This window comes from Cebus imitator, unplaced genomic scaffold (assembly GCF_001604975.1).
Source record: "Cebus imitator isolate Cc_AM_T3 unplaced genomic scaffold, Cebus_imitator-1.0 Scaffold431, whole genome shotgun sequence".
Classification (NCBI taxonomy): Eukaryota; Metazoa; Chordata; class Mammalia; order Primates; family Cebidae; genus Cebus; species Cebus imitator.
The window spans coordinates 917720-989808 of NW_016107746.1; the positions used below are offsets into that span (position 1 = coordinate 917720).

General features: G+C 39.8%; 2 protein-coding genes and 1 pseudogene across 4 annotated transcripts; 2 read left to right on the plus strand and 1 right to left on the minus strand.

Annotated features, from left to right (window-relative positions):
- Positions 1 to 26993: 26993 nt before the first annotated feature.
- On the plus strand, positions 26994 to 34086 carry IFIT2 (interferon induced protein with tetratricopeptide repeats 2). Its single transcript, XM_017510127.2, has 2 exons — positions 26994 to 27269; positions 31138 to 34086. The coding sequence occupies exons 1-2, from the start codon at positions 27265 to 27267 to the stop codon at positions 32555 to 32557; spliced, it is 1425 nt and encodes a 474-aa protein (XP_017365616.1). The 5' UTR covers positions 26994 to 27264; the 3' UTR covers positions 32558 to 34086.
- Positions 34087 to 44847: 10761 nt separating this feature from the next.
- On the minus strand, positions 44848 to 45405 carry LOC108290342 (annotated as a pseudogene). Its single transcript, XR_001819534.2, has one exon. The product of XR_001819534.2 is annotated as a programmed cell death protein 5-like (transcript).
- A 1101-nt stretch (positions 45406 to 46506) lies between these two features.
- On the plus strand, positions 46507 to 57428 carry IFIT3 (interferon induced protein with tetratricopeptide repeats 3). 2 transcript variants are annotated; one of them, XM_037731917.1, is made up of 3 exons: positions 46590 to 46761; positions 50698 to 50813; positions 55438 to 57428. In XM_037731917.1, exons 2-3 carry the CDS (start codon positions 50809 to 50811, stop codon positions 56966 to 56968), a joined length of 1536 nt encoding a protein of 511 aa, XP_037587845.1. In that variant the 5' UTR covers positions 46590 to 46761; positions 50698 to 50808; the 3' UTR covers positions 56969 to 57428. The 2 variants fall into 2 exon arrangements, with proteins under 2 accessions (XP_017365615.1, XP_037587845.1); XM_017510126.1 differs by lacking the exon at positions 50698 to 50813 and having other exon boundaries at positions 46507 to 46761.
- Positions 57429 to 72089: the final 14661 nt, after the last annotated feature.

Genomic DNA, 72089 nt, shown 5'->3' on the forward strand with positions numbered 1-72089 from the left:
ACTGTTTTACATTTTTCCTGACACTAATTTTTTTTTATAAATCCAATTTATTTGCTGATTATTAATGGCTTCTAGTTACTATGTAGGTTCAATATAGTTACCATTTTGGTATGTACTTTCAACCTTATTTTCCTCTGATATATAATTTCACAAAAATAGGCTCATGCTATATATATTATTTAGTTCTCTACTTTTATTCCCACTTAATAATAGAAATATACATGTGTCATTCAATATTTTTTGAAATCATTTTTAACGGTTGCATGTATTATTTTGTCATTCGGAGTTACAATGATTTACTTTAAATTATTTGAACGATTTACTTTGTTTAAAAGTACTTTAAATGATTTACTTTATTTAAAAATACTTTAAGAAGTTTAGCTTATTTCTATTTTTTAAGCAAGGATAAGCTGTATATCCATGGTAATTTCACTAGGATAATGTCCTAGAAACAAAACTTGTGGGTCTAATGTAGGCATGTCCTTAAGGAATTTTTTTTGCTCTAATTAATATTTTACTCTTCTTTTCAACGTTGTGTAAAAGCTTCAATATAATCGACAAATAAAACTTTGGTGACATAAGCATTAATTCCTCTGTAGTCAACCATATAGTCCTTTAAGATTACATGAAAGTTTGTACATGTGAGACTGGAGTTTCCGAGGCTTAGGCGTTTCTCTTCTGGGGAAATTCAAAGTGATGCATTGGCAAGACAACAATGCAATTGTAGCTTTAAAAATATGTATTTCCTTACCAAAGGTTAATGTCCTGTAACTGACCCTCCATACTTTGCTATATTTAAAATCTGGGGGAGGATGAGTTTTTTTTAAAACTTTATTCTTTACTAAAAAGTGAGATTAATTCTTAGCGATGAATCTGCAGGCACAGATTTGTAGGTGGCAACTTAATGAGATTACAAAGCCACTAAGGTTTTAAATTGTGGGTATTTGGGCTTAGACATTGGAGCTACACAGATTGCTTTGAATTCTGCAAGTTGTGTGACCTTTACTCCAATTTCTTCCTCTTTAAAGGATTGCTCAATTATGTCTGTGCAAAGTACAGATGGATCTTGGTTAATAGCTGTGGATTATTGTCAACTTAATCATGTGGTCACTCCAATTTAGCTACTATTCTAAAGGTATTTTTGTTGTTGGATAAAATTGACACATTTCCTAGCATGTGGTATGCCACAATACATTTGACAAACGTTATATTGTCTATGTGTGTTACTAAAGATTAGCTGAACTAGTTTGCTTCTAGCAGACAGGGCCAGAAATCCACCTTCATTGTCCTATTTTAGGGATACATAATTCTCCAGAACTGCAAAGACTTTTTACTTGCAAAAACTTATCACTTATCCATTTCACAAGACATCATGTGGTCCAACATGATACTGATAGTATTTGCTGATTTAGACCAAGTAAGCAGGAAATAGAAAGCATTCTAGACACCTTGGCAAGACACAAGTGGGTGGGAAATAAACCCCTTAAAAACTCAGAGGCCTGCCACCTTATTGCAATTTCCAGGGATCCATTGCCTGGAGCATGTTGACATATCCTTTCCAATGTGAAGGATACATTTCTGTATCTGCTTTCTTCTACCACTGAAAAAAAGGCACTGATCCTAGTGGACCTCTTTGGAGGTCAACATATACCTCATTTGGGCCTGCTCCTCTAACCCACTTTCTGAATAACCGTAAAGGCTGCCAGTTTTGAGTAGGGCCCAGAACAAGAGAATGCAACGGCTCTAAGCTAAAGGCAAGCTGCTCTGCTACACATATCATACGACCCAAAAGATCTGATGGTGCTCAAAGTGTCTGTGACAGCTAGGGATGCTCTATGGCACCTTTAGCAGGTGAATCACAGAAGATACCCTTAGGATCTTGGAGCACAGCTATATCATCCCCTGCAGAAAACTGTTCTTTTGATGAACAGTGTCTGGCTTACTTTGGGGCTGTAGTAGAGATTGAATGTTTAACCATGGCCCAAGATCTGAGCTATGAATTGATGTCATCTGACACATCAAACCTTAAAGTTGGGTGTGCACACCAGCACTCCATCACACGAAAGTGGTAAATGAAATTAAGCTTATGTAGATCCTGAAGGCACAAGTCACATGAGCAAGATTCCCATGAGCCCTAATCATACTACATTGTGCCTTCTCTCTCATCTGTCTTCTCATGGGGAGTTCCATGTGACCAGTTGGCTGAGGAAGAGACTATTTTGTCCACTTTATAGATGGGCCTGCACAATTCACTGGTGTCACCCAAAAATGACCAATGCTGTACTCCTGTCACATTTAGGGATGATTCTGAAGGACAGTGGCTATGGGACATTCCTGCAGTGGAAAAAGCTTCGAACAGTTCACCTAGATGTTCATTGTTCCTAGAAGGAGAGATGACCAGAGTGATGGGTTTACATTGATTCGTGGCTCCATTAACCTGGAAAGTAAAACTGTCCCCAGCCACTTTGAACTCCTTATGATAATTAACCAACAAGCTAAAAAAAGGTGATTATTGTTCTGATGGGGTGATTTATCCTGGCTACAAAGGGAAAATGTGGTTTCTACCACACAGTGTGGGTAAGGAGGAGTGCAGCAGTTTGCAGGAAGTCTCTTAGTATTTGCAGTGCCTCTTAGTATTTCCATATCCTGAAATCAATATTAAAATGAAAACGGTTCAATACAGGGAGGACTGCTAATGGCACTGATCCTTTAAGAATGAGGTTTTGGGTCACCTCACAAGATAAGGAGTCATGACAAGAATTGGTATTTGCCAAGGGCAAGTGTAATACAGAATAGGTAGTAAAGGAAGGAAGTTATAGGCTGGGTGCAGTGGCTTACACTTGTAATCCCAGCACTTTGAGAGGCCAAAGCAGTCAGACCACTTGAGCCTCAGGGGATCAAGATCAGCCTGGGCAACATGGCGAAACTCCATCTGTATAAAAAAAAAATCAAAAACTAACCAGATATACTGGCACACACCTGTAGTCTCAGCTACTCGGGAGGCTGAGAAGGGAGGATCGCTTGTGCCTGGTAGGCTAAGGCTGCAGTGAGCCAGGATTGTACCACTGCACTCCAGCCTGGGCACAAAGAGTAAGACTCTGTCTTTAAAAACAAAGTTTTAGAAAAAAACTTTTAAGTTCAGGGGTACAACTGCATGATGTTTAGGTTTGTTACAAAGGTAAATATGTGTCATGGGGGTTTGTTGTACAGATTCTTTCATCACTCAGGTATTAACTCTAGTACCCATTAGTTATTTTTTCTGATCCTCTCCCTCCTCCCACCCTCTGCCCTCCAGTAAGCTCCAATGTGCTTTGTTCCCCTGTATTCATCCATGTGTTCTCATCATTTAGCTCCCACTTATAAGTGAGAAAATGCAGTATTTGGTTTTCTGTTCCTGCATAAGTTTGCTAAAGATAATGGCCTCCAGCTCCATCCTTGTCCCTGCAAAGGATATGATCACATTCCTTTTTATGGCTGCATAGTACTCCATGTTGTATATGTACCACACTTTCTTTATGTAGTCTATCATAGATGGGCATTTTAGTTGATTCCATGTCTTTGCTATTGTGAATAGTGCTGCAATGAACATGCACGTGAATGTGTCTTTGTAACAGAACAATTTCTATTCCTCTGGGTACATACCCAGTAATGAGATTGCTAGGTTGAGTGGTATTTCTGTCTCCAGGTCTTTAAGGAAGCACCATACAGTCTTCGACAAAGGCCAAACTAATTTACAATCCCACCAACAATGTAAAAGTGTTCCTTTTTCTCTACAACTTTGCCAGCATCTATTATTTTTTGATTTTTTTATTAATAGCCATCTGACTGGCATGAGATAGTATCTCATTGTGGTTTTGATTTGCTTTTCTCTAATGATCAGTGATGCTGAGCTTTTTTTTTCATTTGATTGTTGTCCACATGTATGTCTTCTTTGAGAAGTGTTTGTTCATGTCCTTTGCCCACTTTTTAATGGAGTTGGTTTTTTCTTATAAATTTGTTTAAGTTCCTTACAGATGCTGGATATTAGACCTTTGTCAGATGTATAGATTGCAAAGTTTCTCCTATTCTGTAGGTTGCCTGGTCACTCTGAAGGCAGATAAAAGAAGGAAGTTATAAACACTAGCTACAACCTTGTGCCCTATCACAGACATGAGGACTAAACAGTTAATATCAGAATTCCTCTTTTGGTGGTGGGGAGGAGAGCATAGGGAATTCTTTTTCTTTTCTTTTCTTTTCTTTTTTGTAAAAGAAATTAACTTGATACATTTTCTAGAATCAGAGTGGAACATTTTGTCCCTCATTATAGGAGGAAGATGAGAGGAGGAGCTGGGTGTCCTCTGAAAAAAGGGAGTCAGAGATAGGGAAAGCTGGACGAGACAGAGGCAGCATTTGTGGCACTATATGTGAATATTTTTGGGGTTTTGGGAAGAAGTGTTAATTTCACATCTGGATCAACACAAGCAGCATAAACACGGTGTCAGGGAAGCAGGAGCTCAGGAGGCCATGAGCACTGGAACTCAATTTACCTAGGGCTTCTGTAAAGCATTAACAAAGACCCTGGGAAAACAGAGCTGATGGTTAAGAACATTTTTGACACCCTGGAAAATGTTGTGCTGAGAAAAATATTGTGAAGCGGGGAGCTTCAAGGAGCCTGCTAGGGAGAGAAGAAAGCCACAACTGACAGGACAGCACTCATAATCTAATCAAAGGATTTAGCCAATGTAAAGACAGATAGCACGTGTGGGTATTCATTGAGATATTCCTGAGCTGTAGGTCATTTGTAGCAAGAAAGCAGATTGGAAATAAAACCAGGTATTGTATTAGGCCTCATTTATTCAACATGCTCTGTGTGCATGAAGAACTGACAAGGCCAGAGAGCAAAGGTTAACATACTACAGCTCATGGGCTGAAACCAGTTTGTCACCTGTCTTTGTAAATAAAGTTTTATTGGAATTTGCATTGTCTATGACTGCTTTTATACTACAATAGCAGAGTTGAGTAGTTGATACATAGACCATACGGCCCACAAAACCAAAGAAAATATTTACTATTTAGCCCTTAACAGAAAAAGTTTGCCATTCCCACTATAGAACAGCATTATAGTCATGAGTCACATTCTGGGATCCATGAGACACACAAGACTATAGGAACCACTGGAGTTTGTGTGCCGGCGACCTTTGGATAAAAGTGCAGAAGCTCACTGGGGGATTTGTTGGTTATTTGAAATGATTCATCATTTCCTGTGATATATAATTTAGTTAAGTAATAATAAGTGTCTAAAGTAGAGCAAAGGGTTGCATTCAATTGTCTCTTTTAGAGAACACAGGAAAGTCACTTTTTAGTGTTTAAATGATAATGAAAAACTTATATATGGATGCCATCATTATCAATCATTTGGAGATGATTAGAGAAAGAAACAGTTCTGAAAGGCAGCCCAGAAGTTAAAGAAAGAGACTGTTGCATTGAATATCTGAGAAACTAGAATACATCATGTCTTTATAGTGATTTGATTAGAATATAAATGATTTCTTTGGAAATTGCTTTTGACCGATGTCTGTCCCTTAGTATCTTGGACCCACTGACCCAATAAACAATCCCATTTATTCCTGTTGAAATCTGGCAGGGTAAGAGGTATTTCCCCTAATCCTTGAACAATGACAAGAGACTAGGGATAAGGATGGGCACCAGGACTCCCAGCAGGAGCTGGGATTTCCATGTCTGATGGGAGGGAGGTGACTTCTGTTGAGATAGACTTTCTTGGTGTTTTCTTCCTCCTAGAACACGCAAAGATGCAGAATGACTTAATTAGTTGATGCTGCTGCATTATTAGAAGAGGCTGCTGGTGCTATGACTTCTGTCATCATTGCAGAAGTCAAGAATGCATTTTATTCTTCAATGTTTTCTTAAAATGAAAAGGCATTCTATCTTAAGAGATACTGTCAAAAGGCTCACATGACAATGTCTGAGCTAGGCAAAGAAGTGGAGTTGAAACTGTAGGAACTTTATAATAATGTGTCAACTCAGCTAGGCTGAACTGTGTTTCCCAGAAGTTCCCTGTGTTTCCAGTCAGGGTGAGTCAGTAGACATTTTTGAATGTGATTTAGAGGGTGGAAAAGAAGCAACTATTTAGACTTTTTATGCTTGAAACACCCAAGCAGCTGTGTTTGTGACTCACAGAACACGATGGCCCATCTCCTGGCTTAACTCCTTGGTGTGCCAGACCTACAACTATTCCACCTTCCCCTGAATCCTCCTTCAGAATCTCTGAATCCTGGGCCAGGCATGTGGTTAGCTCCATGATGAAGGGTTCCTACTTCTCCTGCAGGAGGAGTTAGAGGCAGTGAGAGCTGACATGGGCTCTAGTCTATAGTTGTGGGGCTACAGCACGTGGATGTGGTTCCAGCCTGTCCTTGCTCTGCCCACTGGACATCCATCCATCTTTCCATTTCTTCCAACTGCCTCATGTACTTGAAGCTCCAGCACCAGACATGAAATCTAAAACCTTACAAAAGCTGCTTAGCCAGCTCCCACAATTGCATAAGATCAAATACCCATAAGAAACATGTATATATCCCTTCTAGTGGCTCTGTCACTGAATTTTGACTAATACACAGAGCTATCAAGTTAAACTAGGAGTTAGAAAATTAGTGATCTACTTTCATTTCTGCCAATTCTGGCTCTGTCACTTTGTGAAAATTATTTTACTTTTTTAAGCTTCAGTTTCTTTAAAGTAGATGCCTTTTGCCAAATGATCCTCTTAAATTTCATTCCAGCTCTAGGGCTATCAGGTGACTTGACGATTGTATGTCCAGGTATACCAGATGCCTCATAAATAACTCTCTAACTGCAATGTATGGAGATTATGTTATGATTTCATCTATTTTTACACTATCATTGATGCTCAAGTACATAGCTTGTGTGACAGAAAGCCCAGCTCAGGTCACAGTATGACTTTCTACTCCATAGTATAATTTTGTAGAGGATGTTAAGCTTTAAAGGGTGGAGTTGTAAGAGGTAGGCTCTGAATAGGGCTGTGACTAGACAGGTAAATTAAGCAAGGCACTTATGCACACTAAGGAGACACTCACTCACTCTCAGGTCTTACAAGTGTGGGGTCAGCACTTGCATTACCTGCAGAGTGATTGTCTTCTTAAATTTTATGCCCTAGGCCCTCACTCACTTCACCTTCAACCAAGTCCTGGTCTCTAGAGCCAGACTACTACGTTTAAAGCAAAGATCTTCTACTTGCAAGTGTGACTGTACTTGTAGCCTCTGTCATTTTGTTACAGAAGCCTGAGCTAAGACACTGCTCAACTTTTTTCCAGAAACTCAATTAGCAGCCAGGCTCTTTAACAGCAGATAGACACCAATTCAAAACTACCATACTGCATTACATTCCACATACAGTATTGGTTGATTATAATTCACCAATCAATGGTGTCTGAAGGTCACTGCCCTATCTTGAGATATCTTTATAGATTAGATAGAAACATTTTAAAATAATAGCTGTAAAACTTTACTGTTGTAGAGCCTTAGATGATCAAATGACCTTAACCGAGTTTCTGATTAGTTTAACAGTATTGTTGGAAGAGACTTTTCTATCGTTGGAAGAGACTATTCTTCTGTATACTAAACTGTAAGGCATTTGATGGTAGGATCCATCTAATAATAATAACATATGCCAGTTATTTAATATTTAGTGGCTACAAAGTATCATTCTAAGTGGTTTGCATGTATGAAGTCATTTAATCCTGACAACTCTATTAGATTTTTAATTGAAAATTAGTTTATCAATTAATTAATAACTATTATTATTCCCATTTGATAGAGGAGGAAACTGCAACAAAAATACTAACGAATGGCTAGAGGAGCTAGCGAGTGGCAGGTCTGGGATTGAACAAAGGCAGCCTAGCCCCAGAGCCCTGTTTCAACCCTCTGTCTCATTCACGGCTGAATCCCTAGTACTCATCCCAGAGCTCAACAGTTGGCTTCACTAAATGTCTATTGAATTAATGGCTGTTTTTATTAGATGAATGCCAAAACAAGTCACATAAACTTACTGTATATTAAAACAAGAAATTACCCAGGAAATGGGGGTGAAATTGTCATTTAGGAACAGAGGAGGAAACTGATGGAGGAATAAAGCCTGCAGTAGGAAAGTTTGCTGGGAGTTGGGTGGCTGCAATACAAGAGGAAATAACATTACTGCATTTCTGCATTACTGCATTTTTACTTGCAAGTTTGTAATGTTACACAAGTTATGTAATCCTTTTGAGTCTGTTTTCTTATCCTTAAAAAGGAGATAATCACAATATATATCATAAAGTTATTTCGGAGGTTAAACACAGTATTTTAAGTGGAACACCTAAAAGAATTTCTGGCACATAAGTAGGGATCGATAAGTGTTAGCTGTCTTTATTTTTACTGTCATTATATGCAGAACATTAGAGGCACAGAACAGTGTCTGACACGTGGTTGAAATTCAATATATATTGACTGAGTGAATTAATGAATGAATAATGAATGAATAAAGATGGATCCATAAAGGTAAATGGATGGCTAAATGGACAAAGTATGTTTTCTGAGTCCAGCTTTCCTAAATTTTTCCTCAGTCATTCAGAAAAAGACAAAGAAAACAGAGAGAACAATCCCTGAAAAATTATTGGCAATTATCTCTATATCAGAGGAAACAATTTAGAACAACCTCTGCTGGTCATGATTGGGTTTAGGGATATGACTAGATTGGAAAGAGTAAGGTGCCTTCTTTCATTCGTCTTCCATGAAAACAAAGTACTACTATATTTGAACTTACCCAGTGGCTTTTACTCTGTGTTACTGCTTTTTTTTCCCCAAACATAAACAAATCCCTCCCCACTCTTTCCTTATGTAAATATGCTCCTTTTGTTTTTGTTTCTATTTTTTTTAAGTGTTTCATGCTTACTTGCCTATATTACAAAGGTAACTTGAAAACACAGAGGGATACATATATGAGGGATTTGTGCTTGTACCTACATAAATGTGAGGTACAAGGGATTATGTACTGCCATATTGAGAACCCCTCATATAATCCTGCCTCTCTTCTTCAGTTACCCTCTTTTTGATCAGAGTATGCTCCTCGTGTGAATCAGGCACAGGACCAAGAGTCCTAGTGGAACCAGCAAGAGGGTCACAGTAGGAGAAAGAAGAACAATTCCTACCAAAGCGTGTTATTAAGTTTCTTTTTCTCAGGAGATAATAACAGGAATGCTTTCATTTTCTAGGTTCTAATAATTTCATACTGAAAGACAAAAAAAGTCACAAGACCGGTAATCTCCATGGCTCGATTGACTCCAAGAGCTAAAATCCAAGGTAAGAATCACTGTGCCCAGGTCTGCAAACATCATTCAGGAGATAAGTCTTTCTGCTCTGGTGTGGCAGAGAGGTGAGGAGGGTCCACTAACATGTACTAACAGGGTGCAATTTGCCAGGCACCAACCTTGAGGCTTTTCTTGGTTTAGCACATTTAATCCTTATGATAAACATCTGTGATAGGAAGCAGAGGCAAAGAGAGGTCAAGCAATTTCCCCAGGGCCACACAATTAAAATGCTGTTCTATTTTGCTTTAGATCTGGAAGACCTGGCAATATTATATTAGTTTGAAATATTAACCAAAAATATAAAATTACAAAGACAGGCTCCAAATAGGTCTTTAGGCTTTGGAAAAGTAAGAAATATAATTGAATTGTGAAAAATGTAAAGTCTTCAGTCTAGGTTTAAAAAGTAATTATGGAAAAACACAAAATATATGCTACTTACATATGTGTTATAGTAATTTTATTTATATATATTCATATTTTAAAATATATAATATAAAATTACTTTTATATGCAGTATAATTAAAAGAATATATATGGTCTAAATATGTTATAATAAAAATATGATAAAAATAACATGCAGTCTTCTTTCATATGCACATACACACAGAGACATATACATTACGGAAACATACAGAATGGGAAGAGGTTTTTATCAACAATTACTTGTAGCTAAGGTATAATATACTTGAGAAAAGGGCTTCTGTGATTAGTTGATATCAGAATGATTCGCCCCCAGAAAAACACCGCCGTTCTTGACTGCATTAATAGAAATAGAATAACCCCCAAAGGGAGATAAGAAGCATTCTAAGCTGCACTCATCATGAGTTTCTATGTGATGCATTGTGTCCATTTGGAGCTCCAGTGCTTTAAAGCTGAAATGAACTCTGGCCTTTCCACCACCCTCCTTGCCCTTAATATGGTATATCCTCTTTCCCCTTTCCTCTTAGCTTTTTGAGAGTTTAATTTCCAGCGAGTTAAGCCAAAAAGGACTATTCTCTAGAAAAGGAGAGAGAATGAATTAGCAGATAAATGAAGAGTGTGAGGGAGGCCCTGGGTGGTCCTCAGGTTGGGAGAGGGTTTTGGAGAAGCATCTAGGGATTTGTTTTCTACCTAAGTGGCAGGTGCCAGAAAATAGGGAAAGACAGGAGTGTAGGGGGTTTGCAGTTATGGAAGGATTCTAGATTTCCAAATGTCTTGACAGGAGACATGTTCCTGTCATGACCCTTGGTTGGAGACCAGGGCTCCAGCCAAACCACAAGGGATGATAGAGAAAAATTGATAGAAAAATCCATTCATTTCCTGAGAAAGTAACAGTAAAATGTAAACCCACAACCAAAAAGTGACCTTCCCATGCTCCCAGAGAGGTAAAAGATTTGACAGTGGAAGGAGGGATTTTCTAGCCTAAATCTGGGTTATAAGCACTGTACTTAGGTAAGGAAGTGAAAAATGGTAGCCTATGGTTACTGTGTGTGAATTAAATAGCAACTCAACACCATTTTGGACAAAAAATAGGGCCAGGATATAAGACATGGTGTGAAGCATCTAGTCAATTTCTTTGACCTGGAAATTCTAATTTCTGGAATGCATCCTATTGAAAAACCCACACAATTGTACAAAGACAGACATACAGTGATATTCATTTCAGCATTTTTGTAATAGTGACAATCTGAAAATTACTTAAATGTCCAGCAAAAATGGATTAATTAAACATTAAAATAAGCCTATTAAATGTTACCCTTGAAAAGAATAGCAAGATTATCTGTAAGTACTAACATGGAGAGATATCCAAGATTTATCATTGAATTGAAAACCACAACTACAAAACAGCATGAGTGAGGAGTGATGAAAGGATATTATCATCCAAGTTTAACTTCAGACTTTTATTTTGTTTACATTGATGAATTTATAATACATAGATTTTATTTTTATAATTAGAAAATATATGCAAAAAATTAAGGGCATCAATGCATAGCAAAGAAAAAAACAAAGTGAAAGGAAGAATCTCCCACCATAGTCAGGAAAAAAGTGAAAGTGCTCTCAGGCAAACAGCAAATGAAGCAGGAAGAGGTTCCTTGAGACATGAGAAGGCAGGGGAGGGGTCTCCTGGGTACATTCTCCCTTCGCTTCTCACCGCCTCTCCCGGTGTTAAATACAGCTGGATTTCATTACTGCTTTCAGAAGTTTCCATTCAGGGTAATGGTCTCTCCTGGGAAAGGACCCTCATTTCCTATTTTGTGATCTGCCATCTCTAAACACTGTCCCCATTCTATAAACAGTTATGGTACTATTAGAGTTTTCCCTTTGGTGTTCCATGTAGGGTCCACATTGTTGCTGTTGATGAGGTAAGAGTTAATCAACTTTACTCTTCCCATTCCACAAAGATGGAACTACTGTGACTTTCCCAGAACCTCAGACTTAGACTGGTTTGCATCTGGAACTTGATTCCAGGATATGAATTCATGAAACGTTAGTCATCATGTTTTATACTGAGAAAGGTCCGAGAAGGATCATCCAGACCAATTATTTTATTTCTCTGAGCATAAAACTTGAGACCTGTTTTATGATTTGTCTAATATCACAAACAGTTGGTGACAGAACTAGGAACTCAACACCATTTTGGACAAAAAATAGGGCCAGGATTTAAGACATGGTGTGAAGCATCTAGTCAATTTCTTTGACCTGGAAATTCTAATTTCTGAAATGCATCCTATTGAAAAACCCACACAATTGTACAAAGACAGACATACAGTGATATTCATTTCAGCATTTTTGTAATAGTGACAATCTGAAAATGACTTAAATGTCCAGCAAAAATGGATTAATTAAACATTAAAATAGGCCTATTAAATATTATCCTTGAAAAGAATAGCAACATTATCTATAAGTACTAACATGGAGAGATATCTAAGATTTATCATTGAATTGAAAACCACAGCTACAAAACAGCATGAGTGGGGAGAGATAAAAGGATATTATGATCCAAGTTTAACTTCAGACTTTTGGCTGATGCCAAAACTCATTCTGAACAACAAATGAAAACAGATACTTTTATTGAATCCATTGTGTGCCAGGCACTATTTTAAGTGCTTCACAACAATCCTATGAAGTAGGTGCTGTCACTCTTTACAGATAAAGAACTGATGCAAGTTCACAAAAGTAGTGCATTTTGGAACTGAGATCAGAAACCATATAGTTTAAATCCAGAGAGTTGCTGCGCTTAAGGAACACACTGAACAAGGGAAGTTCTAGAGTTGGACAGAACTGGCCTTCTCTCCTTGGGCATACCACTTAAGTTCTCTGAATCTTATCTTACTCATCTATTAATTGGCCATATTTCACATGGCTATAAAATGGAGTAAATTAGGCAAGTCCTATAAAGCCCTGAGCAAAAATTCCCAATCAATATTAGTGTTAAGTTTCGCCTGAAGCTGCCTCCTTTCATATTTTAAGTTCATCATAAGGTTTCTCTGTATGTAGTAAACTGTAACTTAACTGGATGTGTAAACAGACTGTAACCTACTCCAATCAAAGGTGGCCAACCGTTCAAATCATGGTAAAATAAGCGCCCCTGGTAGGAGGGATTGCCAGAAGGGAGGGGCAAATCTACTTCATTCTGTCCTAGCAGGCACATTTTCATCAGTTAAGAATGCAAACCAGGATGAAACATTTTTAACAAGCATTGTGTGTCTGTTTTTCATTTGAAAGAAAGTCAGAAGCATGGGGCTATTTCATCATGATATTCATCATAGAGGCAGGGTTCCTCTTTGTCAGAGCTCAGCATTGGCAGCTGTGGCAAAGGATGGACTGCATTTAGCTGATTATTTTCTAAGGAGCCATAGTCAAGCACTAAACCAGAATCTACACCTCTGAGGCCCCTATATATATATATATATATATATATATATATATATATGCATACACTATATTAAATAGATTCCTTTGGAAAAAATTTCAGAGTTAAGGGTGTACGTTACACTTGGTTTCATCTTATCCTCCCACTTAACATTATATTGTGAATGTTTTCTCCTATTATTAAAATTTTTCAATGACATGGGTATTGAGAATTTCATAATAATATTGCAAAATATGGATGTAGGATGGAGGATGACTTCTCTGTCTCCTTTCTTTGTTGTTTTCTTCATTTCCTTTCTTCTATCCTTCCTTCCTTTCCACCCCCATTCCTTTTTTCCTTCCTTATCTCCTCTCCTCCCTCTTCTTCCTTCCTTCATTTCTTCCCTCCATTCTCTTTCCTCATTTTTTTCTCTTTCTCCCTTCCTTCCAGATTCCTTTTCTTAAGCTTAATTAAATGTACACATTTATATCATTTAAATAGTCAACAGGATCTACAAGGTAGGAGACATAGCAATCCCCCCTCACCATTCCACCCTATTTCCCACTCTCCAGAGGTAACCACATATAACCCTTCTGGTGCCTATTTTGTGATTTATTGCCGTATCCTTAAATGATATAAGTATATTGGTAGTGCTTGATTTTCAAAATTTTAAGCATTATCTGTTGATTTTCTACCATAACATCCTTCTGCAACAGATGCATATGCACACAAACAAGCACACATACACCTCCTTTCTTACATCTTCCCTTCCCAATATCATATTGCAACTTTGGTTAGATTAATATTAGGCATTTATAATATTACATAAAAACTATTCACAAAGGAGCCATGTCTTGCTTTACAACAGCCTTAGCTTTTTTTATACTTTTACATTTTTTTTTCTGAAGTTAAGGGAAACAAACAAAACAGTTGTTTTATTCTTTTGTTTCCTTCTCTAAGTGCTTATAACTACCTTAGCTCCATACTCTCCTCTAGGTGAATAAATCTTTCGATATTTTTAAGCAGTAGGTAAGCTGCCAGTTTCACATTTCTATGGAACTCACTGTAGAACTGTTTGACCCACTCCTATCTAGACTGTTTATTCTTGTAGGAGCCAAAGGAAAACTTCCCCTTTGCTCTCTGAAGATTCATGAAAATCAACTGACCAAAAGCAGGTTAGTTGGAGAGAAAGCATACAAGTTTATTTGATCATAGTTTTATGTGACATTGGAATGACCTTCAGAATGAAGATCCAAAGATACAAAGAAAACTGTGCAGTTTTATGCTTAGGTTCAACAAAGTATGGCAGCCATATAGAAATACAACGAGACAAAAAGGGTATGACCTAATGGTATTACACTGCATGGGAAAACCCAGCAAGGCCTGTCTGTTTAGACTCTATTTGGCCTCTCTGTGCAGCATTCCTTTCTTCTGGGTCTGAGGAAGGACCCTCTCTGGAATGGGGATCTTATGGCCTACCACCAAACAAAGTAAATCAGATGATTTCGTTTCATCCAGTTTACACAGAAAGGCAGAAGGAAGTTAAGAGTAATATTTTTAGGTTTTATGGCTGGCTTTGGAGAAAAGGGGTTCTGGTTTCTATGACTTGCTTTGGGGAAAAGGGATTCTAGTTTTCAGCCAGCCTTGGAGGAGAATGAGAAGACAGAGACAGGAGGGCCAGAGAGAAATCAGATGCAGCTCCTTCTGAGGTGTGTTCACTTTGGGGTATCATGTTCTGAGCCTCTGAACTCTCTAGGCCTGCTGCCAAAATAGCAAGTCCGTTTTCACCTTCATCTGGGCTTTCCCTCTCCTTTCTTGTAGGAAGTCTCTTGCATTGGAGCCTGTATTTCCTAACTCCTATTTCTTCTTTTGCCTATGTTTACTCCCAGATTCTGATGAAGCATGTTCTCTCAGCTTCCTGAGGAACCATGCATGTACATTTTTTATCTACATGTAGGAAAATATCTTTATTCTATCCTCACAATTAAATGATTATTGCTATGTTTAGAATTCTAAGTTGAAAATCATTTCCCCACATTATTTTGAAGATACCTCTTCATTTTCTTCTAACTTTTAGTGTTGTTGAGACATCTAGTGACATTTGGATTCTTGGAGAATATTTTTTAGTTTTTAATTTTTTGTTTGTTTGTTTCAACAGTTTTGGGGGAACAGGTGGTGTTTGGTTACATAAATAAGTTCTTTAATGGTGATTTCCATGATTTTGGTGCACCCATCACCCGAGCAGTGTACATTGTGCCGAATGTATAGTCTTTTATCCCTCACCACCCCCCACCCTTTCCCCTGAATCCCCAGAGTCCAATCTATTATTCTCGTGCCTTTGCATCCTCATAGCTTAGCTCCCACTTAGGAGTGAGAACATACTATGTTTGGTTTTCTCTTCCTGAGTTACTTCACTTGGAATAATAGTCTCCAATTCCAACCAGGTTGCTACCAATGCCATTATTTCATTCTTTTTTATGATATATCATTATATATATATACACACACACACACACACACACACACACACACACACACACAAACACACAGAGACACCCCACAGTTTCTTTATCCACTCATTGACCGATGGGCATTTGGGTCGGTTCCACATTTTGCAACTGCAAATTGTGCTGCTACAAACATGCATGTGCAAGTATCTTTTTTGTATAATGATTTCTTTTCCTCTGGGTAAATATGTAGTAGTGGGATTGCTGGATCAAATGGTGTGTCTAATTAGTTCTTTAAGGAATCTCCACACTGTTTTCCATAGAGGTTGTACTAGTTTACATTCCAACCAAAGTGTAAAAGTATTCCCTTTTCACTGCATCCCTGGCAACATCTATTATTTTTTATTATGGCCATTTTTGTAGGAGTGACGTGGTATCACATTGTGGTTTGATTTGCATTCCCCTGATAATTAGTGATGTTGAGCATTTTCCCATATACTTTTTGGCCATTGGTCAGTAAGGATCTCACTCCTGCCGAGAGACAAGTGCTCCATCTACGGTACAGCAACTTCCAGCAGTACCAGAGGATATGTGACGATGCTGCCATCCACTATTACCTGGAGAGCTCGAACACAAACGGGACATTGGTTGAGAAGGAGAAATGGTCCTACACCTAAGAAGAATTGGCAATAAATGACTCTCTGAAAATGCCTCTGATGCTGGGGGTTGGCAATTCTCCCGACTCATTCGTGAGCAGAATAGAAAAAGGGCACTCAACCACTAACAGCTCTGAGGGAGGACTGGGATGTCTATTGGATAATCCAGCCTCAGACACTGGCAGATTTGTTCCCTCTGCATCTGACAAGGCTATAAGGAAATCACAGTGAGTACAGGTGGGGCCTACCATCCAGAAGAGCAGAAGGCCCAGAGAAACCTTTCTGCCAGGGCTCTGGGCCTCAGAGAGAGAAGAAGGACAGGAAGAGAGAGGGGTAGGAGGCTTGGTTTGATATTCATGAAGAAGAGGAAAATGGGGAGACATAGAACCTCCAGATCACAAAAGGTAGGCCAAACAGTTGGGCTTTTCATGTTTTTGCTGTATCTTTTCCAGGTCCTAGAATTCTCCTACCCAGATCTGGAAACTCAGAATCACTTTACTTCTGTCATAGATATTTTGAGCAAAAGTCCCTTTGAGGGAAAGCACTTGCTTTGGGACTATGTGATTCTGGTTCATTCTCAGCTTGCATCCAATTTCCCAGGACACACAGTGCCTTGCACATGGCCTAGCAACCAAGAGACACTCAATATTCGCCAAGTGAATGATCTAATGGAACTCCACCAGATGTTGAAATTGAATTAATGTTCATGAGGGTTTGTTTGTAATAATAAAGAACTAAAAACACTCAAAGGACTGAAAACAACTCATTAGAGGACTCATTAATTCAATTTTAACATTCTATACATAGAAAAGCATACAGTTATTAAATAATAAAAGTAATTAGGCAAGTCTAATTAAAAAAATGTAGAACTCTATCTCTAAGGTATATTTAATATATAAATAAATAATGCAGAGTGTGCATAACATGCCAACATTGTTCAAAGGAAGGAACGGGGGAAGAATGGGGAGGGAATGAGGAAAGGGAGGGGTAAGGAGGGAGGAAGAAAGAAATGAAGGAAAGGTAGGAGGGAGAAAGAAAATAGGGAAAGTATATCCCATGTATGCATAATACTTTGGGAAGGGTATTTTTCCCACAAGATCGCCTTTAGAGAGTGATTCTGGTTGTCTGGGGGGCTGGATGGGAGGGAAGGCTTATTTTAACAGTGCATCTCTTTGAACTTTGCATTTGGTACTAATAGTATATATCAATGGTCCCCAACCCTTTTGGCACCAGGAACTGGTTGTGGAAGACAAATTTTTCCATGGACGAGGGGAGTTGGGGGTCGGGGATGGATGGTTTCAGGATAAAACTGTTTCACCTCCGATCATCAAGCATTAGTTAGATTCTCATAAGGAGGGCACAACCTAGACCCTTGCATGGGCAGTTCACAACAGGGTTCGCACTCCTCTGAGAACCTAATGCTGCCACTGATGTGACAGGAGGAGGCAGAGCTCAGGTGGTAATGCTCACTTACTGGCTGCTCACCACCTTTTGTGTGACCCAGTTCCTAAGAGGCCACAGACAGGTACTGGTGTGTGACTAGGGGGTTGGTATATAATATAGTCAAACTAAGTAAGCAGTAAAACACAATTTGAAACAAAGACAGTTAGATTAGAATACCAACATGTTTGTGAACACCTCCTTAGAGTCTATTCCACAAAATTCCTACTGGTACAAGCCCACACTATTCAGTGTTTGGAAATCTCTGTACATCATTGACTAGTTTATATTTCCAGGTCTCTCCCCTGGAAAATCTGTACCACCAGCCAGCCACTAACCCTCCTCACACGCACACAAAATGCCCTCCAATTCTTTTTGCTAGTCCATAATTGTATCTATCTCAAAACTGATTTCTGAAAAATTAATCTCCTCCAGAAAGACTGCTCTGACCACTGTCCTCGTCTATCATACTCTGCTGTGGTTTGTTTGTTTTGCTATCAATGTTAGGAAATTTACTTTTTGTGCAAAAAACTTTTATTGGGATCCCAGTGTTTGTCAAGTAATGTGATAAATGAGAGCGTAGCAAAATGAAAAGGTGAATGCCTAACTAGAGCAGCTCACACTACAATATTGTGCTGTTGTGCTCCAGTTGATAGCAGTTCACGTGACAATACTATGCTACTGTGCTCTGGTTGAGAACACATAATATGAAATTGTCACCAGGAAGGGGGCTTCCTATTCTACAGGTACGGGTACTAACCTTCACTTCTCCTCAGATGGACCATGAAATAGTTATTCCTAGTGAAATATCAGTGAAAGTGATACATGTCATTTCCAGGTAGATGGTTAAGAATCAGGTGTGCCCTCCTTACTCTCAATTTCCAGGATCTAGGGGATGGTAGACCCACAGGATGGAAGAACTCTGTGTCTTTGAATCATTCCATTTAAGAGAACTGCCGGTTGTCCAGGAACACCCCAGCCTTAGACAGTTATGTGAGCAAGAAATAAACTTCTTTTACAGTGTCATTTATGTTTTTTAGCTTCTTTGTTATAGCAGCTAGGTGTATACTAGTTCAGGGGTTCTGTGAAAGAAATATTTCTTCTCTTTTGAGTAGATTTCCAAACCTTGATTTTCCATAATTCTGAAACATTTTGGTTCTGGGGTAAACATTTCCACTCTTTGGGCAGCACAAAGATCCCTTTGTACAGAAGCACTAACTCTTCTTCCTCTAGAGTAGCATCCCAGTTTCTCACTGTGGCCAACAAAGAGAATAAAAAGAAGAGGATCTGAAATAGCAACACAGTGGCAGCCACCAATACCTGATAACACTATAGTCAAAGCTCCACATTAGAGCACAGACCACTTTCAGGTGAGTGGCCCCCAGCCCTAGAAGTGAGTGGTATTCAAAGATGGTAGATGGTAGTGGTGGCAGTAGTATGTAGTAATAACTAACCCTTCTTGGGCATTTCCCATGTGCCAAGCACTGTTCTCAGAGCTTTATACACAGTGGTCCACTTAATCTTCACAAAACTCTATGTAGTAAGTACTAACATAATTCCTTTTTCTTTTTTAGAAACATAGTCACGTTCCATCACCCAGGCTGGAGTACAATGGTGCAATCATGGTTCACTGCAGCCTCAAACTCCTGGGCTAAAGTGATCCTCCTGAGTAGATAGGAAGACAGGCTTGTGCCACCATGCCTTGCTATTTTTAAAAAATTTTTTTAAGAGATGGGATCTTGCTATTTTGCCCAGGCTGGTTTCAAACTCCTGGCCTCAAGCAATTCTCCGGCTTCTGCTTTACAAAGTGCTGAGGTTACAGATATGAGCCACTGTTTCTGTGCACAATTTCCAGAATGAAGAAATTGAGGCACAGAACAGATTCTAATATGCTTTGGCTTTGTGTCCCCACCCAAATCTCATCTCAAATTGTAATTCCCACAATCCCCACATGTCAAGGGTGGGACCTGGTGGAAGGTGATTGGATCGTGGGGATGGTTCCCCCATGCCGTTCTCATGATAGTGAGTGAGTTCCATGAGACCTGACGGTATTACAAACATCTGACATTTCCCCTCCTTGCACTCCCTCCCTCCTGCCACCTTGTGAAGCAGGTGCCTTGCTTCCCCTTTGCTTTCTGCCATTATTGCAAGTTTCCTGAGCCCTCCCCAGCCACGGGGAGCTGTGAGTCAGTTAGACCTTATTCCCTTATAAATTACTCAGTCTTGGGTAGTATCTTTATAGCAGTGTGAGAATGGACTAACACAGTTTCCATTTCTATTACTTAGCAGCTGTCAGATCCCAGCCCCATTTTCTCCACCCATATGTAATTCCTCTTACTGTCTCCAGTTAATCTTTTTTTCTATGTATTTATCCCATATTGTCTAATTTAGTTATTACTGTATTAGTCAATGTTGGCTGCCATAATGAAAAATCATGGACTAGGTGGCTTAAGCAACAGAATTCTATTTTCTCACAGTTCTAGATGCTAGAAGTCCAAGATCTTGGTGCCAGGAGAGCTGGTTTCTGGTGAGGCCTCTCTTCCTGGCCTGAAGATGGCAAGCTTTTCTCTGACTTCACACAGCCTTTCCTGTGTATGTGCTGAGAGAGAGAGAGAGAGAGAGCTTGTGTCTCTTCTTTTTCTTCTTCTTTGCATGAAGACATCAATGTTATCAGATTAGGGGCCCCACCCTTATGATGTCATTTAACCTTAATTACCTCCTCATAGATGCTATCTCCAAACAAAGTTACATTGAAGGTTAGGGCTTCAATTATGAATTTTGGGAAAGGAGTGGAGAATTCAATTTAGTCCATATCAGTTAGGTTTATTACTATCTCTTCCTGATAGAATATAAGCTCCATGAGGACAGAGATCTTGATGTACCGATGTATCTTAGTGCCAAGAATGGTGCCTAGCACATAGTAGATTCTCAGTTAAGTATTGACTTGATGAATGAATGGTGAATGAATGAATGAAACAAATACTCCTAGTGTTCTAACAGGGAGCAAGAGAAGGTTGAAGCCATCCTTTTGTATGGAACTCAGTTCCTCAATAATGGCATTAATCTATCCATGAGGGAAATGCTCCCATGACCCAAACACCTCCCATTAGGTCCCATCTCCCAACACTGCCACATTTGGGATTAAGCATCTAACACATGACCTTTGGGAGACATATTCAAACCACATCAAGAAGAAATGATGTTTAATTAATTTTTGAAAAAAGAATAAGCATGGGGAGCTGTCCAAGTGCTGTGGCTCATGCTGGTAATCTCAGCACTTTGGGAGGCTGAGGCAGGAAGATTAGCTGAGCCCAGAAGTTTGAGACTGGCCTGGGGAACATAGTAAGACCCTATGTCTACAAGAAATAAAAAATTAGTTGGGTGTAGTGGCACTCACCTGTGATCCCAGCTACTCAGGAGACTGAGTTGGGAAGATCACTTGAGCCCAGAAGGGAGGTCAAGGCTACAGTGAGATCTGATTGTGCCACTGCACTCCAGCCTGGGTGACAGAGTAAGACTCTATCTCAAAAGAAAAAAAGAAAGAAAAGGAAAGAAAAGAAAAAAAGAATAGGGAGCTATTATATTAACTACATCAATATTTTTGAAGTTCATTTGGAAGATCATTTTAAACATGTCTATTTGTGAATGTGTAAAGAAAAGAATGTTGTATAGGTGAAAACATACTGTTTCTAAATTATAGTCCATTATGGTGATCAAGAGAACCCACTAAGCTACCTAAGTATTCCTCTAGCAAGTGTGAATACTGTTGAACTAGTGACCAGCTCTTCTAGGTGGACAAAACTTCAGTTAAACATAGACTCAAAACATAAAAGAGGGTCAATTTTTTTTAATCTCAAGGAAAAAGCATAGAGTTTCATTTTATAGAAGTAAGAGTATTTTCGCTTACATTCAATATGTTATTTAGTTTTCAAACTTTAGCACGCATTATAATTATCTAGAAGGCTTATCAATGCCTAGATTTCTGCGTCCCACACTAGAAGTTCCAATTCAATCAGCCTAGAATGGGGCCTAAGAATTTGGACTTCTAACAAGTTTCCAGGTGATGTTGATATTGCTGGTGGTAAGTCGCAATATGAGAATTATTGCATTATACCACCAGTAGTTGATGTAACCTACCTCAGGAACAGGAAGCAAATCTATATTCTACATAAATGAAACCTACTGTTCTAGGAAATATGAACAGGGCTTATATTCTTGGAAAAAGACACATACATATTTGTAGCAACCAGGGTAATCAGAACTCTTTTTAAATAAGTTTTATTTTCTCACAATAGAAATAACACCAGGAAAAAGTTGGTTTTCCCTTTCAGTTTCTATTTTGCAATCACATTGCCTGCATAGTCTCACACTAACCCAGCCACTACATCAGTTGATGCATCCCTGCTGTAGTAACATTATACACAGGCACTGGCCATACAAATTTCTGAAGTGTAAATCAGTATCTCAACTCATTTCAAAGCACAGTGACCATTGGTAAAACCTTTCTCCATGCTTCTTCCCAGCCAGTACCTTTATTCATCAGATTTTAAAATTTATATCCAATAGTTTTCTTCAATACTGAGTCCAAAAAATAAATCAAACCAAACCCACAACATTTCCACTTTCCTATTTCAGCATTTCTTAAAAACCTAACATACATTTCTATAAGTACCTAACAGAACTTGTAGAGGCCAGATACTGTGGCTCATGCCTGTAATCCCAGCACTTTGGGAGGCCAAGTGGAGCAGATCACTTAAGGCCAGGAGTTCAAGACCAGCCTGGCCAACAGGGCAATACCCAATCTCTACTGAAAATACAAAAATTAGTCAGGTGTGGTAGCTGTCATCCCAGCTACTTAGAAGGCTGAGACACAAGAACTGCTTGAATCTGGTAGGCAGAGGTTGCAGTGAGCCAACATCTCACCACTGTACTCCAGCCTAGGCAACAGAGCGAGACTGTCTCGGAAAAAAAAGAAAGAAAGAAAAGTAAAGAAAAGAAAAGAAGAAAGAAAGAAAGAAAAAGGAAGGAAGGAAGGAAGGTAGGAAAGAAAGAAAGAAAGAAAAGAAAAGAAAGAAAAAGAACTTGTAAATAGAAAAGAAACTTGAAACTCTTGAGTAAGACCACAAAAGTAAGGGTTTCAACTGGGACAGGCTTATCTGTGCATCCTAATCAAAGGGTGGAGACTTTTTAGAAAGGATAGTTTCTGCTTCCACCCTGCCCTAGGCAGAAAAAATTATGATAAATAACTTTTCCCAAGACTGAATAACTTACCTTAACAATCTCAGTTTTGCTGAAGAATATGTTCTATCTGTACTTTGTGTAACTTCCTGACCTCAATCTTTGAACTACTATTATTTTCACTTAGGTCTATATACATTATTATCCCCTTTGTGACTAAGGCTATAAACAAGGAAAAATCAAGGAAAATACATTTCTTCTATCATTACAAAACACTATGGCTGTGTATTGAAATTTGGGGATACCAAATACCAGAACAACAAGCAGGGATTTAAAATATGGTGGGGATTCTGGTCCAAGATGGTTGACCAGAGACAACAGACACCCATCCTCTCTAGAAAGAAGAACCAAAATTATGAATAGATAATCATACCTCAAATAGAACATCTAGAGAGAACACTAGAATTCAACAGAGAAGTCACAGGAAACACCCGAGGCACAGAAGAAGAATGAATCAAGTGGCCAGCTTGGCTGAGATTGGCCAGGAAACCAGAGGGACTTGGCATTTCAGGGAAAGGGCAAGTGAGAGAACTTGAGCAGTCTACATCCCTCCTGCAAACTGCTGCATCACAGCCACTGCCAACATCATTGTGCACCCACACAACCTAAGGGGTTGTCCCACCGTTGCTACTGCCATTGCCTATATCACATCAGCTGCCCAGGGACCTGAGACCCCACTCACCCAACTGGCCCACTGCTGTCACTAGCAACATTTAAGCAAGCTATCTGGGAGCCCAGAAATTAGCCTACCTGGTCCCACTAACACCAGTGCCAGTGTATGCCATTCTGGGGCCCAGGATCAGACACCCTCAACCCACTGCTGCCACTACTGGAGGCACACAGACTGGTCCACAAGGCAACCCTGTCCCCAGTAAAATGTCATGATAGCCTCCACTAATAACCCTTCCCCCCAAACCATCAAGGAAATCACAGATATCACTGATCACAGCCAAAGAAACTGTACAGAGACTATGCTACCATAAACATTCAGAATCAAAGCCAAAGTGCCTTATCCAACCAATATTGTTCATATATCTTCAGGAAAAAGTCTTCCCCTACAAAAGCAAATTCAAAAAACTGAAAGAAGTAACTATTGTACCAGATGCTCAGATAGAAGTGAAAGGACACAGGAAGCATGTAAAAGCAAGGAAATGGGATACCTTCAAAGGAATAAAATTCCCCACCAACAGATCCCAATTAAAAAGAAATCCAGGAAAAACAACTCAAAATTATGATATGAAGCACTATGGCTCACACCTGTAATCCCAGCACTTTGGAAGGCCAAGGTGGGTGGATCACCTGAGGTCAGGAGTTCTAGACCATCCTGGCCAACACTGTGAAACCCCGTCTCTACTGAAAATACAAAAATTAGCCAGGCATGGTAGCACATGCCTGTAATCCCAGCTTGGGAGGCTAAGGAAGGAGAATTGCTTGAATCCAGGAGGCAGAGGTTGCAGTGAGCAGAGATCACACGACTGCACTCCAGCCTGGGCAACAGAGTAAGACTCCCTCTCAAAAAAAAAAAAAAATAATAATTATGATACTAAACAAGCTCAGCAAGATGTAAGAGAATTCCAAATCCAATACAATTCAAACAATACACAGAAACCAGAGAAACAATTCAGGATATGAATGAGAAATTTGCCAGAGGAATAGATATCATAAAAATAACCAAACCGAAATCCTGGAACTGAAGAATTTTATAATTCTTGAATGAAATATAAAATATACAAAAAACTTACAATAGACTAGACCAAGCAGAAGAGAGAACATAAGAACTTGAAGACAGGTCTTTTGAAATAGCCCAAGAAGACAAAAATAAAGAAAAAAAGAATTTAAAAGTATGAATGATGTCTTCATGATCTATGGGACACCCAAGGTGATCAAATATATGAATTATCAGTATCCCTAAAGGCAAAGATAAACTGAAAGATTTGAAAACCTATGTAATGAAATAATAGATGAGAACATCCCAAGTCTAGTAAGAGATTTAGACCTATAGATACAGGAAGCTCAGCAATCCCCAATCAGATACAATGCAAAAAGGTCTTCTACATGACACATTATACTCAAACTACCTAAAGTCAGTGACAAAAAGAAAATTTAAAAAACAGCAAGAGAAGAGCATCTCATCATCTATCATCTATAAAGGAGCTCTGGTATATGTGACTAACAGGTATGTGAACAAATACTCAACAACTCAAACCCAAGGAAATCCAAACAAAAATCACAATGAGATATCATCTCACCCCAGTTAGTATGGCTATTATTAAAAAAAATAACAAATGTTGGCAAGGATGTAGGGAAAAGGGAACTCTTATACACTGTTGGTAGGAATATAAATTAGTACAGTCATTATGGAAAACAGTATGGAAAGCTCTCAAAAAACTAAAAATGGAATTTTCATAAAACCCAGCAATCACACTACTGGGTATCTATCCAGAGGAAAATAAATCAGTAAATCAAAGGGATACCTGCACTCACATGTTCATCACAGCACTATTCGTAATAGCAAAGATAAGAAATCAACACATCAGTGAACAAATGGATAAAGAAAATATTACATATACACACAATGGAATGTTATTCAGTCATTAAAGAGGAATGAAATCATGTAATTTGCAGCAATGTAGTTGGAACTGAAGACCATTACGCTAAGTGCAATAAGCCAGGGACTGAATGACAAATACTGCATGTTCTCACTCAAATGTGGGAGCTAAAAAACTTTATCTCATGGACATTGAGAATAGAACAATCGATACCAGAGACTGAAAAGGGGGGTGGCGGGAACATGAGAGTTTGGTTATGGGTACAAGCATATCATTAAATAGAGAAAAAAAAAAGTTCTAATGTTCAATAGCAGACTAGGGTGACAATACTTAGCAACAATATTACGTATATTTTAAAGTAACTAGAAGAGAGGACTTGAAATGATATCCACACATAAAAATGATAAACACTGAAGGTGATGCATACCCCAATTACCGTGACTTGATCATTAAACATTCTTTGCATATAACAAACACTCACATGCAACCCATAAATATGTAAATTATTATACATCAATAAAAAGGGGGAAAATATTATAGGGCTTGGGGAAGCCAAGAACATAAAGAGATGTTAGGAATTGTTTGGCTTAGGTCAGTAATCACAATGGATTGTTGAATATCAGAGGAGATAAAGTTCTGGAAAAAGCAAACATCGAAAGTTTCCCCTGGCCGGTCACGGTGGCTCACGTCTGTAATCCCAGCACTTTGGGAGGCCAAGGCAGGAAGATCACCAGAGGTCAGGAGTTCAAGGCCAGCCTGGCCAACATGCAGGAACCCTGTCTCTACTAAAAATACAAAAATTAGCTGGGTGTGGTGGTAGGTACCTGTAAGCACAGCCGAGGCAAGAGAATCGCTTGAACCCAGGAGGTGGAGGTTGCCGTAAGCCAGCATCTTGCCACTGCACTCCAGCCTGAATAAAAGTTTCTCCTCTGGTTGCTTTGGTTAATGATTTTAGTTAACAGCTATAACAGAAACTAACATTTACTTATTACTGCCAGACATTATTCTAAGGATATCTCACGTATTCTCTTATTTCATCCTCCCAACACCACAATGAACCTGTAGTGGTACAATTCCCAATTCACAAAGCCGAAGCAGAGACATTCAATAATTTTCCCCAGAGTTTCATAGCATAAAAGTGGAGGCTGATTTCAAATCCAGATAGACAGACATTACCACCCATGTTTCTAATCATCTATTTATTTATTCAACAGCTACTTTTGGAATGCTTGCCATACCATGCAACGTGCAGGTAGTTTGGCAGGGACTGGAGACACAGTAATGATTCACACTAAAGTCCCCTGTCCTGTCGAGGCTAGATAACTGCTCCTTACAGTGGCCTGCGAATTACACTGGTATAAGGCAGAGCAAAGATGGGTTAATATGGTAATCACAAGGCAGGGTGCTTTGTAAATGTGTCCTTCTCCCAGTTGTGCTCCCTTGATGTTATAAGAGGAAGTTCCACAAAGAGGAAGTTCTTCTAACTCACTACTGCCCAGCTGGGCTTGGCTCTTACTTAAGATTCGTTTCCTGGTAAACAGTCCTGCCAATTGCACTTTCTAGTTTCACTTTCCCATTTGTAACATCAGCTGAAGGGAAACAAACAGTAACAAAAAAAAAGAAACAGAGGCCGCTTATATTTACAGGGCTCTTTAGCATTCATTGGAGGCAGAAGAGGAAGATTTCTAAAGAGTGCAGCAGCCTGAACGGCAGCCCTGCTGAACAGCTGAGAATTGCACGGCAATCATGAGGTAAAGATTTTCCCTTCCTATCGGATTGTTCAGTCAATCTCGTCCACTGCAAATCCTGAGTAGCTGTGCTACCAAGGAGGGCCAGCTCCATTTTAGTGTTTGTTTACAGCCTTAATATGCCTTTACCTCTGTCTGTTGTAAATCTGTCTTACTAATGCTGGTGTGTCCCCTCCTATACAATTTTCTGCTTCACACTGGCAGGCTTCCCAAATTCCTCTCCAGAACTGCTCGCCTGGGTAACTAAGTTGTGAACAGAGAAAGAAGGCAGCAGAGAGGGAATGTTTCATCAGCCTAGTGTGTCAATTGAAGATGGGTCTGAGGGAATTGCTCCTGTGTACTGTCCCTCTCCTATTTCATATTTGAAAGGATTCAGTTGGGGACTGGTGATAAAATTATTTAACAAAAGGGTCTTTTTCAGCAGATACTGTTAAAGATATACATAGAATAGCAAACCCCACTTCATGCTAAGATGAATTTTACATTTAATGTAGTCTTTCATCTCAGATTTGCACAAAAGCTGGTAAAACTAATTATTTTCACCCCAAAATGCTACTGATTGGCTAGAGTCCTCCTGAGTATGAATTAGAGATGGAGTGCTTGGAGAAAATAGTTCTCACCTCTAACATTCCCTTCTATTACCAAAACATGAGAGTGCCCTGGAGAGGAAGTATTAGCTCATGGAGTAGGAAGGAACTGTTTTCTCCAGTTTGAGGGTGGGGTAGCCGGATGGGTTTGCCTAACCCTCATCCTGGGAGATCTGGGATCCTGCGTTATCAACCCCAGTGCTCACTTCCTGTGAGATACCTTACCCTTCTTCTGTGAGGTTCCTGATCTTTATTTTTAAAATGATATTATTTCCTGCTAGTCTAAATGTCTGCCTGACTTAAAAAAAAATTGAGATATTTACAAATTTCTTTTTCTGTAGTAGCCCAGAATCTATTAGAACCCTTTTCTTATTTCTTAGAATTTTAGTATGGTCTTATCTTAGAATTTTTCCCATTGTGATACAGACCCATCAATCCTTCTCACTTTCCTTAATTTTTTATCTATCATGACTTTCACTGGGCATTGCCTTTGTACTCTAAGACAGTGGTTCTCAAAATTGAGCAGGCATAAAAATTGCCTGGACAACTAATTAAGGACAGAGTCCTAGGGTCAACTCCCCAGAGATTCTCATTAAGAGAGTCTGGGTTGGAGTCTGAGGATGTGTGTTTCTAAAAGACTCCTCAGTGATTCTGAGACTGCTTTAAGAAACTGTGGTGGTAACATTAATTTTGAGCTTGGCTGATAATGTTACTGTGGCTTTTATCCAGATACGAGGCAAAGGAAGAAATTGTTGTTGTTGTGTATATGACTAGAACTTCTATAGGAATCAGAAGAATAAGCTCTCACAAGCCAGAGCCCAGGAAGCAAGTGTCTGGGACCAGCTTCTCTGACTTAACAGTGGAAATCAAAACCCAAGATCAAGCAGTGAAGTGGGATGACTTTTAAATGGCTGCTCAAAGGGATTTTACATAAATATGCATATTAAATGGCTGTATCCTGCAAATGCACAATTGACTATATGTTTTATATAGTGGAGATAATCTCAACTCTATTTATGTTCTTTGTATCTTTTGTAAAAGGAGCTAAGGAGTTCATGTGTTAAGGGAATCTTCCCGTAACCTCACTAAGAATAAAACTAGATCTGTTTGGACATGAGCTTTTCAAGGGGAATGCTGCTGCCATTAGGATGCCAGATACCAAGCCAAGCACCCTCTCCTGGGCTTCTGCCCCTGGGGTTAGTTGCATCAAGAGACTTAGACAACCTGGCTCTTTGCTAAAACCTGTTTGGAGCTTTGAATGGAAGGTGGGTCCTTCCTATAAGGTCCTGCCTATTTTCCCTCCTATTTTTTTGTCATTTCTTTGTTTTTTTCTGCTTGGGATAGTAAAGTCTCCATTTGTTTCAAGAAACAGAGATGAGCAGGAACTGATTTAAGGTTCCTAAAGTGCCTAAGAGGACCATGGATAGGACTGTAGTGACCCCAGGATGATCAGAACAGGACACTGGGGAGCCTGGAGAGCTCAGACCCTGTGTTTTCTCCATGTGCATCCAAGTCATACTCTCTACCGCATTCATTACAGAATATGATGAGTCCTACAGAATATGGCCACCCTCAGACCCCAAGCATGTGCAGCATACCTCTTGACACCTGAGGACTCACTCCAGCTTCCTTGCTACCTCTCAGTTCCATTTACAGCTTCCACTCAAGTTTGGGTGCTCAGCCCTGTTCCCCATCAAAATGGAGGTGGGAAGGAGTGATATAAAAAGTGGGAGAGAGAAGGGCAGTTAGAAACAGGGGGCACATAATCTTCTATGTAGACATATATCTCAAAAGTGATCCTGCCACATTACATGACATTCCAGATATCTATTGGTTGTGTAAGAAGCCATACTATTTAGAAATATAACTCCTGATAGGAGGATTGATTTACAGATACCACAAAAAAAATTAAGCGAGAAAAAGCAACATTACAGAGACTCCAATACACAGACAGTGTTGAGAAATAATTTGTAGCATGGAATGCTACTCATCTCCAAAGTAATTCGAAATACAGGCTTTTGCCCACTGGCCGTTTGCTGGGTTTTTTTCAGTTGTTCTTTTTTTTTTTTTTTTTTNTTTTTTTTTTTTTTTTTTTTTGGCTTGGTTGGTTTGGGTTTATTTATTTATTTTGAGGACCAACACTGAAGGGAATGGAAAATCTTTCCAGGAGAGTTGTAAGGGTACCATAAAGAAAAAAGAGCTCTTTCGATAAGGAGCTAGTGGCCTTGTGAAGCCTTCCGTGTAGCCATACTTCTTGCCCCTTGGTATTAAAGCAAAACCCAGAAGAGAAAAATAAAATTTCATAAAAAATTAAAACGAGTACAAAATTATTAATAGAGAAACTCAATGAGATGTATTAAGAACAGAAATCACCAGTCTAAGAAGTGGAGGTATGAAGGGGGGAAAATAGAAAAAATATATATATTTTATTCCAAAATAAATGTTTAAGACATTGCTAATGTAAACAATAATTGAAATGAAATGGGAGAATAATACAAAAGCAGAGAAAATGAGTAAAAATTAAGAATGGTTGAAAATAAGATTCAAATGGTTAAAATGGAAAAATTCAACAGAAAAAAATGAGAATGTAGCATGTTAAAGTAATAAACCAATATAAAATAAAACAAATCTCAGAAAAACTTTCTGATAAAAGCTCAGAAAGTTGGAATAGACAAAATAAATGAAGTATATATTAAAAGCTGAAATAGAAAGAAAATTAAAAGTGATAAAGATTTCTTTAAAGGCAAATAAAGGAGAACTAAGTAATTAAGAATATCAAAGATAAAATGAAGCTGCATTTCAGAGGGATGAGAAATTAAAATCAGCATAGCAAAACACCAAAAGAATAAAAAATTATAAAGCTAAAATTTTCAAAGTACAAAAGTAAAGCTAGGGAAAATTGAAGAACAGAAACAAAAAACAATGAAAAAGACTTGCTTCTTTAAAACTGCATAAATAAAACCAGGTCTCCACAGAGGCCCTCAAGAGCAGAGGGCAGAGCTATTTAACAAAAACTGCCTTATTCATAAAAACCTACCCACAGACTAAAAGAACAACCCACTGCCCTAACCCTAATTCTTCTGCTGCCCACAGTCCCTAAACTCCTGCTGCCACATGCAGGAATTAACAATAAGCCAAATCATATTATGGAAAGAAAAGAAGGAGAGTTTCTTTTATTCGTGTTAACAGCCTTTAGGAGGAGGAGAATTTTATTTGCCATGCTCCCATTTCTTGACATATAAATCTATGTCTCATAGTGTCCAACTTTCTGTTTTTCCCTACAGTGAGAACACAAAGAATTCCTTGGAGAGCAGCCTACGGCATCTAAAATGCCATTTCACCTGGAACTTGATGGAGGGAGAAAATTCCTTGGATGATTTTGAAGACAAAGTATTTTACCGGACTGAGTTTCAGAATCGTGAATTCAGAGCCACAATGTGCAACCTACTGGCCTATCTAAAGCACCTCAAAGGCCAAAACGGGGAAGCCCTGGAATGCTTACAGCAAGCTGAAGAGTTAATCCAGCAAGAGCATGCTGACCAAGCAGAAATCAGAAGTCTGGTCACCTGGGGAAACTATGCCTGGGTCTACTATCACATGGGCCGACTCTCAGATGCTCAGATTTATGTAGATAAGGTGAAACATGTCTGTGAGAAATTTTCAAATCCATACAGCATTGAGTATCCTGAGCTTGACTGTGAGGAAGGGTGGGCACGGTTAAAGTGTGGAGGAAATCAAAATGAAAGAGCGAAGGTGTGCTTTCAGAAGGCTCTGGAAAAGAACCCAAAGAACCCAGAATTCACCCCTGGACTGGCAATAGCAAGCTACCGTCTGGACAACTGGCCACCATCTCAGAACGCCATTGACCCTCTGAGGCAAGCCATTAGGCTGAATCCTGACAACCAGTATCTTAAAGTCCTCCTGGCTCTAAAGCTTCATAAGATGCATAAAGAAGGGGAAGAGGAAGGTGAAGGAGAGAAGTTAGTTGAAGAAGCCTTGGACAAAGCCCCAGACGTAACTGATGTACTTCGCAGTGCAGCAAAGTTTTATCGAAGAAAAGATGAGCCAGACAAAGCTATTGAACTGCTTAAAAAGGCTTTAAAATACATGCCAAACAATGCTTACCTGCATTGCCAAATTGGGTGCTGCTATAGGGCAAAAGTCCTCCAAGTAATGAATCTAAGAGAGAATGGAATGTACGGGAAAAGAAAGTTACTAGAACTAATAGGACACGCTGTGGCTCATCTGAAGAAAGCTGATGAAGCCAATGATAACCTCTTCCGTGTCTGTTCCTTTCTGGCCAGCCTTCATGCTCTAGCAGATCAGTATGAAGAAGCAGAGTATTACTTTCAAAAGGAATTCAGTAAAGAACTTACTCCTGCAGCGAAACAACTGCTCCATCTGCGGTATGGCAACTTTCAGCTGTATCAAATGAAGTGTGAAGATAAGGCCATCCACCACTTTATAGAGGGCGTAAAAATAAACCAGAAATCAAGGGAGAAAGAAAAGATGAAAAACAAGCTGCAAAAAATTGCCAAAATGAGACTTTCTAAAAATGAAGCAGATTCTGAGGCTTTGAATATCTTAGCATTCCTTCAGGAGCTGAATGAAGAAATGCAACAAGCAGATGAAGACTCTGAGAGGGGTTTGGAAACTGGAAGCCTCTTCCCCCCAGCATCAAGCTGGAATAGGAATGAAGAATAGAGATGTGGTGCCCATTAGGCTACTGCTGAAAGGGATCTGAAACTCCTCCACCAAGTTGGTATTCAAAATATGTAAGGACCGGTATGGCAAAAGATTGGACTAAGACACTGGCCATACCACTGGATTGATGCCTGAATTGCTGAGTCTTGGGAAAGCTCAAGGAGTTATGGGAGAAGCAGCAGATTGGGAGGTAGGTCCAGGGGTTTGGTGATAGAGTTATTTCTCAATTGACGTCTTGAGTGCAGCTTGAACTGTAACATTTGCTTAGTCACCTTTAGTAGAGTAATCTATTAGGCTTGTTTCTATGTTTATATAAAGCAGCCAAATCCCTCACATATAATATCGAAGTCCATTTTTCAGTGTTGTTCTACACTTGGAGTCATTCTGGATCCCAAAGAGGTTAGTCCTAATGTGCTGAGTTCATCCAAAAGCTAGGGCACCAAAGTCTAAATAGGGCTCGGTATCCCCGCCTCTTACCTCTGCTTCCGTCCTCCTCCTTCCAAGCCTATCATCAATCTTGAGTATTCTACAGTATGTGAATTCAAGTGCCTGATTAACTGAGGCTGCAACATCGTTTGAGAAGAGAACAGAGAACAGGAAGAGACATAGCTAGGAGCAACGGGTACAAAAAGCAATGTGTACAAGACATGCAGCAAGTATAGAGAGAGTTTACCTCTACTCTGCCCTCCTCATAGTCATAATGTAGCATGTAAAGAATGAAATGCGATTCTGTATAACACACTAGAAACCAACATACTGTATTTCTTTAAAAACCTGTGTGAAAAAATAAATGTTCCATCAATAGGGATAGGGAAAAAGTAAGCAAAAGAGAGAAAGAAAGGAATACTGGTTTATCTTTGTAGATTGTAACTAGAGGGAGAAATTTTTACTATTTTAGCCACTATTAGGAACATTTTTTTTTTTTTTGGTAAAATGAAGATTGACTTTGTTCAAATGCTTTGATGAACCTGGTTTGAGATAATAGGAAAGCAACAAAATGGGGGAACCTGGTGACTAAGGGCCTAGTGCAAGGTCTTGTGAAATGCCATTGATAATAGATGGTGGGGTTCCCCCCCATTAGAAATGTTGTATATTAAGTGATATAAACACTTCTTTTAACTCTGAAAATCTTCAGAGAAATCACAAAATTCACGGTATGCTTGAAACAATTGGGATTTTCTAGGTGAATACTGAATGGCCTAGACATCAAAGTTGGTGTGAACCAAAATAGTGTCAGCTGACCCAGCATGAAACCATCAGCCACACTCTGGGTTGGAAATGTTTGCCTGTTGGAATTAATTTAAGCTTAAGTATATATATTAACATTATTTTATGGAGCAATTAAAACAATAAAAATTCAAGGTTTTTTAAAGTTAAAAATTCTAACAACTGTAACAATGGTTTTTGTGTTATTTTCTGTATTAAAAATCCTGTTGCATGCATTTGAGGTCATCAGTGTGCACGATTTATATTCCTGAAAAAGTCATACATTTTCATTTATACATTAATAAATAAATATAAAACATAAAGCAGTGATCTGGTTCATCTGGAATTTTGCTGTACTTTAAATCTTTCAGACTCCACTTTAAGAGTCCAAGGCTTCGGATAACAGTTGCCATCTCCCACCTGCTACCATTGACCTACGTGAACACAGACACTGCCTCCACCTTGATGGTGGGTGGGCTGCTGCCCCTTTCTTTGTTAAATTTTGTGCTTTTGTCACATTTTCTCTATTCTGACCTCTATTATGAGAAATAAGTTTCACTGATTCCATTTTATGCCCCATCTTGGACACAGTCCAAACATGTGTTAGAGAGTCTTCCCTATTAAGTAAAGAATAGGAAGAGACAGGAAGCCCTGAAGTCTCTGTTGCTTTTTAAGAGTCCTCTAGCGGAAAACACAAATCACACCAACGGCAAAGGTAAACTCATTTCTTTGGATCGATATGGACAAGTGTACGTTTCAGAGGAAGATCTAGCTCGCCTTGCCTGAGTAAATTAATCTGGTGCCTGGGAAGGAACACCACACATATTCTGAGTGGAAGGTTAAAATGGAGCGGTATGCTGACCTTGGCAGAGGACCATTGACCTGTGTGTGCTAAAGATGGATGTGTGGAATCTTGTCCTTACATGTCATGCCACCAATCCCTTGCTGGAACAGGACCCTGAGTGGGAAAACACCAGGAAGGATAGAAAAAGGAAACATAACATATTATACTTAATATGTATTTGAGGACTTCAAGTTAACAAATGATTGGAAAACAATAAAGAAAAATATGTACATAGCTCCTATTTCCTGAAATATCACTATCCAGAAATAATAAATGGAGTTACATTAATTGGGCTTGACTTGTAATTCCCTGCCTTTTAACCACATTTCCCAGGGCAGGACATTTGACTCCCTTCATATATTCAAGTACAGAACACAGCAAGCCCCTAGTAGCTGTCTCCTACATGCTAATGAACATGTCTGTCAGAGTTACCTGATCACATCTGCTACTTGTGTAGCTTCAGCACTCGTATCCAATAATGACCATTGCCCCTAAAACTGCCTTCAATACATCTCACATTCTCTGTATTTGATTTCCACCTTGAGAGTATTAATATCTCTGCCAACAATGTTTTCAAGTGTGTTAGTGCCAGTGAAAGAGTAAGAAGAATTCCTCTTATCTCTGTTGGTTCCAAGTAGTTCTTACTTATTTCTCAGCCTCAGAGTCCTCAGTGGAAAAGATTCATCAACTTTTGCTTGTCTTTCTCCATAGAGCTCAGACACAGTCCCTGGGGATGGCTGACCTTGAGTCATACTCCACTTTCACCTTTCTTTATACCCAATGTCAACTGACACATCCCATGCAACTGGATCCAGTGCAATTGGAAGACTGGAAGTAGTAGAATCCTGATTAGAGCACAGATAGGCTTCGTGTTAGGATCCCTACCATATGTGCAATCAACGTTGGATGCCAACCTGAGTGTTGTAGTTTCCAACCTGATGCCATATGTACCCATTTCCTTGTTTCCTCCATTTGCCCCATTGCCGATTTTGGAAAAAAGACCAACTTACACTCGTGTAAGAAATTTTCCCTATTATTAATAGTGCAGCTACCTCATTGCTGATTATCTACACATTCTAGGGAGGCTCCAAAAAGGGAAACTGATTAAAATCCTTTGATGTACCTAGGTGTATGTACCTGTAAGAAAGGCATCCTCAGCTCTACATGGGGCCTCCCTTCAGCTGCTTTACAAACAGACTTAAGACTAGAGAAGAGATCAGAGGCAGGATTTGTTGGAAGCCTGTGGAAACAAATCCCAACAGTTCTGCATCTCCTCTGGTCCTCTGCAGGCTGCTATTGAAAAGGGAGCTACCAAACAGTTCAACAATACATATCAACCCCAGACCCTTGGTTTATGTCTCATTTGTTTTGGAAACATAATGAGTCAAAGTTTGTGTTATTTCTGAATTGGGTAAAATGTAAAATATACAGTAAATTCTACCCTGAACTTGGAAATTCCTGAAACCCTTCTAGAGACCTGGAAATTGGCCCCAGTGTGTTTATACAGATAAAATCTAATTAAATATTTGAAAAGTCTTTCTGTTACCTTCCCAGCATCCTGGATATCCCAAGTAAATGAGCCCATTTATATTCTGCTTTTGATTTACAGATATTATGCAGCAGAGACACTGTGATATAAAAGCTATAAACCACTGAGCACACATTTTCCTCTTTCTCATTTTTAAATTAAACTTACTAATTGGTTGTTAAGTATTACATTTAAAAACCTAAACCTGGGCCTGGCGCGATGGCTCACGCCTATAATCCCAGCACTTTGGGAGGCCGAGGGGGTGGATCATGAGGTCAAGAGATCGAGACCATCCTGGTGAACATGGTGAAACCCCATCTCTACTAAAAATACACAAATTAGCTGGGCATGGTGGCGCACACCTGTAGTCCCAGCTACTCGGGAAGCTGAAGCAGGAGAATTGCTTGAACAAGAGGCGGAGGTTGCGGTGAGCCGAGATCGCACCATTGCACTTCAGCCTGGGTAACAAGAGGGAAACTCTGTCTCAAAAGAAAAAAGAAAAAAAAAATAAACTAAACCTGGCGGGGTGCAGTGGCTTATGCCTGTAATTCCAGCACTTTGGGAGGCCGAGGAGGGTGGATCACCTGAGGTCTGGAGTTCCAGACCAGCCTGCCCTATATGGTGAAACCCCGTCTTTACTAAAAAAAAAAAAAAAAAAGTTAGCTAGGTGGGGTGGTGTCCACCTGTAATCCCAACTACTCAGGACGCTGAGGCAGAGGAATCGCATGAACCCAGGAGATGGTTGTTGCAGTGAGCTGAGATGGCGCCACTGCACTCCAGCCTGGGTGACAGAGGGAGACCTTGTCTCAAAAACAAACAAACAAAGCTCAAACTTACTTTTACATATTTTTAATTAGTGAAAAAGCCTACATAAGTTGGAGTTTTAAAACATATGTATAAAACTATGTAACATATCTTCTAATTGTTGGTTAAGGAAAACTAGTGTTTAGTAGAATATTTTAAAATATGGAAACATTTTAAATAATGAGTAAGGCTTTTAGGTTATGGAAAAAAGTTGATTTGTCTCAGTGTTAAAAAGGAAATTATTATTTCCACCAGTAAGATATGAGAAATATTGTTTCCAGCATCTTCACCAATACTGAATATTACCAGTCTTTAATTTTTGTCAATTATATTTCCAAAAAAGGCACTGGCGCATAGATCACAGGTAAATAAAATGTTCAAGTATAGATTCTGTATGATGGAAATCCTTTCCACACCCAGAATGCTAGTTTTCTCACCCCTCTCTCTCTCCCCACCTCCTCTAGCTTCCTTTTTCTCTTCTCCTTTCTCATTTTTATCTTCCTTTTATGTCTTCTTCCTTCAAGTTTCTCTTTCTCGAGATGACTTTACATCTCTGTGCATGAAGTGGAAAACATCCCTGCCAGGTTACCTATCATTTCTCCTAATAATTCAATGAAGCCAGGTGCAATGGCTTATGCCTGTAATTCCCACATTTTGGGAGGCTGAGGCGAGGGGATTGCTTGAGCCCAGAAGTTTGAGACAAGTCTGGACAACATAGTGAAACCCTATCTCTATAAAAAATACAAAACAGCTGGGCTTGGTGGCATGCACCTGTAGTCCCATCTTCTTGGGATGCTGAGGTAGGAGGATCATGTGAGCCCAGGAGGTGGGGTCTTCAGTGAGCCGAGATCGTGCCATTGCACTGCAGCCTGGGCAACACAGTGAGATGAGACACTGTCTCAAAAAATAAATAATAATAATTCAACAAAGACTTTATAGAATCACTCCCTTCTGATTAAAATTCCAAAGAAAAATCTGTTTGTCTCATTTCAAGTAACTATCCATTACCGATAGAATCCAGTTGACCAAAAGAATGAGATCATATGCCAGAAAAAGCAGGGGATTTGAGTGTAGGCTTTCTGCAGGAATGAGAGCAAATCGTCCAAGAAGGAGACATAGGAGCAGAGTGGAAATGACTGGCAGAGGACATGGCTTACATAACTAGAATACATTTACTTTAGCTTTCAATCACATGAGCACACAATTTCGTGTGTAGTCCAGCACTTAGTCTTACATTTAGAATATCTAGAATTCTAAGTAGACCAATATTTCTCAAACTTCAGTGTGCAGTGCCTACTTTCATGTGCACAATCACCTGAGGATCTTGTTAAAATGTAGACTATGATTCAGTAGATCTGGATGGAGCCTGAGACTGTGTATTTCTCACAGGCTCTCAGGTCAAACCAATGCCACTAGTCTGTGAACTACCCCTTGAATAGCAGAGGTATAGACTGAACTGCAACCAGTTCAATGTAGTGCCATTTTTCAGTTTATCCTTTAGTCACAAATGAAGATCATACCAGCACAGTTTCCTTCCCACAGCCTTCTCTCTCTTTCAATAACTCATATCTTGAGAGCTCAGACAAGAAAATCTGTATGACCTCAAAAATAAATATGGTTAATGTAAAATGGTGTAGCCACTTTAGAAAATAGCTGGGCAGTTCTTCAAATGGTTAAACAATTACCATATGACCCAGCAATTCAATTCCTAGATACATACCTAAGAGAAAGGAAAACATATGTTCACACAAAACTTGCGCATGAATGTTCTTAGCTGTATTCATAGTTGCATTATTGATGATGGCCAAAAAGTGGACCCATCAACTGATGAATTGATATATTAAATATGGTATATCCACATGACAGAATATTATTTGGAAAGAAAAATAATTGAAGTACTTACTGATACATTATACAACACAGATGAACCTTAAAAACATGCGAAGTGACAAAAGGAAGTTTAAAAATGTCACATATTGTATGATTCTGTTTATATGAAATGTTCAAAGGAGGCAAACCTGTAGAGGTAAAAAAACAGATTAGCAGTTGCCTAACACAAGGGGAGGGGGGTGGGTGGATGGAAGATGACAGCTTGAGAACGTTCTATAATTGATTGCGGTGATGGTTTCATAACTGTGAATATAATGAAAGCTATTGAATTGTATACTTTAAATGGGTGAATTTTATGATATGTGAATTATATTTTATTATAGCTGTTAAAAAATGGGCACTCTTATTCCAAATATAATAAGGAAAATTTTTCTTTTGTTATCTATTTTTACTTCTAATTTTGTTTTTATTGTGTTGTACCCATATTACCAGCATTTTGAATACTGTCATTGCTTTCCATTCCATATATATGTTAGATAAGTTATGTATTCTATTTTCTGAGTTGGGTATGATATAAAAATCTGGTCCCATCTGATTTAATATTTAAATACTCATACGCAGGAACCTTACTCATTGGCAAATTGGCACAAAGAGTCCAAATACAGAAGAAAATTTGACTCCATATGTAAGTTCAAATCTGCATGTGTACAAGTTTAGGAATAATATGAATTTCTTTTTATTTATTTATTTATTTTTGAGACAGAGTCTCGCTCTGTTGCCACACACCAGGCTGGAGCGCAATGGTGAGATCTCGGCTCACTGCAACCTCCGCCACCCAGGTTCAAGCAAATCTCCTGCTTCAGCCTCCCAAGTAGCTGGGACTAGAGGCACGTGCCACCACACTCAGCTAATTTTTGTATTTTTTAGTAGAGATGGAGTTTCACCATGTTGGCCAGGATGGTTTCAATCTCCTGACCTCGTGATCCGCCTGCCTCAGCCTCCCATAATATGAATTTCTTAATGATATTATTCAGCCACCATGTGCAACTGTTGCAAATACTGTGCTAATCCATGAGTACTTTTTGAGCCAGGAATTAGAACAAGAAGAACAGCAAGAAAATGGACAGAAAATGGTGCTACTGTACTGAAAAGATAATTCCTCATTACATAAGAATCTATTGCATTCTGGTGAAAGAAAGGCTTTGAGCAGTTTGCTGAATTTGCCTTTTCTCTGATATTTATTGCTATGATCTTCTCTAAACTCCAAAGCAGAATCTGTCTCTAAAAATTGGCTCCCTCACAACGCACAAATATTCATGTTATAATTTCCATTCATTGTGAGCAAAGAGATAGACAACATTTCCCTGGGCTGGATATTTAGGATTTCAAGTCCAATTATACCAGAATTAAGCACCAGATTCTAAGTAACAGAGGTGCTATTTGTTCCTTCAAAATTTTACATTTTTGTATCTGTGATATGTGGGACTCTAAAGCATGGGACCACAGGCAGGGCACCTCTTAACTAGGTATAAGGGCAGCATTTATACCTTCTATGATACCACAAATATTTGTACCTTTTATAAAGATATGTCACTTAAATTATCACAAGGATAACAAATTGTTAAGTAAAACAACCAATCGGAATTAGACTTTTCCAAGTTGCAGGTTACTTTCATGGAATATAACAACCCCACCTACCCTGGCCTCTTATAGCCAGGCAAGCCACACCTGCTAGAGCTTCCAATTTATATCCTACAGCAAATTCTCATTTCTCACTCCCTTACAAAATTCTTGTTTGTTGGTTCAACATATGAAAATCAGTAAATGTGATTAATCACAAATACAGAACTAAAAACTGAAACTATATGATCATCTCAATAGACAAAGAACAGGCTTTTGATAAAATTCAACAACCATTAATGTTAAAAACCCTCAACAAACTAAATATTGAAGGAACATATATCAATATAATAAGAGCCATCTATGACAAACCCACAGCCAACATCATACTGAATGGGTAAAAGCTGAAAGATTTTCCCTTGAGATCCAGAAAAAGCCAAGGATGCCCACTCTTAGCACTTTTATTCAACTGAGTACTGCTAGCATGAACAAGCAGACAAGAGAAAGAAATAAAAGGTGCCCAGATAGGAAGAGAGGAAGTCACACTACCTATTTTTGCAGACAATATGACTGCATACCTAGAAAACCCCATAGCCTCTACCCAAAAGCTCTTAGGTCTAATAAACAGCTTCAGCAAAGTTCCAGGATGCAAAATCAGCACACAAAAATCAGTAGCATTCCTATACACCAACAACATCCAGAGCCAAATCAAAAAGGCCATACCATTCACAAGAGCCACAAAAAGAATAAAATATCTAGAAATACAACTAACCCAGGAGGTGAAAGATCTCACAATGAGAATTACAAAACATTGTTCAAAGAAATCAGAGATGACACGAATGAATGGAAATGTTCATGGATAGGAAGAATCAATATTGCCAAAATGCTCATACTACTTAAAGCAATTTACAAATTCAATGTTATTCCTACCAATGACAGTCTTCATGGAATTAGAAAAATCTATTTTAAAATTCATATAGAACAAAACAAAAACTGCTCAAATAGGCAAAGTCATTCTAAACAAAAAGAACAAAGCTGGAGGCATCATGTTACCTGACTTTGAGCTATACTACAAGGCTACAGTAACCAAAATCTCATTATACTGGTACAAAAACAGACACTTAGACCAATGGAACAGATAGAGAGCCCAGACATATGGCCACACATCTACAACCATCTGATCTTCAACAATGTTGACAAAAACAAGTAACAGGGAAATGACTCCCTGTTCAATAAACGGTGCTGGGATAACTGTCTAGCCATATGCAGAAGATTGAATTTGAACCCCTTCCTTATATCATATATGGAAATCAACTCAAGATGGATTAATTGTAAAACCTCAAACTACGAAAACCCTGGAAGATAACCTAAAAAATACCATTCTTGATAGAGAACCCAGCAAAGATTTCATGATGAAGACACCAAAAGCAATTGCAACAAAAACAAAAATTGACAAATGGGACCTAATTAAATTAAAGAACTACATAGCAAAAGAAACTATCAACAGAGTAAACAGGCAACAGACAGAATGGGAGAAAATATCCACAAACTGCATTTGACAAAGGTCTGATATCCAGACTCCATAAGGAACTTATATTAACAAGCAAAAAACAAACAATCNAAATATCTGCAAACTATGCATCTGCTGAAGGTCTAATATTGAGAATCTATAAGGAACTTAAGCAAATTAAAAAGCAAAAAGCAAACAATACCATTCCATTTGACCCAGCAATCCCATTACTGGGTATATATCCAAAGGATTACAAATTGTTCTACTATAAGGACACATGCACACGTATGTTCATTGCAGCACTGTTTACAATAGCAAAGACCTGGAACCAACCCAAATGCCCATCAATGATAGACTGGACAGGGAAAATGTGGCACATATATACCGTGGAATATTATGCAGCCACCAAAAACGATGAGTTTATGTCCTTTGTAGGGACATGGATGAACCTGGAAACCATCATTCTCAGCAAACTGACACAAGAGCAGAAAATCAAACATCGCATGTTCTCACTCATAGGTGGTATTGAACAATGAGAACACATGGACACAGGGAGGGGAGCACTACACACTGGGGTCTGTTGCGGGGAAAATAGAGGAAGGACAGCGAGGGGTGGGGAGTTGGGGAGAGATAGCATGGGGAGAAATGCCAGATATAGGTGATGGGGAGGAAGGCAGCAAATCACACTGCCACGTGTGTACCTATGCAACAATCTTGCATGTTCTTCACATGTGTCCCAAAACCTAAAATGCAATTAAAAAAATAAAAATAAAAATAAAAAATAGTGGGCAAAGGACATGAACAGACACTTTTCAAAAGAAGACATGCATGCGGCCAACAAGAATATGAAAAAAATACCCAATATCACTAATCATTAGAAAAATGCAAATCAAAACCTCAATGAGATAACATGTCATGCCAGTCAGAATGACTACTATTAAAAAGTAAAAAAATAATAATAATAACAGATGCTGGTGAAGTTACAGAGGAAAGGGAATATTTATAAACTGCTGGTGGGCCTGTAAATTAGTTCAGTCATTATGGAAAGCAATGTGGCAATTTCTCAAAGAACTTAAAACAGAAGTACCATTCAACCCAGCAATCCCATTGTTGGGTACATATCCAAAGGAATATAAATCAGTGTGCCATAAAGACACATGCACACATATGTTCATCACAGAACTATTCACAATAGCAAAGACATGGACTCAGTCTAAATGCCCATCAACAGAAGACTGGATAAGGAAAATGTGGTACATATACACCATGGAATATTATGCAGTCACAAAAAAAAGAATGAGATCATGTCCTTGGCAGCAACAGGAATGGAACTGGAGGCCATTATCCTAAGTTAACTAATGCAAAAAGAGAAAACCAAATACTGCATGTTCTCACTTATAAGTGTAAACTGAACATTATGGACACAAAGGGGAACAGACACTGGGGCCTACTTGAGGGTGAAGAGTGGGAGAAGGGAGAGGATTGAAAAACTACCTATCATGTACTATGCTTATTACCTGGGTGACTAAATAATATGTACAATAAACCCTCATGACATGCAATTTACCTAAATAACAAACCTGTATATGTACCCCAAACCTAAAATAAAAGTTTAAAAAAAAACCCCAAAACCCTACAATGAGATATGATCTTACTCTAGTTAAAATTGCTTTTATCCAAAAGACAAGCAAAAACAAATGCTAGAAAGGATGTGGAGAAAAGGGAACCCTTGTACATTTTTGGTGGGAATGTAAACTATTATAACCACTATGGATAACAGTTTGGAGCTTCCTCAAAAAAACTAAAAATAGAACTACCACATGATCCATTAATCCTACTGCCAGGAATATATCAAAAAGAAAGGAAATCAGTACATCAAGGAGACACCTGCACTCCCATGTTCATGTTTACTGCAGCACTACTCACAATAGCCAAGATTTGGAAGCTACCTAAGTGTCCATCAGCAGAAGAATGGATAATGAAAATGTGGTACATTTACACAATGGAGTACTATTCAGCCATAAACAGAATGAGATCCTGTCATTTGCAGCAACATATATGGAACTGGAGGTCATTATAAGTGAATTAAGCCAGGTACAGAAAGACAAATTTTACATATTCTCACTTGTTTGTGGAAGCTAAAAATATTAAGACAATTGAACTCAAGGAGGTAGAGATTAGAATGATGATTAGAGGCTGGGAAGAGTAGTAGTGGGGGAAGCGGGGATTGCTACTGGTTACAAAAATATACTTATGAAGAAGGAAATCAAATAATAGCAATAATAGTAAAATAAAACCTTATAATTTGCAGTTTCTACATAATAAAGTAAATTTTGCTGTGGTGTGTGATGTTTAATAACCTAACCCTTAGCTCTGCTTAAAATTAAGTAACTCCCTGTAAAACCTACTTTATCTCTTCTACCCACATTCTTGGCAAAGTTCCCAGGCATCTCAAGACTCCTCTTCTTGCTGCCCAGCTGCAAGGTCACAGAGTGAGATAACACCTAAAGAATGTACAACGTGCTTCTCAAAATGCTGTTTTTCAAATGTAACGTACATCACAAGACATATTACAAATTAATTAACTGTTTTTTGTTCTGGCTTCCGTAAACCTATTAGCTGCTACATCATCCTGGATGTATAAAAAGTACCCCATTTTCTTTCTCTTTTGCTCAGCCTTGGAATGCTAATCCACTGAGCCGGTGGCCACATTAATAAAATCTTCCTGTTTCACCCATTGGTTTCTCCAGTCTCCTGAATATTCTGCAATACTTACATAAAATTAATAAGATCTATTGTCTCTTAGAACAAAAGGATGGCTACAGTCAACAATAATTTATTGGACATTTCAAAATAACTAAAATAGTATAATTGGATTGTCTGTAACACAAAGAATAAATAAATGTTTGAGGTGATTTACTCTAATGTGACTAGTAAGCATTGTATGCTTTTTTTTTTATTTTGCATAACAAGTTTATTTTTTTAAAGGCCTATAGACAATAAACAAAGTAAATAATCAGATCTTAACTTCTGTCCTAGAATTGTTAAGTTCTAGTCTGTAAGCACTTTTAGTTCAATAATCGTCATCTTCATCAGAGTCCATTACCTTTCTTCTGTTGAATTTCACTGTTGTTCTCTTTTCTATTTGCTGGCTTACTTTTTTAAGGATTTCTATTAAACCTTGTTCCGATACCTTCTCACTTATTTGTCCATATCTTGCCATCTGTATAAGGTAATTCTCTACTGCTTTAGTTTTTTCAGGCTTTACAAGTGCCAAGTTACTTAACCTGGCCGGGGCTGACTGATCCAGCACTTGGGCTAAGATAGTTTCTCATTTCTGCTTCCCTGTGCTTTGCTTCCTGTTGTGCCGCATCGCCAGGATCCCCGTGCTTGGCCTGCAGCTCCGCCAGCCTCTGCCTCCTCAGCGCCTCCAGCTCCTCTTCCGCCATGGCGCGGCGTCCGCAGTGGAGCAGCCGCCGTCACTCAGCCGCATTGTATGCTTATATCAAAATATCTCATATACCTTCTACATGTCTACAAAAATTTTTAAAAATAAGAATTGGCTTAAAAAATGCAGTTTCCTGGGCCCCACCCTAGACTGATGGTCAGATTCCTAATGTTGAAGAAAAAAGTCAAACTATAAAATATTTGAAAAGATTTATTCTAAAGCCAAATATGAGTGACCTATGGCCTGTGACACAGCCCTCAGGAGATCCTGAGAATAGGTGTCCAAGGTACCCAGGCCACAACTTGGTTTTATACATTTTAGGGAGACATAAGGCATCAATCAATACATGTAAGGTGTACATTGTTTAGGTCCAGAAAGATGGGACAATTGGAAAAACGGAAGTGGGGTAGCTTCCAAGTCATAGGCAGATTCAAAGATTTTCTGATTGACAATTAGTTGAAAGAGTTATTATCAATAGAAAGGAATGATTAGGTTACAATAAGGTGTTGTGGAGACCAAGATTATGCAGATGAAGCCTCCAGGTAGCAGGCTTCAGAGAAATGTTTCTCTGAAGGTTGTAAATGTTTCTTATCACACTTAAATGGTGTATTCTGGCTGGGCAAGGTGGCTCACACCTGTAATCCCAGCACTTTGGGAGGCCGAGGTGGGTGGATCACCTGGGGTCAGGAGTTCAAGACCAGCCTGACCAACATAGCGATAACTCGTCTCTACTAAAAACACAAAAATAGCCAGGCATGGTGTTGTGTACCTGTAATCCCAGCTACTGAAGAGGCTGAGGCAAGAGAACCATTTGAATCCAGAAGGCAGAGGTTGCAGTGAGTCAAGATCACACCACTGCACTCCAGCCTGGATGACAGAGTAAGACTCTGTCTCAAGAAAAAAAAAAAAAAAAAGAGGGTGCTCTATCAGTAATTTCAAAAGGAAAGAGGGTGTAATGAGGCATATCCAGCATCCCCTTCCTATCAGTTTTCAGGTTAACTTTGGAATCTTCTTGGACAAAAGCAGGGGTCCATTCACATGGTTGGTGAGGGTGGCCTTAGAATTTAATTTTTTTGGTTTACATTAGGAATGCTTCCACATTCTCTCAAACAAATTTTTGTCATGGTTTTAAACACTGTACTCTGGCTAAGCCATTGCAGTTCTCAAGCTGTTAGGTTTCATTTTTCTCCTCCTGAGGATTCTAAATCAGTTTCACTTTTCAGTTTCCTCTTCCCTGCCCTAAAGGCAATTACTCAGAAACAGGGAGAAAACATCAGCTGATGCATTCCCCATTCTCCCACCCCTTTTTATAGTTTCGTCAGTATTTACTTGAGGCAGACAGGAAGACTTCTGAAGAACATCAGCCTGGTCACCAGCGTTTTGGAACAACAGAGAAGCAGAGGACAGTCATGAGGTCAGTGAAATAAGAATGCACAGTCATGTTTGGTTTTGTATGTAAATTGTAAGCTGAGCTTTTTACCGTGCAGGCAAGTTCCTGAATTGTTCTAATGTTTATAGATTCAATATGTCTTTAACAGTTTGAGCATTTGTAAGATCTTTGAGGCTTTTTTTCCTGTGGCTTTTTCTGGTGCACACACAGGCTCCTTAAGTTTCTGAAACTGTTCCCTAAGGAGCTATGTAAGGGGGAGGCAGAGTGGGGAATGCATCAGCAGATGTTTCTAGAGCTATTTCCTGCGATGAGAGGAAGGATTGGCAGGAGCAGTGTGTTTCATTCAGCCACAAACTTTGCTGATTCAAGGGTAGACCTAAGGGAATTACTCTTTATGGGCTTTTCTGTTATTGTCATTTTGTTTGAAAAGACTAAGTCATGGGTTTTTAAATTGTAATTTTAAAGGAGGCATTTATTTTCAACAGATATTGTGAAATATAAAATCAGTACTGCAAACCCAGTCACGAAAAGGGCAATTTTGCCCTAAAACGTTGCATTACTAAGGTGGGAAGTAGAAGAAACAATTCTTACAAATGCGCATTTTTGTCATTTCTTATATAAAAACAAATCCAAAGCTTGGCATTTGTTTTTATTGACATAGTAGAAGCTGGTCAGCAGCAGAAAATAATTTCTCCTTAAAAACATAATGACCTAATCTCTTATCTAATACTGGTCTAGTCTCTAATGATGGAAAGCAGATCCGTAGTTGCCTGGAGGTGGTAAAGATTGAGTAGGAAGGCTCCCTAAAGAATATTTTGGAATCATAGGAATAGTCTATAGGGAGGTAATGGCAGTGGCTACATAAGCATAAACATTTATCAAAACTTATCAGACTATACACTGAAAATGGGTGCATCTTGTTGTATGTAAAGTATAATCTCTGTAAACTTGATTTTTAAATATAAATATTGACCTCCTGGAGTTTAGGGAGAACTAAGAGAAAAGGATGTGTTTCCCACCAAGCATAAATGGGAAAGAAGTGAGGAGGTGAGATTGCCACGGAGGGAAGACCCCATGGACCATTCAGGGGTGGAGAAAAGGAAAACTGGTTTCCCTACCTTCTGCCCCAAGGACTTAAAACTGCTCTGCAATGTCATGTTTGGGGATGGGATGGGAAAGAGGAATTCACCGCCAAATACCTCATGCTACCCCTTTTATATAGAGTAAGTTTCTGGTCAAGAGTGATGTAAATTGTGTCTGTGTGAGTGGGGTTGACCAGAAAGCCAGGCACTACCCAGCATCTTAGTAGTCAGCTTGCAGGAGAGGTTTTACAGTGTCCTGTCTTTAGGTGTGTCTACAGCCAGGGACCTGAGGAGGTCTGGCAGGGGAGCAGTCTCTGAACTATGCTGGACTCAAGCTCACATCAAGGTGCTCCTATTTCCAGAGGCTGTAGGAACAGGAGAAAGCTGAGCTTCTCCTCCCCAGCAGTGCTAAAAATTTCCAAATGAGAAAATCACCTGGAGAACTCCCTGGCACCTGCCAGCTGATGGGCATCTTTCTCTGCCGCATCCACTGAGGAACTGTTACCCCCTTGACACACTCACAAATTCGCTTAAAATTATAACACAAATATATTAATACCAACAATCATGGTGGTAACATTTCTTCGTGATCTGTAGTTAGTGGGCACTGTGTTAAGTGCTTTTTACATGTGACCTCATATCACCTTTCCAACAGCCCTGGGAAGTAAGAGTTATTATTTCTACTATTAGTCTCATTTTCTAGAGGAGCCAAATGGGGCTTGGAAGAGCAAATTACTTGCCCAAAACATCAGACAGGGAACAGGTGTCAGAGCAGAGTCATTAATGGAAGCACCAAACTCTATTGCTGATCATCTCTGTGCCCAAAGGCCAAAAGGTGAAAAGATCTTAATGCTTTCAACTATGCTCACTTTAAAGAGGGGGCCAGGGACGGGCTTCCTATCTGGAGAGTGAGGGCTGGCCTTCGATGGTTACCCACCCCTTAGAGTGGCCAAAGCCAGAGCTGAACTCAGATCTTGGAGGAGGGTGTAAGTGGATCTCCCCAGGGTATAATTTTCTATTATTTGGATGGAGGGGAAAAGGAAACTCATCCTAAGGCATTTTAAGGATATGGGAATGAGGCTCAGTGATGTGACTCAAGAACTAGTCAAAGAGGTCACTGAAATCCAGGTGTCCTGTGGTTTTTCCCTTTACTTAAGATTGTCTGATAACGCTGTTTAATTCACCACATTAGCTCCACAAATAAAGGGGAAAGCTGCTTTTTAAAATACGTCTATGACAGCACTTCTCAAAATGTGATACAGGAATTCCTGCCACTGAATTTCCAAGGTACTTGTGAAAACTCAGGTTTCTAAGCTCACATCAGATTCACTGCACCAGAATCTCTGGGAGTAGGACCTTGTAATCTGTACGGTCAACATACAATAATCAGAAGGCTCAGGATCCAGTTAAAAGAGTGTATTCAAGTGAAAAGTTGAGGGCAGCAGTCCCAGGAGTAGAGCTACACCCAAGAATGGTGGACAGTACTTCCAGTGTTGAGAAAAATGAGGACTGTTTACATAGGCAAAGACAGAGGTGTTGAACAGAGTTATAACTTTTGTTGTTGTTGTTGTTATTGTTTTTGAGACAGGGTCTCACTCTGTCACCCAGGCTAGAGTGCAGTGGCCTGATCATGACTCACTGCAGCCTTGGACTTCTGGACTCAAGGGATTCTCCTACCCCAGCCTCCCAAGTAGCTAGGACTATAGGAGCATGCCACCACACCTTGTTAATTTTTTGTATTTTTAGTAGAGATGGGGTTTTGCCATGTTAGCCAGGTTGGTCTTGAACTCCTGACCTCAAGTGATGCACTCACCTTGGCCTCCTAAAGTGCTGGTATTATAGGCATGAACCACCATGCCTGGCCAACATTTTCCTTACAGAGGCTAACATATAGATAGACAGTTTGATTAGCTACTATTGATTACGGTCCAAGGGAATCGCTTAATATTCTTTTGTAAAAAGGTTAACATGGTTGGTGGCGGTTGCTATGCCCCTAATCCCAACGCTTTGGGAGGCTGAGGAAGGCAAATGCTTGAGCTCAAGAGTTGGAGACCAGCCTAGGCAACATAGTGAGACCCTGTCTCTACGAAAAATACAAACATCAGCCAGAAGTGGTGGCATGTGTCTATAGTCTCATTAACTGGAGGTTATTTTATTTTTGTTTTTTTTTTTAGGTCTCACTTTGTTGCCAACATGGGTCTTGAGCTCCTGGACTCAAGCAATCCTCCTGCCTCAGCCTCCCAAAGTGCTGGGATTACAGGCTTAGTCACTGTGCCCAGGCACAAGCTTTGCTTTATTTTAACATCCTTCCCACCCCTGAAATGTGAAGGAGGGATTTCTTCCTTCACATTACAGACATACAATGCAGGAAGCCTTATATGCATGAGGTAGGAGGATCACTTGAGCCTGGGAGGCAGAGGTTGCAGTAAGCTGAGATAGTGCCTCTGCACTCCAGCCCAGGTGACAGAGTGAGATCCTGTCTCAAAAAAAAAAAAAAAAAAGGTGTCTATTTCCACAACATGAGGTCTAGGTTTTAATAAAGATAGGGAGTCTGGTTAACGTGTAACCTCTCACCACACAGGTCAGAAAGCAGCAGTCATGCACCTGAGAATAAAAAACGGTTGTGTTACGAGAGTCAGTTTTCAGGGCTTAACTTTTTGCCTCTTGACATAATAAATTTGGAAGGTTCTAAAAGGTTATTTTCTCTTTACAGTGCCTTTTTACAACTTTCAAACCACAGTTTTCTGAATCTGTCTGGAACATATTCCCAGTGTGAGTGAGCTCAGTTCTCACAGATTCAGTTTCAGTTTCCCCACAACAGGAATCTCCATAGGGTTTCGTCAGTTTCACTTTCCTTTTCCATTTCATAAAAGCACAGACCTAACAGCACCCTGTGCAGAAACCTCTTCAGCATTTGCTTGGAACCAGTAAGCTAAAAATAAAAGCAGCCGGGACCCCAGCTTTTCAGAACTGCAGAGAAACAGCCATCATGAGGTAAATAGTTCCTGCTTTTCTGATAGGAAACAGAATTTCTTACGTACAATTTCCTGACTTATGCTATTTCAGTGTTAGCTTAGAGATTAAATATGCATTTATCTAATTCAAGCATAAGCCTATCTTACCAATTTGTGCATTTTTATTTCTGTGTGGCTTTTTGTGATGTATAGAGTCAGGCAGCCAAAGGACACAGGGAAATGGGAGCTGGGAGCTGGGAAGGGACCAGGCATATTGAGAGAGCCCCAAGACATAGTCAGTTGGAGCATAACCAGCATATGTGCAGGACAAGCTGCCTCAGAGATTTCCCTGGAAATACCCACTGTTATCACTTTAAGAAGGCCACTTGCTGAAAATTTCAAGATTCTACTCTAATGGCTTTGACTAGGAAGGAGATACAGCATCTACCCTGGAGTCTGTGGGCAAGACAGATGGTCATGATCTGGGTTGAGTGAGAGACTGTACCTAGGTTGATTCTGGGAATTCCTAAGGACTAGCAGTGCTAACTTTAACTGCTTTAGTACATGAAATTCCATGTCTGTAATCTGAGGCCATGAGCAATCTCTTTCAAGACCCAAGGGAATCCTGTCTCCCTAAGGTATTCTACTAGGTGCAGACCACCCAGGTAGGACTGGCATTCTACTCCCCACATTTCACCTGAACCTAGCTATTCTATATAAATAACTGTAGTCATCATTACACCTGCCTGCCTGTATTTCCTTTAAATATCTGAGTGGATTACTGTTAACTAACTTATTTATATGTATAAGGAATATTTAGAGTAACTTTCAAAAACTTATCTGAGGTAAATTATTGAGGAAGCCTTGGCAATTGGAGTATTTGTTTTAAGAAGATATAGTATCATAATGCAAACCTCCTGAACTCTGGCTCTGGGGCTCATGTTTCTTCTTATCCAGATCTTAGACCTCCCAGTCCAATATATTTTGCTCCAAATTTTACTTCAAGGAGAGATCAGGTATCCAATACTTCATCAAATTGGAGACTTTAGGGAGTAAGGCTTAAGAAAAATCAAGGGAATCAAGGGACCTGAATTCCAATTTTCAATGGCTTTCATAATCATAAAGCCACATGAATAGTTGGCTATCTTCAATAAATTGCTCCATGTTATTGTTAAAATTCTCAACCTGGCCAGCTCTGGCATGGTACAGTGTTGGTGGGGATGGAATATCCCTGAGAAATCCATATTCAGAGATCTTCCACAAGTCCAGAAATGTTCAGTGTGCTTTTGTGCTTGTCCAACACTTTCTTGAACAATTTATATCTTCTGAAGCTGATACATGACAGGGTAGAAATATGTTTCATATTGGAGGGAGAATCTTGAGCTGTTAAGTCCTTAAAATTTAGTTTGGTAAGATCGTGGTACACTGATACATCAAAGCCCTCTTGCCCCAAAAAAAAAAAAAAAAGAAAGAGAATGATAATGTCATCAGACATACAAGGTGACTTCTGGTTTTGCTGAGGCAAACACATCCAACGTCATCTATCATTCTGCAGGTTCACTGGATACTCTCTATTAATACTAGAGTGTTCAGCTGTTATTTTCAAGCACCTATATGTACCTACAAATCTGCAGAAACATTATAGTCATCTGAAACTCACCATTTATCTCCTTTCTCCTTCTAGTCTCCCTAATTCATCTATTGGCAAAATGAACTCATGTTTTCATGACTTTATTATGACTTAGTGGCATAACAGATATAAGCACAGTTGTTCAATTATCATTGTCATAACTTTTAGTATCCATTTTTTAATAATTGCTAACTTGACTCTCAACTTATAGTCCTTCATACAGGGTAGTTAGAGCCCTCAGGCGAAGCCAAATTGAAAACCCCTAGTGCTAGGTGTGGTGGGTCACACCTGTAATCCCAACAATTTGGGATGTTAGGGAAGAAGGATTGCTTGAAACCAGGAGTTTGAGGCCACTCTGGGCAATATAGTGAGACCCTGTGTCTACAGAAAAAAGGGAAGGAAGGGAGGAAAGAAGGAAAATGGGGAGAGAGGGAGGGATAGAGGGAAGGGAGGGAGGAAGGAAGGGAGGGAGGGAGGAAGGAAGGAAGGAGGGAAGGAAGGAAGGAAGGAAGGAAGGAAGGAAGGAAGGAAGGAAGGAAGGAAGGAAGGAGGGAGAGAAGGACCCTAGAATGGTAGAATCAATAGGGAAGATACTGACACTGGAACCGTAGACAGAGACCAAGAAAAGGAAAGGAACTGCCCCCAAATCGAGGCACCCACATAAAGAGGCTATCTGAATATAGATAGCAACTTCCCTCCTCACTCTCACTGCCTTGAGTTGATTCTGCATCTCTCACTATAAAGCATTTCATGTGCAATCATATTGGGTCAGAAATGGTTTAGATCAGCGTTACTAGAGAGAGAGACATGTAGTATAATAGATCAGTGCACTTGCAGTAGCAGTGTGGGGGCCAGTGCTGGTCCATGGTAAATCGCAAATAAAGTCAGTGGCTCCTTACATAATCAAATGCATTCAATTTAGAGAACTTTGTTTATTCTGAGATTACTTTTTCAGTGACAATGAAAATTCTTTCTTTCTTTTATATCTTTTAAAATAAAACATTGGTCAAAATAGATGGTTGATGTCTTTTTGGATACATTTAGCAGCCCTGTTTGGTTCATAACTTTTCTCTGAAGTTGTACTTGTCTGTGAAATCCAAAAATGAGGACAACATTTGGTTTAATGATTTCTGGAGGTTCTTTCCAATCTTATGGTGCCGTGAGTCTACTGGTAAGAAGGAAGAAGCACAAACTCAGAGTCTGGAACATAAAGCCCAAGCCCCAGGCAAATGTAGATATGGGAACACACTTTGAGAACTCTTGCAATGTATCTAGCTAAATAAGGCAAGCGATCTCCTTTATGTCTTCCAACTATAAAACAAAAATGTGTCCATTTTGTTTGCTGAAAAAAATTCATTCTCTCTGGGAATCTGGCTTGTGTGGTAGGGAGACTACTTCAATCACACTCAAGCTGAGCCCCAGGGGGTCTGTTTGCAAGTGGTGGAAAAGATGAAGGGAAAAATACCTAAATCACATAACATGTTGGCAGACATACCTGGGCTTTTATTTCTTTATGTGTCTCCTAACAAAACTTCAAGCACCTGGGGGGCAGAGAAGGTTGGGATAATCTCTATTTTTCTTAGTATCCATAACATCTAATAAAGTGACAAAAAGAGGTAGCCCAATTGGATAGCTAAACAAACCTTACCCAAAATGTACAAGGACTTAGAACTGGCTTGGTTTGTATGTATGTATGTATTTATGTATTTATTGAGACAGGGTCCTACTCTATTACCCTGGCTGGAGTGCAATGTTGTGATGTCAGCTTATTGCAACTTCCACCTGCTGGGCTCAAGTGATCCTGCTGCCTCAGCCTCCTGAATAGCTGGCACTACAGGCATGTACTACCATGCCTGACTAATTTTTGTATTTTTAGTAGAGACAGACCTTCACCATGTTGTCCAGGCTGGTCTCGAATTCCTGGACTCAAGTGATCTGCCCACCTTGGCCTCCCAAAGTGCTAGGATTACGGGGGTGAGAGTCACCACTCCTGGCCTGACTTGGTAATTGAGCAGAGTTCTCAGAGATCTCAGTTCCTGTCACTGAAGCTGTCTTCTTATCCATCTTACCTCACCTATATTTGCTTATACAACATAAGAGATGTGTTTTGTGGGTGTCTGCACAGAGCATAGCTATAGAAAAGTGAATGTATGAAGCAACTAACAATTTTTTCAACCTTGCGATGATACAAAAATGATACATTCATTCTTGTTTTTCCCTTACAATACAGTATTCCATAAGTTACATGAGACACTCAACACTTTAGTATAAAATCAACTTTGTATTAGGTGACTTTGCCCAACTATAGGCTACTATAAGGGCTCTGAGTGCATAAGCTATGGTGTTTGGTAGGTTAGATGTATTAAATGTATTTTTTGATTTGCAATATTTTCAATTTATGATGGGTTTATCAGGATGTAACCCCATCCATAAGTCAAGGAACATCTGTAATTGACACAAGCTTAGTCCATAGACTTTTTGGAGAAAATCTAAAAATAAAGTAAGACTAAATAGCATAATTGAAAAATGGCAAAGAGAATTTANATTATGTGGAATTGGCTCGTGTGATTATGGAGACTGATAAGTCCCATAATGTTGTCTGCAAGCTCGAGACTAAGGAAAGTAGAAAGTTGATGGTATAGTCCCAGTCCAAGTCTAAAGGCCTGAGAACTAGGCAAGCCAATGGTGAAAGTTCTAGTCCAAGACTAGTCCAAGGGCAGAAAAAGACCAATGTCCTAGCTCAAGCAGTCAGGTAGAGGAAGAATTCTTACTTCCTCTGCCTTTTTGTTCTATTAAGGCCCTCAATGGAATGGATGAATGCCCATCCACATTCAGGAGAGCAATCTGCTGTACTCAGTCTACCAATTCACATGTTCATGTCTTCCAGAAACAACCTCACATACACACCTAGAAATAATGTTGGATCAAATATCTGGGCATCCTGTGGCCCTGTTCAGTTGACATACAATTAATGATCACAGGATGCAATGCTTGGCAGTATACATCGCAGTGACCATGTTTATTTTCTCCACAGTGAAGTCACCAAGAATTCCCTGGAGAAAATCCTTCCACTGCTGAAATGCCATTTCACCTGGAAGTTATTCAAGGAAGAAAGTGTCACAAGGGATCTAGAAGATAGAGTATGTAACCAGATTGAATTTTTAAACACGAAGTTCAAAGCTACAATGTATAATTTCTTGGCCTACATAAAACACCTAGCTGGTCAAAACGAGGCAGCCCTGGAATGCTTACGGCAAGCTGAAGAGTTAATCCAGCAAGAGCATGCTGACCAAGCAGAAATCAGAAGTCTGGTCACTTGGGGAAACTATGCCTGGGTCTACTACCATATGGGCCGACTCTCAGATGCTCAGATTTATGTTGACAAGGTGAAACAAACCTGCAAGAAATTTTCAAATCCATACAGCATTGAGTATCCTGAGCTTGACTGTGAGGAAGGGTGGACACAGCTGAAGTGTGGAAGAAATGAAAGGGCAAAGGTGTGTTTTGAGAAGGCTCTGGAAGAAAAACCCGACAACCCAGAATTCTCCTCTGGACTGGCAATTGCGATGTACCATCTGGATAATAACCCAGAGAAACAGGTCTGTGACAATGTTTTGAAGGAGGCCATAGAGCTGAGTCCTGATAACCAATATATCAAAGTTCTCTTGGCCCTCAAACTGCAGAAGATGAATAAAGAAGCTGAAGGAGAGCAGTTGGTTGAAGAAGCTCTAGAGAAGGCTCCTAGCCAAACAGATATCTTCCGCAGTGCAGCCAAATTTTACAGAAAAAAAGGTGACCTGGACAAAGCTATTGAACTGTTTCAACAGGCACTGGAATCCACACCAAACAATGGCTACCTCTATCACCAGATTGGGTGCTGCTACAAGGCTAAAGTGAGACAAATGCAGAACACAGGAGAATCTGAAGCTAGTGGAAATAAAGAGAAGATTGAAGCACTAAAGCAATATGCTATGGACTATTTGAATAAAGCTCTTGAGAAGGGAGTGAATCCTCTGATTGCATACTCCGATCTTCCTGAGTTCCTGGAAGCAGAATGTTACCAGACACCATTCAATAAGGAAGTTCCTGATGCTGAGAAGCAGCAATCCCATCAGCACTATTACAAACTTCAGAAATATAACGGGAAGTCTGAAGACACTGCTGTCCAACATGGTTTAGAGAATTTGTCCATAAGCAAAAAATCAACTGAGAAGGAAGAGATCAAAGACCAACCACAGAATGTATCTGAAAATTTGCTTCCACAAAACGCACCGAATTATTGGTATCTTCAAGGATTAATTCATAAGCAGAATGGAGATCTGCTGCAAGCAGCCAAATGTTATGAGAAGGAACTGGGCCGCCTGCTAAGGAATGCCCCTTCAGGCATAGGCAGTTTGTTCCTGTCAGCATCTGAGCTTGAAGATGGCAGTGAGGAAATGGGCCAGGGTGCAGGCAACTCCAATCCCAGAGAGCTCATCTCTAACTCAGAGCTCCTTAACAGAGGAGAAAGGAGAGAGGAGAAAAACAGAGCTTCAGAAGCCTGCAATGGTGGTTGTGAGGGGTAAGAGGATAGGAAGACAGGAGGCCCCAACCTGGGGTTGCTGAGCAGGGAAGTTATGCACGTTGCTTGAAGGTACATTTTTAAAGAGTTGTTTTCTCGTGTTTGTTATAGTTCATTAGAGTTACATAGTCAGAAGGGCTTGCAGCTGGTCACTAGTAGCAATAAATGCTTCAGGCCTACGTGATGCTTAGTTCTCAGTTCTCATTCAGTTCACTATATAACCCTCATTCCTGCCCTTCCTGCCAAGGGTCATAAGTGGTGACCACCTAGCAACAAAATTCATAGTCTCATCTCATTTTCATCCAGCCTTCCGGACCTTGAAGATTAACTTTTGACTAACCCTGAAATATCCCTTGCCTCACTTATGGCTTCAGCAGTGTATTTATGTGTATTCTTGATAGCAATACTGCAATCAATATGTATTGATAGTAATGCTACAATAAATCTAAACCATTTCAACTCTATCAGAATAGAGGTAATTGTGTGGTTTGTGTGTGGGACTATGACAGTAATATTAACTCCCAAAGTGTCTCCTACTAGGGACAGTGAGTAATTGCTAAGCCGTACCATGCTATTCTCGGCATGTCCATTTGAATTCCTTCCTCAGAATGAACACCCTCCCACCGTAGCCAGCCTATCCTTACATTATAGGAACTATGACTGTCTTTCCAGCTCAGGTGTCCTAGCTAAGCCCCGTGCCCAGTTAGTAGCTCAGTTGACAGGGTTGCTGTGAGCCCAGGTTAGTGCCCAGTTGACAGGGTTGCTGTAAACCCAGGAATACCTGGGCAAATGCTTCCCTGACAGAGTATGAGGGACACCAGTGTGAGGCTGGCCAAAAGGGCAGAGATCCATCCAGGTCTGCAGCAGTCCCTTTCAAACTGCCAGTGTCTGACATAGTGAGCTCCATTTGTTCAGGTAAAAGTCAGACCTGGATGGGGAATGGTCTCCTTGGACTTTTAAGATTTTCACCTGCAGCTCATTTTTAATTCATTCATAAATATAATATCTAGTCACAAGGGTGTAAACAGAAAAGTAAAAATATATAAATGTATAGGATGATCATTTGAACACTTTCTTTTTACATTCCTTATCCCCTAGGAATTAAGGTAATATTTGAAATAAATTCTGAAATGATTTCCTAGCTGATTTAACATCTGGAAACTTGCTTGTAGGTTGATAAGTGGCAGAAAGACTGTGACCCTAAAGGAGCTCATCTCTTTGAATTTAGAATTTAGACCCTATACCAGGAACCCACAAACATTTGCTCTCTGGTATTCACAGACATAGTATATGCACCTTGGACTACTTCCAAACTCAAAAATCTAAACCTGCTAGGGATTTTGAGTTTTGCCAAGGCATTATACCATTTAAGAGACTAATACAGTATATCATGGTGTCTATAGCTAATAATGATATGTTGCATACTTGAAAATTGCTGAGAGTAGATTTTGTGTTCTCACCACTAAAAAAAAAAAAAGGTAAGTAGCTGAGGTAATGTGTATGTTAAATAATTTGTTTTAGCTATTTCAGAATGTATACATATATTAAAACATGCTGTACACCATAAACATATACAATTTTTACTTGCCAACTAATTTTTTTTATTTTTTATTAAAGAGGCTAATGTGGGGTGACTACAGTTAATGAATAAACATCCAGTAGGTCCAGCATGCCCATGCCAAGTATCCTCTGCCTGTCATCATTTATAGAATAATTCTAATGAAATGCTATATGAAATGGGACAAGTTACCGAAGAACACCAGAGATGATCACCCTTAAGATATTATAAGATGGGCAGAGAGCACATACTTCCACTCTTAACTCCTGCCCAGCCCAAGTCCCGGGACCTACTTGACAAAGTAGGAGACCCTGGTTCTTTCTAAGACTTTTGCTGACAGCAGAAATAACCTCACCATTCTCCTGCTCCTTAAACAACAGAAGATTTAGGGCAATTGTCTAATAGGAAACAGCATACCACAAATACAATTCCTGGGTTACAGCAAGCAAAGCTGCTTTTCTAATGACTCCTGTTTTCTATGCATATTCTGTGTCCAGCATCCCACCTTCCAGATGTGGTTAGAAAAGGGGTCAGACCTTAGTGAGTGCTGGTGATGTGAATTGCATGCTGCAGCACCTCATCAGCATCTTTGTCCAATTCAATTTCATGTTTTCTGCAGAATCAGGAGCCGGCCCCTCGTTCACACACATTGGTCAGACTGGGCTTGTAATAACAATTTAGACTAATCACTGACAAGCAGGGATGGGGAGCACTGAAGCCAGCTATTGGCAGTGTCCAGGAGCAGTCGGGCATTCTGCCACTGAATACTGCTTTTGTAATCTTGTCATATGACAAAGCACTATGATGCTCTTGTTTTCCTTGGATTGGTTTAAGGGCTGTTGAGAAGCAGGAAATACTCTGCCATGGGAAGTCTACTGATCTGTAAAAATTTATCAAAATACACAGGAGCAGGAATGGAAAGTGGAAAAATTACAAACTGTGATGATCAGCTCCAAGAGTGTATAGGGGTAAAATGAAAAAAAAAAAAAAAAAAAAAAACTGTAATACCTTTCCTCACTTATTGTAAGAGTTACGGCTGACACTCCTATAACAAAACACGAGTTAAAGAGAAAAGCATAACAAATTTATTTAATAAAAGTTTTATGTGATATGAGAGCCTTCAGAAATGAAAACCCAAAGATCCAGGGAAAACTGTTTTTGTGCTTGGGCTCCATGAAGAATGAGCAGCTGTGTAGAGATGTGTTTGGATAAGAGTATGATCTAATGGTAATAGACTGGGGGTGAGGGGGAGGGATGTGTTCAAATTCTTCTTGGACTCTCTGTGTAGCATTTCTTCTTTGCAGGTATGGGGCAGGATTCCTCTGGAATAACGGTCTTCAAATGAGAAGGGAGAGAGTGACCTTCCTAAGTTTTATGGCTTGCTTTCAGGAGAGGGCTGCTAGTTTCTATTATCTGCCTTGCCGAAGAGGAATTCTAATTTATGTGGTTCACTCCAGGAGAGAAAGAAGCATGAAAGATAGGAGGGCAGGAGAAGGTCAAAGAGATCTTTCTTTGGAGGCCTTTCCAGCATCTTTCGGTTCAAAGTACTCAGCACACCAAGGCGCTATACTTTGGGGTATCATGTTCTGAGAGCCAACAGCTACAATGAAGAAGTATGAGAGCAGTCACTGAGTAGGAAGGGAGCTTTCAAATAACACAGGAGTCATAATGGAGAGCAGGGTCTGACCCTAGCAAGTGTTCCTGAGGCCTCCCAATTGCCCTATGGGGCAGTACTTATGTGTAGGACAGTAATATGAGGAGCTACACTCAGGAAGCTTCTTGATCTCAATTTTTATTATGATTAGTTTCTGATTTGGGATCTTCCCCACTTAATTAAATAACATTAGTCCAAGTATCATTCAATAAATTTTATTAATTTTTTGAAAGTGCCTTGGCTTTGGGTCTAGACCCATTTAAACCTCACCTCTACTAATTAATATCTCTACAATGTTGGAAAAAATCGCTTAACCTCTGTTATCCTAAGATATTTCTATAAAACCTGGGAATAATAAATTATACTTCACAGAAGATTAAATGTGTTTCCTAACAAGCATTATGGTAGACCAGATATACGCAGAAGAAAAAGCCCGTGTAACACAATAAAAAATGCTGTATAATCTGCAAAACTTTTTAAATGTATAGCTGCATTTAAAAGAAAGTAAGGAATTCCATGGATTGCAGAAATGACAGGAATGTGAAAATCCACCAGAATAAGCAAGTGTTCATTTGTGCTGGTGATCTACATCACTTGCTGGTGGCCTATATTACATTATGAAGGAGATAGAAGACAGCCTGGGACCTGCACATGATACATTATATAATAGAACCCACGTAAAGCCAGGACCCATTCAGAGGTTAAACTGGAGAACAAACACCTTGCAGACCTAAATGATGGGGATACACATGCCTGTTTTTGGCTTTGGCCCTAAGTAAAGCAGAGAGAAAACAAAGTCTGTGATAATTTCTAATCTTAAGCCAAGAAGCATTATTCTTTTGGGCTGACATTCTCACTATCTATGTGGCAAAAAAAAAGCAGAAAATTTCATTTTAAGCAATTCTGGCTTGGTAATGTTCCCATGCATCTAAGAAAAGCAAATAAAAACACCCCTCAAAAGGAAATACTTATACTTTTTACATAATTCCCAAAGAATTTCCAAGTTTGATAAAGTTCCAAAGAATATTAGGTCATAATGCAAAATCAATGAATACACACAAATAAATAAGCCACAATGTGCAAAAGTTGCCAGGTAATAAACTATAAGCCTGAGCAACAAAACTGTAGATATCCTAATTGAATAGAGAATATAAAAGAATGTATTCAGTACACCCTGGGAGGCCCAGGCAGGTGGATCACTGAGGTCAGGAGTTAGAGACCAGCCTGGCTAACCAGGTAAAACCCGGTCTCCACTAAAAACACAAAAATTAGCCAGGCATGGTGGTACACACCTATAATCCCAGCCACTTGGGAGGCTGAGGCAGGAGAATGACTTAAACCTGGGAGTAGAGGTTGTAGTGAGCTGAGATCGTGCCACTGCACTCCAGCCTGGGCAACAGCGTGAGACTATGTCTCAAAAAAAAAAATGTATTAATGTATTTAGTAAATTTCAAGATAACGAAAGAAAAAATTAAGTGTTATCAAAGGAACAGGCTGGACGAAGTGGCCCATTCCTGCAATTCTAGCACTTTGGGAGGCTGAGGAGGGTGGATCACCTAAGGTGAGAAGTTCAAGACCAGCCTGGCCAACATGGCAAAACCCTATCTCTACTAAAAAAAAATACAATAATTAGCCAGGTATGGTGGCATGTGCTTGTAGTCCCAGCTACTCGGGAGGCTGAGGCAGGAGAATCACTCAAAGCCGGGAAGCAGAGGTTGCAGTGAGCCAGGATTGCACCACTGCACTCCAGCCTGGGTACCAGAGCGAGACTCCATCTCGAAATAATAATAATAAAAGAAATACAAAAATTCAAATAATAGAAATTAGAAACTCAAAGGATTTGTTGAAAAGTAGTTTATACATACCTGAAAAGGCATTTATTGATTTAGAAGGCAGATTTGAAAAAAACTATTCAGAATGCAGCACAGGAAGACAATGAGATGGAAAATCAACAGATATTCAGAGACATGGAGAACAAAGTGAGGAAGTTAAAATGCATGTGATCAGAGTTGCAGAAGGATGAAAGAAAATGGAGGAAAGGCGATAGTTGAAGAGACAATGATTGAAATGTTCAGAATTAATGAAAAATGCTAATCCTTAAATACAAAAATTTCCCAAAAGATCACCCAAGTAGATGCCTAAGCAGATGTCATCTAAAAACATGGTAGTATCTTTTAAGTGCCTTGGGGCAAAAAGATTTTTAAAACGAAAAAAAGAAATATGTGTGAAGGAATTGGTATTAGGTTAAGCTTGAACGTCTCAATAGCAACCAAAACCCAGTGGGAAAATATTTTCAAAATGCCAAGAGGAAAATAATTGTCAGCCTAGATTTGACTTTTTATCCCTTTTTATTTGAAATGATTTTAGACTTAAAGTTGTAAAAATGGTACACAGAGTTCCCATATACCCTTTATGCAGTTTCTCATCATGTTAAAACCTTATATAACCATAGAATAATCCTTAAGACAGGAAACAAACATTGCCAACATATCATCAATTAATCTACAAGTCTTGTTCAAATGTTACCAATTGTCCCACTAATATTCTTTTTCTAGTTCAACATCCAACCTGGGATCTTCCCCAAAATGATCTTTGTTCACAACATCATAATTCACCCTGCAACACAATTTCTACTCAACCAGAGTTTGATGAATAAAATGATTTTCTCTTTGCCATTGTCCCCTTATATGAATATCTCATAAAGCATAAAAGTCAGGGTGGTTCCTGTTAGAGTATTCACTTCCCTTGATTCCCTGCCAAATATCATTTCACAACCCTCCTGAGCTCCCTCATGATTGTAAAGGGAAAGTCGCTGACTCCAATCTGATATAATTAAACAGAAGACTTTTTGATGACCCTGCACCTTCTTCTCTTCTGATTTATGTGGAAACATACCAGCAACAAAATCCTGAAACAGTATCCACCAGGGTATAGACAGTTGTCCTACGTACGCCCAAGAATGATGCAGCATCCCTGGCCATGTGCATGATGGCTGGAGATCTGGGGACAGCTAGTGTGTGGAAGGAAAGCCTTACAAAGGGAAATCCTCATGAAAAATCCTCATAGGAAATTGTGTAAGTTGGAGAAATAGCCACACTCAATCAGTCTTAGCCTGTCTTTTCTCTCTTTTGCTCTACCAGAGGGAGCTGTTACCATCTTATAATAGCCTGCTGCATTTTTTTTTCTAATGAGAATTCTAGAAAGTCGACATCAGGGTCTCCAAGACTCCCCTACATTTGATGCTTCACTGGAAAGATGAGCAGGATTCAACGTGTGGTCATACTCAGAGCTAAGACTCACTATAACAAAAGTATACAGAGCAAAATTAGCACAGAGAAAAAGTGTACGGGGACAAGTCCAAAGAAAATCAGGTATAGGTTTCCAAGAGTGCCGGTAGACTCATCAGGTTGTGCTTAATTCCTCCAGCATCAAATTGTGACAACACATGTGAAGCTACTTAGACTCTGTTCCCAAGGGTTTTACTGGTGGCTGATCATGCAGGCACCCTCTGCCTAGCATGTACCAAAATTCCAGACTTCCAGGAGGAAGCAAGTGTTAGCATAAGCTCCATGATTTGCATAAACAGTCTTAGCATAGTAGGTCACCCATATCAGTTATAGGATAGCTAGAAAACTCCAAAAATGCAAGTTCCCTGATGTTAGCCAAGGGCCAACCTGGAAAGCAAGTCTTTCTGAAGATAACAGTCTCAGACTTGCCATGTTTACTCTTTTCTGCACAGTCCATTCCCTTAGACCTTTAGCAAGGCAACTTTATAGTAAAAGTATTATTCATAGGATCTCTGTCAGTATTGATCTCAGGTTTTTCCAATACACTCAGTATTTATCCTCTTTTAAGGATGCTGAATTTAGCCAGCTTAAACAAATCTGATTAATTATAAAGGTCTATCTTAGAAGTTCAGGCAGCTTTCTCCTTACATGTCTATATTAAACTTTTTACCTGTTGGCACAGCACAACTCAGGCCAGTAAGGTAAAGCAGATCTGAATGAACACCTTCCTGAGCTGAGACAGTGTCATGTTGGTCAGGCATATACACACAAAGCACAATCCCAGAGGACACGTAGCCCAGGCAGACATGCCTTAGGCAGTACAGGTTAACAGCTCCCACCATGCAGCCCTTCACTGTGGGGCCTACCACTGTAAGGTTTTCCCAGTCCAAAACATTCACTGGAGTCCTTGATTTCAGAGGAACTGCCTTCAGGCTATCAGTTCCAAACACTTTTGCCTCAGGAGTGAGGATGACATCTGAGGTTTTCTGGATGGAAAGTTTCACAGTGGATCCCCACCCCCACCCCCACTGCTGTGTGGTGTGCTCAGAGGCTCAGCAGTCTGAATTCAAAGCATTAAGCAAAAGCTTGGAAAGACATTGTGGGAAGATTTCCGTCGGACAGAAGGGAAAGCTTCCAGGAACAGTTCTAGAGAAAGATTGGTAATGACTTCCTCTCCTTTATGCCTCCCTGAGGGCTGAGTTTCTATTTTCTTCATTGCTACAAAGTCAGAGTGTCCTATTCAGCAATCATATTTTTTTTCAGTTATACCCTACTCTCACACAGATCTTTCAACTGGAAAAACGTATGCAAAAAGGACAAACGTGCTTTCACCGAAAAATATTTTCATACAATTTAAGCATAAAGAGATATCAGGTTCATATTGTCTGTTACTGAACCAAACTGGAGTCCACTTGCCCAGGCCAGTAAAGCCAAACACCCACATTGGGGTTTTGCAGCAAGAGAAAGGAGGGCATTTATTTACAGGTTGCCACTCAAGGAGAGTCACACAGCTCACGCTTAACACCCTATTTTTAGTTTCTATAGAGAACCAAACATCTCCTGGCTCTAACTTCCTTGGCTATTGTTCTAAGCCGTTATTACCTTCTTGCTTATCAGCTTGCTAACTTACTTCTCAGGGCCAGCTAGTGCCTGGAATTTCCCTTGAAAGAACTTGAGATTGTCCTTTATTTCCATGCTTTGGTGGGGGTCCTGGAAGGCCACTAAGAAGGAGTCCCTGCTCCATCTCATGTCCAGAATGAAATCCTGAATTTTCAAAAACTTTCAAAATTGGTTAACATAACCTCTCATCTCTTTTATCCAAATATACGGTGAGCCTAGAAATGAGTAATCCTTTCATGGAGTCAATTGCATTGAATAATCAAACTTCTGAAGGTCAGGAAATGCCACCCCAAAATATACTGCTTTGGACTTCAAACTGAAGGCACTTGCGAAACAGCAAATGCAAGACAAGACTTTCTCTGAGCTCCCTTTATCTGCATAAAGATAGACCTCCTAAAGGAACTCAGATGTCACAAATCCCCTCCCAGGAAATCTTATCAACTAGTGAAGATTAAACTCAGATCACTGGAGAGGACGCTGGAGGTTGACCCCATGTCCAGACAGACTTTGTCACAGGCTGTCACCTATTCTTCTGAGGGCCCATTCATTTTTCACTAAAACAATTTACTCCCCCATAATTTGCCTACATCTCCCCACCCCTCTCCTGTATGAAGAGGGTAATATAAGCTTCCAGATCTCACTGGGTTTGGGGTATTAACTTTCCTTTCCTATAATGCCCATGCACATAATAAATTTGTATACCCTTTGTCCTGTTAATCTACCAGTTTTCAGTTTATTTCATAGACTCAATTATCAAGCCCTCAGAAGTTACAGGGAAAATGTGTCCTCCCCTACCTTACCTTACTAAGGGGTGTGTGTGTTAGGACAAAGGTGAAGGATGTAGATTCAGGCTCTCAGTCCGTTTTCACAAATTGAAACTGATTGGGAAAGTTGAAAACGGCAAGTCAACAGCAATGAGATCGTCTCAAGATGGGGAGAGTCCAACCTGTGAGGAATGGGTGGAGGGGTCACACTACCTGTGATGTGTCCTCTTCCAACTTACAGATTTGAACAGGGATTATAATTCAGAAATGCAATTAGCCTCTGTATCATGAAGGGGCTCGGACTATGCCACCACAGAGCATGCCATTTTGACACAATAATTATTTTGAGCTAAAGGGAATTGAGAAAAAGCAGACACAGGATAAGCTGTATGCCCTACCTCTATCTGCCTAAAAGCAGAACATAAATGTCTCTTGTGATGGTATCCTCACCCCCACTTCCATTCAAGAAGGAGGATAACAATCTTATCACTGGAGAAAGTCTACACAAACAAATCTTACCTAACTAGCCCTCATTTACCATTAGTTTCCCAAATGTTTGTCTTTGCACACTTTGACACCCCTCAAAGCTCAAAGTTTCTTCTTTTTTGTCTGGCCACTTCTATACATATGTATTGTTCTTTTGTTAAGATGCTCAGTAAGCCCCAAGTTCTAGCCACTTCTAGCTGGAGTTCTCCAGCGTGTTTGCACTATGCATGGGCTAAAAACATCTGTCTGTTTTCTCTTGTAAATCTGTCTTATGTCAATCTGATTTGCAAGGCCCCAGCTTATGAACCTAAGATGGGAAGAGGAAATAATGTTTGCTGGACTGGGCACAGTGGCTCACGCCTGTAATTCCAGCACTTTGGGAGGCTGAGGTGGGCACTTGAGCCCAAAAGTTTGAGACCAGCCTGGGCAACATGACAAAACCCTGTCTCTATAAAAAATACAAAAATTAGCCAGGTATGGTGGCACATATCTGTAGTCACAGCTACTCAGGAGGCTAAGGTAGGAGGATGGCTTGAGCCTGGGAGGTCAAGGCTACAATCAGCTGCGATTGTGCCACTGCACTCCAGACTGGGCAACAGAGCAGAAACCCTGTCTCAATAAAAATCTTTAATGTATAGAATATTTTTTTCCTCTCCTACAATCACAGATGTGGAGCCCATCAGCAACTGGATTTCAGGTTGTCTAATCAGAGAAAAATCCAGATAGTCCAGAAAACCTCAGAAAGTATCCATGATGATTTTATAAATTAGGGCTCCACAGAGCAGTGATTTGCAAGGACCCTGAATCTGAGTTCTGTCCACTAAGTCCATTCCTGCTTTCAGTTCAGCACGACACAAACTAAGACTGAAACAACCTAACCGCAGGCAGCCACAGGTTTCAGCTTAGAGTCAGAGCAAGCAATTAGGATATGTGAATTCTGGATTTCAAAGAAACCAGCTTCTTTTCTTCTGGCAGCAACAAAACCAAGATACTTTAGGGTCAGAGAGTCATGGTCCCAGTCCAAGGGAAGAAATGCTTTCCCAGGCCCTTTTTATTTTGTCAGGCTTAGAGTCTTAATTGACCCACTAAAAAAATACACACATGAGCCTGGAAAATCATCAGCCTTAAAGGGTCAGGCATCTGACACCACAAGGGCTCTCTAGCAACTAAAAATTGATTTTTCAATTCAGTGTATCTCCATCTGGAGACAACCTCTGAGAAATAAAAATAAAATCCTAAGTCCCACAATCAACTGAACATACCCCTTCTTGGTCAAGGGGACCCCAGTGAAACCTTAAAAACTGAGTATCCAGCCGTAATGGGATGAAAAGTGAGACACATCCCTTCCTTATTAACCTTTAACCAGAATTCTTTCCTAAGGAGTAAGCAGAAACCAGCTCTGGAAAACAAGAAACAGTGGACACATTCCTTTATTGCCTTTAGCCAATCATCTGAGACCATTGCTCAACTCCCCCTCCCTCTTTGCAGTTTCAATGTGACAACTCATCAGTTTCACAATGCAACCCTTTCTAAAAGCTGACATCTATCTCCAGACCAGTTTTGGCTCAATCACAGACTCTCAGAGGAAGGGCAGTGCGGGTTTTCATGTCCTCTACTTCACCTTTTGACATGAGAAGGCAACAAACTCCGCTCATGGATCATGCTAACACCACTATTTTTTAATACATATGATTCATGAAAAGGCATGAGGCTTAATTGCACATGTGTATATTTCCCCTTTCATAAATATTCATGACTCCTCCTATAGCTTCTTGAATATGTATATTTGGACACCTCATTCAGCAGAAATTCCTGTCTTATTCTTCCCTCCCACAAAGTGTCTGTGGCTTCTGGTTGAAGGGTATGCTTCCCAGTCTGTCAGAATGGCTAAGTTTGTAACTGCCGGAGGGTTTTTTCCTGCGCACAGCACTGAGACCATGGCATTGTGGTAGAGAAAATTTTAATAGACATATGAAAGGAAAATAAATCTTGGGACCCTCAAATCACTAAGCCAAAGGGAAAAGTCAAGCTGGGAAATGCATCAGGCAAACCTGCTCCCATTTTATTCCTAAATAAGACAGCTACAAAGATTTAAAAAAAAAAAAAAAAAAAGCTACATACCTCCCTCACAATTTCCAACAAGGAAGTTTCTTGTGGGCTTCAAGATCTTTACTCAAAAAACAGTTCTATTGAATTTCACCCTAGCAATGTAAACTGATAGTTTGTCATCACAAGTACAGGACAGAGAGTCATAACTCTGCTCACCTGAGACAAATGTATATCTGGTTGCTTCCTCTCCTCGGTTGTTCATGTAAAAATGCAGATTCACTGAGAGAGACTAAGGCATAAATTGTTAGAGTAGGTACTTTAGTCAGAAATGAGCAGGGCAGGAGAGGGCCTCCTTTCCCACCACGCAACCATCAGGTGATGGTCAGGCAGTTGTTACTCTCTCCCTAAAATGATAATTGGTTGCAGCCAGTGCCAGGGAAGGGCTGTCTCCCAATAGAAACACCTGAAATTGGTGATCAGCAGCTTCCAAGTAAGATCTCAGGAGTTGGGCAAGTGGATTCAAGCATGTGCACTAAGAGGCAAAATGGCAGAGTTTAACTGGTATATGAACTTCCTCTAGGAACACTCGACTGTAGGTAGGGAAACAATGCCTCAAGTGAGCATGTGCACAATTTCAGTAAACACACTGAGCATGCAGCCCCTCCCAAGTGCCGGTAGACCACTGCACACGTGGATGTCCCAACTCAAGGGAAGAATCAGAGAAATAATGCAAGGCCCAGAAGCATGCCAACATGCAAAACCCAAGTCAAAGGTTAAACTATGCACTTGAATCTCTTCAGTTACCCACTTAACATTCTTCAAGGTCAAGAATATAAAACACATTCAAGTACTTCCTCTTGTTCCTGCTCTAAAACTTTTTTTTTTTTTCCTGCCAGGCTGGAGTACAGTGGCACAATTTCGGCTCACTGCAACCTCTGCCTCCAGGATTCAAGTGATTCTCCTGCCTCAGCCTCCTGAATAGCTGGAACTACAGGCATGCACCACCACACCTAGCTAAGTTTTAAATTTTCAGTAAAGAGTGGGTTTTACCATGTTGGCCAGGAGGCTCTTGATCTCTTGACCTTGTGATCTGCCCATCTCAGCCTCCCAAAGTGCTGGGATTACAGGCATGAGCCGCTGTGTCTGGCCTAAAACTTTTTAATAAACTTTCATTCCTGCTCTAAAACTTTCTCCAATCTCTCTTTTGCCTTTTGCCCCTCAGTCAAATTCTTTCTTCTGAGGAGGCAAGAATTAAGATTGCTTCATAAAAGTGGTTGACTCTGGGGGATGGCCTATTATCATTTAAACTATAACCTAAATGTCTTTAAAAGTTAGCTCAACTCAATAGCCCAGAAATAATTATGGGAAAGGCAACATGGGGGGTGGTGAGTTCGCTTAGATCTGTTTCCCTGTCATAATTTTCTCACCGATATAATTTTCGCAAACATGGTTTCAGCCAAAAGGCTGCAACCCCCTTATAAGAGATAAAGCTCTCCTTTCCAAATTTATGAACTTTGTTATTCTTCAGTTGAAATTATAAAGGATACAACTATTAGAGACATTTGAACCAGAGCAACTCCATCTTGAATAGGGGCTGGGTGAAATAAGGCTGAGACCTAATGGGTTGCATTCCCAGGAGCTTGGGCATTCTTAGTCACAGGATGACATCGGAGTTTGGCACAAGATACAGGTCACAAAGGCCTGCTGATGAAACAGGATGCAGTAAAGAAGCCAGCTTAAACCAGCAAAACCAAAATGGCAATGAAAGTGACCTATGGTCATCCTCACTGCTCATTATACACTAATTATACTGCATTAGCATGTCAAAAGACACTCCCATCAGCACCATGGCAGTTTATAAATGCCATGGCAAGATTCAGAAGTTACCCTATGTGGTCTAAAGCGGGGAGGAACCCTCAGTTCTTAGAATTGCCCACCCTTTAGCCAGAACACTGATGAATAATGCATCCCTTGTTTAGCATATAGTTAAGAAATAACTATAAGTATATGCTAACAGACCATGCTGCTCTGCCTATGGAGTAGCCATTCTTTTATTCCTTTACTTTCTTAATAAACTTGCTTTTACTTTACCCTATGGACTTGCTCCGAATTCGTTCTTGCGTGAGATCCAAGAACCCCCTCTTAGAGTCTGGATTGGGACCCCTTTCCCATAACACAACTAAGGAACAACCAAATGGAAGAGTTGTGCAGAGCAAGGTATGGGGTGGGTAAGGGAAGAAAGGGTGGACGTGGAGCTTCCATGCTCTATCTTGGGATGTTACACTTCTAGCATCTCAACGTGTTCACCAACTCAAAAGCTCTCAGAACACCCCATCCTTTAGAGCAGGTGTTCCCAACCCCTGGGCTACAGACTGGTACAAGTCTGAGGCCTGTTAGGAACTGAGCTACACAGCAGGAGGTGAGCAGCCAGCAAGCAAGCAAAGCTTCATCTCTGTTAACAGCTGCTCCCCATCACTCACATTACTGCCTGAGCTCCGCCTCCTGTCAGATCAACAGCAGCATGAAATTCTCATGGGAGCATGAACCCTCTTGTGAACTGTGCATATGAGGAATCTAGGTTGCATGCTCCTTATAAGAATCTAATGCCTGATGATCTGCCACTGTTTCCCAAGACCCCCAGATAGGACCGTCTAGTTGCAGGAAAACAAGCTCAGGGCTCTCACTGATTCTATGTTACAGTGAGTTATATAATCATTTTATTATATATTCCAAAATAATAATAGAAGTAAAGTGCACAATAAATGTAATGCACTTGAATCATCCTGAAACCATCTCTGCCCCCATCTGTGGAAAAATTGACTTCCACAAAACCAGTCCCTGGTGCCAAAAAGGTTGGGGATTGCTGCTAGAGGGGATTTTTTATGGAGGTTCACAATATATAGGTAAGAATTTGATGACTGATTGAATCCTTGGCCACTGGTGATTGAACTCAATTTCTGGCCCTTCTTCTCTCCCCAAAGTTTGGCGGATGGAGCTGAAAGTTCCAACCCTCTAATCATGCCTTGGTCTTTCTGGCAACCAGCCCCATAATGAACTATCTAGGGGCCCCCAAAAGTGTGACTTCATTAGTATATACTCAGGCATGGTTGAAAGGGGCCTATTATGAATAAGAAAACATGCTTCCTATCACTCCTAGAAATTCCAAGGATTTTTGAAGCTGTGTAACAGGAACCAGGAGCAAAGGATAAAGAGATATTTCATAATATACCATAGCAGTCATATTTACATAGGAAACAGGATCATCAGGCAATCCTCCCTGAATGTAAACCTCTCACTTGCCTAAGAAGTACCAAAAGACACACGACAAACCCAAGGAGCCTCTCAGCTGAAACCAAGCACTACATAGCAACTGCCTCTCTCACAGAAACCATGCAGTCCATCTCTTGGTGCTCCTGGACTTTTGTTTCTAGCATATTTTTTAATTCCTGTATTTTTCTTGAATGCAAATTTCTCTGCAGACTCCTTCTAAGAAAGGCAAACTTTCTAACTTTACCATTATGCTTTCTTATTCGCTTAACAGACACAGATCCAGATAGACAATAAAGTTGTCTTAACAGTAAAAGTCATGGTATTTGTGTCATAATTCTAACCGAATGAAGACATCACAAGAGATGTTCATAGAGTTGCAAACCAGACAAAACTGATCTGAGGTTTGAGAGGAGCTGGGTGGGACAGGATGATGAGAG